This window comes from Physcomitrium patens, chromosome 4, assembly GCF_059467195.1.
Source record: "Physcomitrium patens ecotype Gransden chromosome 4, ASM5946719v1, whole genome shotgun sequence".
NCBI lineage: Eukaryota > Viridiplantae > Streptophyta > Bryopsida > Funariales > Funariaceae > Physcomitrium > Physcomitrium patens.
Window position 1 is genome coordinate 80048 of NC_143413.1, and position 71115 is coordinate 151162.

General features: G+C 36.3%; 6 protein-coding genes across 11 annotated transcripts in view; 2 read left to right on the forward strand and 4 right to left on the reverse strand.

Annotated features, from left to right (window-relative positions):
• Window positions 1–2646: 2646 nt before the first annotated feature.
• LOC112281890 (uncharacterized) lies at window positions 2647–9579 on the reverse strand. Of its 4 annotated transcripts, none has more exons than XM_024518880.3 (17): window positions 8784–9579; window positions 7736–7943; window positions 7563–7634; window positions 7235–7306; window positions 7052–7120; window positions 6772–6918; window positions 6545–6613; window positions 6183–6230; window positions 5787–5948; window positions 5424–5603; window positions 5183–5262; window positions 4912–5055; window positions 4656–4774; window positions 4248–4458; window positions 3879–4116; window positions 3520–3670; window positions 2647–3301 (listed from the first exon to the last, which is right to left on the reverse strand). In XM_024518880.3, the coding sequence occupies exons 1-17, from the start codon at window positions 8980–8982 to the stop codon at window positions 2894–2896; spliced, it is 2577 nt and encodes an 858-aa protein (XP_024374648.1). In that variant the 5' UTR covers window positions 8983–9579; the 3' UTR covers window positions 2647–2893. The 4 variants fall into 4 exon arrangements, with proteins under 4 accessions (XP_024374648.1, XP_090105532.1, XP_024374647.1 ...); XM_090249406.1 differs by having other exon boundaries at window positions 3879–4056; window positions 6162–6230; XM_024518879.3 differs by having other exon boundaries at window positions 6162–6230.
• A 10015-nt stretch (window positions 9580–19594) lies between these two features.
• LOC112281695 (protein SUBSTANDARD STARCH GRAIN 4, chloroplastic) lies at window positions 19595–33352 on the reverse strand. Its single transcript, XM_024518509.3, has 21 exons — window positions 31515–33352; window positions 30641–30836; window positions 30278–30337; window positions 29745–29849; window positions 29505–29645; window positions 29084–29146; window positions 28594–28824; window positions 28364–28447; window positions 27619–27776; window positions 26694–27210; window positions 26280–26480; window positions 25849–25908; window positions 25502–25624; window positions 24870–25346; window positions 23827–24681; window positions 22792–23075; window positions 22188–22471; window positions 21762–21994; window positions 21416–21607; window positions 20924–21193; window positions 19595–20191 (listed from the first exon to the last, which is right to left on the reverse strand). The coding sequence occupies exons 1-21, from the start codon at window positions 33197–33199 to the stop codon at window positions 20039–20041; spliced, it is 6372 nt and encodes a 2123-aa protein (XP_024374277.1). The 5' UTR covers window positions 33200–33352; the 3' UTR covers window positions 19595–20038.
• A 3711-nt stretch (window positions 33353–37063) lies between these two features.
• LOC112280917 (protein EARLY FLOWERING 5) lies at window positions 37064–42523 on the reverse strand. Of its 2 annotated transcripts, XM_024516871.3 has the most exons (9): window positions 41990–42523; window positions 41755–41848; window positions 40763–40848; window positions 40275–40324; window positions 39841–39910; window positions 39274–39355; window positions 38545–38972; window positions 37649–38290; window positions 37064–37397 (listed from the first exon to the last, which is right to left on the reverse strand). In XM_024516871.3, the coding sequence occupies exons 1-9, from the start codon at window positions 42068–42070 to the stop codon at window positions 37197–37199; spliced, it is 1734 nt and encodes a 577-aa protein (XP_024372639.1). In that variant the 5' UTR covers window positions 42071–42523; the 3' UTR covers window positions 37064–37196. The 2 variants fall into 2 exon arrangements, with proteins under 2 accessions (XP_024372639.1, XP_024372640.1); XM_024516872.3 differs by lacking the exons at window positions 41755–41848; window positions 41990–42523 and adding an exon at window positions 41203–41276.
• A 179-nt stretch (window positions 42524–42702) lies between these two features.
• LOC112280918 (U1 small nuclear ribonucleoprotein C) lies at window positions 42703–46792 on the forward strand. Of its 2 annotated transcripts, none has more exons than XM_024516873.3 (6): window positions 42703–42961; window positions 43419–43461; window positions 44117–44158; window positions 44369–44621; window positions 44967–45091; window positions 45229–46792. In XM_024516873.3, the coding sequence occupies exons 1-6, from the start codon at window positions 42954–42956 to the stop codon at window positions 45430–45432; spliced, it is 675 nt and encodes a 224-aa protein (XP_024372641.1). In that variant the 5' UTR covers window positions 42703–42953; the 3' UTR covers window positions 45433–46792. The 2 variants fall into 2 exon arrangements, with proteins under 2 accessions (XP_024372641.1, XP_090105533.1); XM_090249407.1 differs by having other exon boundaries at window positions 45322–46792.
• A 1924-nt stretch (window positions 46793–48716) lies between these two features.
• On the forward strand, window positions 48717–51188 carry LOC112280817 (uncharacterized). Its single transcript, XM_024516678.3, has 5 exons — window positions 48717–48910; window positions 49239–49368; window positions 49615–49815; window positions 50093–50260; window positions 50496–51188. The coding sequence occupies exons 1-5, from the start codon at window positions 48777–48779 to the stop codon at window positions 51024–51026; spliced, it is 1164 nt and encodes a 387-aa protein (XP_024372446.1). The 5' UTR covers window positions 48717–48776; the 3' UTR covers window positions 51027–51188.
• An 18678-nt stretch (window positions 51189–69866) lies between these two features.
• Window positions 69867–71115, reverse strand: part of LOC112280899 (uncharacterized) — a 4076-nt gene continuing 2827 nt past the window's right edge. The window contains exons 9-12 of the mRNA XM_024516817.3: window positions 71017–71104; window positions 70519–70784; window positions 70236–70365; window positions 69867–70144 (exon numbers count right to left, since the gene is read on the reverse strand). Of these exons, the coding sequence (XP_024372585.1) occupies window positions 69995–70144; window positions 70236–70365; window positions 70519–70784; window positions 71017–71104 (634 nt within the window). The 3' untranslated portion in view covers window positions 69867–69994. The remainder of the gene's footprint in view (window positions 70145–70235; window positions 70366–70518; window positions 70785–71016; window positions 71105–71115) is intronic.

Genomic DNA, 71115 nt, shown 5'->3' on the forward strand with positions numbered 1-71115 from the left:
TGCGGCATTGTAGAATTCATTGCCTAGGTTGATGTTGGTCGGGCTTGCACAGTACCCGCTGCCGTTGAGCCCTCTATTGTCTTGATCAGGGTCGGTTGAGGAACGGGCATGAGTGCGGGGTGATTAACAAGCGTATCGATGTCTGATTTTGCAAAATCTATAATGTGACTACAGGCGACATTGCAGTAAGCGACGTAGTCTCGAAGGCTACATCGACGGATGCATCGGGGGTAGGTACCACCGTCGCCTGCGGTAGTATTGCAGAAGTCGAAGATGGAGCTGATATTGACTCCGTCAATGATGATCCTGACGGAAGGAGAGCCGGTAGTGCAGCAGGTGGAGAGCGGGCAAAGACATAGGGGCGAGCAGCCTGAAGGACTCTCTGGACCTGGACTAGGTGAACCACCTATCTATGGGGGATTGCTTTGAGTAAGCAGAGTTCTGTACGTATTTAGACTCCATACACAGTTCTCTCATGAGAAGAAATATGCAAGTCAAAACTCTAATCAGGGTGTGAAGACCCTAATTAGGATTTTCAAACCCTAAATTATAGAAAACGAAACACATCTTTTTGAAAAACAAAAACGTTTATAGAGGTCTTTGGGTGATTCTAAGCCTTGGCAATATTTTACAACAAAAAAAGCTATGATACATTGAGAGATATTGAGGATAAAAAACCTCTAGGACATCTATGTAATCCCTAAACCCTAAATCCTAAACCTAGTCTTTTTCTTCTTCTTTCAGAAATTTTGTTAATCTCCTTTCAGAGATCTTGTTATTTTTTTATTTAATAATTACTTATCAAGAACTTTGCCTACCACCTTAAATCTGGTCAGAACACCCATCCTCAAAACTATTGTCAAAGTGAATGATGATCTTAATTAAACTCACATCCTTAATTAGGATTAGAAGTTCCTAATTAGGAATAGAAGACCCTAATTAGGGTTTCAAAATCCTAAATAACAAAAAAAAAAATACATATTTTTGAAAAAAAAAAAAAAAAAAAAAAAAACGTTATAGAGGTCTTTGGTACAGTCTTAGCCTTGAAAAAATTGTAGAATGTAAAAAACTGTGATATATTGCAAGATATTGAGGATCAAAAATCTCTAGGACACCCATGTAACTCTAAATCCTAAATCCTAAACCGTAACCCCTAATCCCTAATCCCTACACCCTACACCCTAAACCCTAAATCCTAAACCTGGTCTTCAAATCCTAAATAGGATTTTCAAACCCTAAATTTTAAAAAATCAAACATATAATTTTGAAAATCAAAAGCATTTATATAGGTTTTTGTGGCAACATATGGTTTAGAAAAATTTCAAAATTGACAAAAATATGATGAACTGTGAGATATTTAGGATTAAAAACCTACAGAACATCCTTTTAATCTTAAACCCTAAACTCCTAAACTCTAAAATCTAAAATCCTAAAAATCTAAATTCTAAATCCTAAATTCTAAAAAGTCAAATCCTTCATATCTTTCAAATAAAAATAGTATAAGTAAATATTTTTACACCATTGAAATGACAACCTTCAAAAATTAGGAGAAAAGAGAGAAGGGGAGGGAGAGTAGGTCTTGTCCAAATTTCAAAATTCTAAAAATTTAAGAAATTATCAATCCTAAAGTTTATTTTTAAAATCTCCATATCATCCAAATCATACATTTTTTGAAAAAACCAATTATATCAATAGATTCATAATATTTCAAAAAAAAGGGAGTAAATCACTTCAAAATATTTCAATTCTTTACTAATAAAAAAATCAACTTTATCTTCAAAAGCCAAAGAGTCAATATCTACCAAATGAAAGAAGCATAAGTAAAACTAATTGCACCATTAGAACCACAGTCCTTGATAATAAAAAGGTGGATCAAATAAAAATCTCAAAAAAAAGTATGCTCATTTTTTGGGGACACACATGTAATCCTAAATCCTAAATCTTAAACCTTTAACCTAAACCTAAATCCTAAATCCAAACCCTAAATCTAAACCCTAAACTTAATTTAGTTACTCGTTGGTTTGTTCTATTTTAATATTGTTCTATTCTTTCATTCATCTCGACTTGAACAAATGAATATATATATATATATATATATATATGGAAAAAAAGCTGCTTTGTGTTTGTCAATGGCAAGCAAATTCTCCAAGATTAGGATTTTGAAAATAACTTATCAAATAGCTTGAGTGGAGATGTTTTCGATCTTTGGTAGCAAGATGCCATGGATTCTTGCATTACTAAGGATCATGCCTCACCATAGAAATTGAACACAAAAAACAGTGGAAGACTCTAAAACATTGAACAAGGAACTTAGTATGTTTATAAATGGCTTCGAACGACCTGATAGAATCAACTATTTATCCGCTCGACCTATGTCCCATATCCCATGTTGAAATCAAGGGAATAATGTAGAAAACATGTGCAATTACTTACAAGCCAATGATGTAAGCATCGCAATCATTTGTTTGACGTTGCAATTCATAAAGGTATCAGATCTAGATAAATCTGTGCACAAAAACTTTACTTCCACTAACGCCCTTTGTTTGTACTCTAATGTTTGTTCTATTGTACAAATTATTGAGAGTAAGTTGTGGAAGGCATTAAATATAGCCGATACTTTCCATGCTATTTATTATAGTCGACATATTTATAGTAAATATTGACACTCTCCATGCTATTTATTATAGTCCAAGTATTTTTAGTAAATATTGCAGCTATAGTGTTTGGAATGTAGTGGGGAGGAATTGCTTATCTTCTCCCCTTCTGTGTCCACATTACTTCTAGTTACTCTTGTCTCTCTCTTAAATATTCTCAACACAAATGAATTTAATGCATCCACTCTAAAAAGGAAAAAGTCTTACAGAAAGCTGGAAAACTATCTCTGATACAGTTATCATCTGGGTCTCATGTCACTGAGCTGAATCATCCCCTCGACGGTGATCAGATGATCCCCATCACGACGAACCGATCCTCGTCTAGGACCACGAGGATTCAACACCGATGCCTCTGATTCTTCTGTTTCTGAAACCGCGGTCAGCTCCTCCTTGCCCAATCCAAGCAACCGCAACGAGTCAAGCTGCCGCTCTTTCTTTCTCGAGGTCAGCACCATCACCTCCGACTCTGTGTCGTGCTGCAACATGGTCACTACCCTGGCCATGGTGGGCCTGTCCTCTGCAGCGCTTTGAGAGCACAGGAGAGCTATGTTGATCAGCCGCTGCAATTCTACCTTCTCACCCTCTGAAAGGATTAGTGCTGGGTCTACCAGCTCCATCAGCTTGCCCTCCGAATGCAGTTTCCAAGCCTGCACTTATTGACAGATGATCGATGCGTTGGATATCAATAGCTTCACAAAAAATTTAATAACGCATGTGCACAAGCTGCTCAGTCACGTTTTGCCAATCAGGCCTTAATTTATATATACAGTGAGAAAACAGTGAGAGCTGTACTGGTTACTAAGAGCAAAAGAACTGAAAGTTGAATCAGAATGAATCGTTAAGGTAATAAAAGTATGAATCATACCCATTTGGAGAGATAGACTTCGTCTAGTGGCATTGTCTCATCAATGTTCCTTCGGCCACTCAAAACCTCCAAACACAGAACTCCAAAGCTGTAGACGTCCACTTTCTCACTCAGTTGGCCAAGCGACGCATATTCCGGTGCCAAATACCCCCTGCGTGAGTGTACATGTATGCTGCCTTAGTCCAAATCCTGAACTCTACTCTCTGGGATGAGTTAACATCATACACAATCTTAGAAAGGACCCAGTTAATGGTTTGAAATCCAGTCATATTTAATCAATCAGGTGGACAAACAAGTTTCGTCCAAGTGCGAAACATATACTCTAGGTTTCGAAGTGGCAAGGCATTCGCATAACTTACTTGGTGCCAGCCACATGTACTGTCATGATGTGGCTCTTCTCTTCCGGAAACAGCAAGGCTAACCCAAAATCTGCAATTTTCGGCTCGAAGTTCTTGTCTAGCAAGATGTTGCTGGCTTTGATATCTCTATGGATGATTTTGGGTCGCGCCAGTGAATGTAAGTAGTGCAAGCCACGCGCTACACCCAGACAAATGTTATGCCGAACAGTCCAACTCAGGAGAGTATTATGTTCACCACCTGAAAAGTATGGGTTGTATCTATTAAGAGAATATCCTAGAAACCAGAATGCGAAGTGAGTGCATATTGCATTAAATTAATTGCATAGAAGAAATATTTTTGGTTCTGGTTGGGAAAGTTAACGAACTCACGGAGAAGAACTTGGTCGACATCGTAGTTATCCACATACTCGTATACCAGCAATCTCTGGTGTTCACGAAGGCAGCAGCCTCTCAGATTCACAAGGTTTCTGTGCTTCATTCCAGTGATACAGACAACTTCGTTTAGAAAGTCGTCTATGCACTGTGTGTTCTTCATAAACAGCTGCTTCACAGCCACCGTAGTCTGATTTGGCAGAATGCCCTGCAGCATCAAGTGAACTTATTACTAAAATTTCCTTCGCTGTTGCGTCAAGAAATTGACAAAAGGAACAGCTGAATAAAGCCAAACTAGACAAACAAGACAGATATTTCTTTTCTCCGAACCCATTCTTGAGCATTTAGTCCTCCACTAAGATTCAAGTGTGTGTAAACTACTCGTTAATCTTGTCAATTAGTTACCTTGTATACGGTTCCATAGCCTCCTTCACCCAACTTCATATCTGGATGAAAATCCCGGGTGGCAGCTCTGAGCTCATTGTATGCATATATTGTGGGCTTGACATCAAACTCTTCGAATTCTGCAACCATTTACAAAGTAAGGATATAATCTATCTCGGACATTGACCTGCTCTGACTTGAACCTTTCTCTTCATAAAAAACAAAGACAATCTCGTCTGTGAAGAAAACACTAAGTTATTGGTGTTGATGGACTTACTTTTGCTAACTTGAAGGAGGAGATACCGTTTGTATCTTCGGGCTCTGTAGAGTAGCGCAGCAGCAATAACTGCTATTATGACCAGTACTAATACTGTACTTGTGGCAGCTGCTATTATGATAACCCTCTTGTTACTCAAGGAACCTGAAAGAAAATAAATCTCTAGTTAGAATTCGTTATCTGAGAAGAGAAAGAGTTCTAATGCAACTAGTGAAAACAAGATGCTCCAGAACCAATGCATTTTGAAAGTAACTCTTGATTCGACCTTCACCTTCATCACTGCAGAACTGTTGACAAAAACATCTTGTAGCATCATCAGCTTTTCGTTTACAGTATGGATTGCCTTGCAGTCTGTGTATGGCAACAATTTCAACAGGCAAAGCACTGCTGGGTCAGTTGGATCTAAGAACTTCTAGGTGCTCATGCTAGAAAGTGCATACATTTGTGTCCAAGAATTTATGCTATTGTAAAGTTCAATTAATGGATTCATTTGGGAAATTATGAAGATTAACCTTAAAGTAGTTGCAATGTCTTCAATGCTTCCCGTGTAAATTACATGGGTAATTTTGTTGTTCATCATTGACAGAGTGCTTAGCCCGTATGATCCAATAGCAGACTTCCTCCGAAAGAAGTGGCTCCCAATAAGTTGATTGACGTCAAGAGTTCCACTGATGCCAGTGTTATCTAGATACCTGCCATACCCATTTACGTGAGATATATCAAACAATTGAATCTCACCGTAGTTGCCATGTTCTATGAAAAATATTGAGCCGTTGTTGGACTAAACCTCTGAGAAGTGTAATTTGTGTAAGAAAAAAAGGAAAGAAAAAAGAAAAAGAAAATCGTGCGAGAGAACTGGAGCGATAATTGCTTACAGTTCCTCAAGAGAAGCCAGATCTGAGCCGTTCCAGCCTGTAACAGTTCCTATCACGTGATTGCCGGATACGTGAAGCACAGAAAGACTGCTGCTCACGATGCCTGCGTTTTTAAGTGAGGCGAATGGAAATTCTCCAGTAAAATTGTTATAGTCCAATTTCCTGCAACAACCATGCAGGTTGCCTTTAAACATCAGATTCTCGGAATATAAATTTAGCACCAAAAGTTGAATGTGTCACAGTCGATTTACTTAGTGTGCATAAATGACCCGCTTAGAAATTAAACAGAAGAAAATAGCCACGCAGTAGAAGAACAATAAATTGGCTCACAGGTTTAGGGTTTCAGGAAGCATGAAGAGCCTGGGCTAGCCTTACAGAGTTCTTAAAGAAGTGAACCTTGTCAGGTTAGGCAGTGGCCCATTGAAGCTATTGTTCGACAATATCCTGTGCATGACAACACGTTGGCTCAACACTTTGACTAAGCCTCCAAAACCAAAATTTGATTAATTGGGCTCAATGATAAGAAGAAGCGACATATTCATGATTATTACGATTAGTACTCTCAACTGTGCAGCATCTCTTTGGCATTACTAAACTGACTGATACATGCTGTGGAATACATCCACAAGCACTCACGTTCAAAATCAAGATTCCTTGAGAGCTTCATGTAGTTGTAAAGACTCTGTAAAAAATACCATATAGTACTTAACGACGAGATTAAGCAATGAGCTCAAATGTAAGGAATGAATGACACTCACAAAGACTGTAGGCGCTGGCATGTAGTGAGATCTGGCAGAGGTCCAGTGAGGTTGTTCACAGATAAGTCCCTGCATCATTCCATCATTAATCTCTAAAACCAAACATCCACTTTGTATTCGTAGAGCAATTAAAACAATTTGAGCTACTTGTAGAGAAAATGATGCAAACTTAATGAACAAGAGGGTTGTAGGAAATGAAAAACCAATGCACGGATTCAGAATCTCACAGTAATTCCAACTGCGTCATGTTTACGAAGGCATCTCCAGATATGCTGCCGTTGAAGTGGTTCCTGGCGAGCTTGAGTGTCTGAAGATAAACCAAGCTGCGGATTTGAGGAAAAAATCCCCCAACAAATTGATTGCCACTCAGATCTCTGTAAAAATCAATGAAAGACATGTGCAGTACATACAAGATCAGTCGAAGTGTGAACTCCAGTTTTAGGGTTTCAAGGATAGAAATGAAAGAAACAGGAGCTAAGTAATTGCACTTTTGTAATCTAAACTTACAAATTTAAAAGCGTGTAGAGGTATGGTACATCTGGAAGAGTTCCGTTAAACCCATTGTCGTGGAGATCTCTGCAATGAATTAGCACCAATACTGAATGTTAAGATGTTAGAAGTAGGGTAGACGTTACACAAAAGTTGATGTTGACAAAACATTGATTGCTGGCGCTCGGATTCGGAGCTCACAGAATATACAGATATGGATCTTGGATTTCTGGGGGCAGAGGTCCAGTTAAGTTTTGATTTCCAGTCAATTCTCTGCAGAGGAATGCAAGGTAACTTCTTGTCAGTGTCGGAGGGTGTGACACATGACCCAATACTTCCCATTATATATCCATATTCTTTCATAATAGTCGTTGGTAAGGCCCATTTTGGTGTTGCTGTGCTCTTGTATTAATCTCGTCAGATCATATGAACTCAGCTAGAAGAAGGAGGGGGAAGGGGGATAAGAAAAATATTGTGCTCTCCGGTGCCAAGCAAATTCTACAGGATTAGGGCTTCGAGCATAACTCACAGCGTAGTCAGAGTGGTGATGTTTCCGATCTCCGGCGGCAAATAGCCTGAGATGGATGCATTGTTGAGGGTCCTGTACATCCTCCCATTCAAGTTAGATAATTGCTAAAACATAAAGGTCAGAGGAGATAGCTCATTTCTTAGAAATGAAAGAGAGTAGCACGGTCTACTTACAGGCCAACGATATAACCACTGCAATCATTTGTGTCATTACAATTGATATTCTCAAGACACTGCACTCCTCGCCAATTAGGAATATTGTCAGGGTTCTTATAAATCTGCCAGCAAGGGAAGATTTGGGAAGAATTCCAGCCACCCAAATTGTTTCGCTGGTCGGGAGTGGTTTTGCTCCATGCCGCCAAAAGGGCTTGCAGAGCATCCACTGGCCCAAATCCCACCACACACACACAAACTCAACATCACATGCCACATGGGATGTTACTCCACTTCCACACCTGTGATTAACTTAGCCTGTATCCGGCCAGGCCCCTTGAGAATTTCAAGTCTCACTCTCTTTTCTCTCTAGCGCAGCAAGAATATCGCCCTAGGTTCAAGAGACGCAGATCCTTATCCTTCTTCTTCTCAACCCCGTCGACCCTGCTAGAATGAGTAGGAAAACTACTCCGTCACAAGTACAAAAAACTAATAATTCTACCTAGTCTGAGCCCTGGCCCCTCGCAGACTGCGTCACCGACAGGTGAAGAGACATGATGGCGGATGGAATGGACATGTACACTTGAGTTTGCCGAAATTTATAGGAGGAAGGCTTCATCGACAATTTCAGTATAATAATTAAGTTCCTAGCTAAATTACAAACTTTCAGAACTTGGAAATGTTGCAGACTTGCAGTGGAGAGCATCTGAGCAGGACATTGAAGAGAAATTAATATGCCTGATTGTGAGCATGCCCTTTCTGAGCGGCCTAATTCAGCTTCTTATTTCCTCTAGTGCTTATGCGTCCATTTACATATTACACACCAGCTTTAAGATGCGTGCATCCTCAGATACCTCACATACATTACTATGCCTCAGTACTTGACTCATAACTTACGCGGTGTAGCCTTAAAGCTGGAGTGATATGATCATCGTCAATGGACGCTCGGCGCATAAGCGCTTGAGGATATAAGAAGCTAGCTCTCAGTGCTCTAAGAATTTACTTCTACAGCTGGTATATATCAGCTAGCAACGGTTAATACACGAGAATATTGAGCAATTACACTCACACTGGACAGGTGAGAAAATCGTTCGATTGACAGCCTCGGTGGGAAGAGGTGACGAGAAGAGAACCGCCACCACCACCACAAGCATGATTGAGTTCAGTCGGCGCTGATGCAGCACCCATCCCTTGACACCCAAAACACAACCCGTCTCGGAACCAGGTGTTGTTACATGCTCCGAAACTTTCAAGCTTGACCCTGCCATTGCCGAGTTTCTCCGACTGACTGTTGCTTGTAATAAAGTTGTGGACAGTTGGGCATCGAACTGAAGGCCTCAGACGGGATCAGTTGGTGTTCGTGAAGAAGTTCTCAGCATTGACAGTGCCAAGTTGATGATCACGAGATTCGATCGCACACTCAAGCAGAGGATTCGCAATGGAAAGCAAGCAAATGCTCTGGATAACATGCGGCGAAAGATGTGACAAACAGTCTATATTATAAACACGAGCCACCAAGCGGTCAACGTCGACACTGTATGGGTCACATATGATCCTCGTCTTCACTCACAACTGATGTCTCAATTTCGTCTGTACGGAATTCATATACAATTTGCCCAACAAACTTTTGTCAAGCAGAGCGAGCCTGTTGCAGGCGGGGTTCCACGACGACTTTGTAGCACAAGGCTTGATGATAAGATTCTCTGGAGCTCTAATTAAAATTACAGTGACCATCGGTGGCTTGCAACTTGACAGCTTCCAAATTAGATAATGCTCAGAAATTAAGTTGAAGTAGCCGCTTGCAGTTATGGACACGACACATAAGCTTTATCTTGGACCACAATGAGAATCCTAGGCAGCGACTAAGTTAGAAGTTACTATGTTATGGACATATATTGGCTCCACAGCATGAAATCTGTATCATAGAACCGGCGATGGGGTAGAACGCGTTGATTCAGTGGTCAATCCTGTCTGAAGCATGCAGGTTCGCTACGAACATGTATTATTCCCAAAGAATCCATGTCATCAAGGTATATGGTTGGTTACGGATATGAATATGGTATGTATATAGTATGTATATGATTGGTTATCAAGAGCACATGGTATGAAAAGTCCACTTGCTATATTATTTCTTTCTCCGGAAAGAGCCCAGGGGCCTTTTTTGCCCACCTTCACGTGCTAGTGATGACTTGTGTATACTCCTGATGGGCGGGTCGCGTCTGGACCTCCGGGTACTGAAATGGCTCACTATTTAAATCAATCATTTTCTCAATATATTTAATCATTTGATCAGTAATCTATTTTAACATGCAAACGGTGTCAAATAGGGATAATGGGCAATGGAAGGCTTTGCGTTTCTCAGATTTGGCAGGAAGAAGGCTACTTTGGCCTATTTAGGGTTTATACAGAATTATCAATTGTGACAATGTAATGGTGACATGACATTGTGATGAGTTGTGACATGATGGACCCCTTTGTCATGTCACAATAGGATCAACCTAGGATTGAACCCTAGAATTCACCTTAGGGAAATCAAAATTATTATTCCTTTGATGTCATACTTTGTACCTTGAATCTCCTAAACTTGTTTGGACAATTTGCATTGTGTAATTAGACAATTCAAAATAATTTTCTTATTGGTGCTTATTATTTTCTATTTACGTTAGTAGCTTAAATTGAGTTGCATCAATCTACATAGGTTTAAGGCCCATTGAATGCTTCTTTGATGTTTTTAAAGAAATAACAATTGCACCTTGGTAATTATTACTAGGAATCTATTATCTTTCTTATCACAATTCAAATAAGCAATTATTGCAAGTGATAGCTTGAGATATGAGTTCTTTTAAATTATTGGTTCATGGCATTGTAATCAATCAATTTTTCACATTGTTTCTTAAATAATATTGAAACCGAGTTATAAATGCCTTATTGTTCCAATCATGGTCACATGCAAGCCGTTGAAATTTTGTTGCATAAATTACGATTAAAAGTGATCTTTGTTGCAAATTTTGTATCTTCTTTGCTACCACCATCACTTGATCACTATCCTCAAATACAACAATAAATCTCTCCATAAAGGCCTTTAGGTCATATAATATTGGAGTTTTTTTTTTAATAATGGAATAAATTATGAATAAGTATTTCTTAATAAAAAAAGTACCTACAAAAGTAACTTGAGTAAACCTGTTTTGATAACGAGAAGGATATAAGCGTTAGTAGAGCCATTGTTGTGTTGTAACACAACTGTATGGTGAAAGATAATAATATGGATCTTATTATAGAAGAGCCAAGTTAAAAGATAAACTAAAAAAATATGGATGAAAGATAGGAAGGTAGTAAAAATTTTAGTAGTAATGCTACATTTTAGAAAGATAGCTTCTTCTTACTTTGTAGGGCCAAAAATAAGGCATAATAAAGTAGATTAGAAAAATAAAGGATATGAGCATTTATAGGAAGAAGTTAGGAGTGGATTTTAACAAAAATTAACTCAAAAAGACAAAATTTGATACCCAAAGAGGGCCAGTTATCACCTTGGATCGAAATCAGACCCTGAGGCACAAAACTGAGCACCTACAGCAACTCGTGGGTTCTTTGGTAGATCAGAGAATGGGATTTGATAGCACACTAGATAAGATTTCTATAAGCATTGTTTTTGTGTGATTTGGATTCGAAATGACTTTGTAAGAGCTTTACAAACTCAAATTTGTTTTTGGATGACTTAAATTTTCTAAAATAAAATAGGGTTGTTATTTTGGATTGGAGTCAAACTTATAGGTGAGGAAATTAGACTTCTTTTCCTATGTATAGAAGAATTTTGAAATCAATCAATTGGTGAAAGGGAGAGATATTGGCTCTAGAAGATTGGCATCAAGGTCAGAGAAGGAAGCTAGCCAATACCTGAGCACATTTTTGAGGTTATCATCTATTTGGTAATTTCGATCCTTTTCAAATTTTTTTTTGCTTTTTTTCAACTCAATTGTTAAGAAGTGTGCAAATTTTGAGTGAAGATCAACTGTTCATTCATTAGTTATTGAGGTTTAAATCTATTGTAGAAATTACTAGGGTTTGATTAAGGTTGGATTTAGAATTTAGGATTTGATTTAGGATTTATGATTTAGTTAGGATTTGGTTTAGGGTTTAAGATTTGATTAGGATTTGATTTAGGATTTAGAGTTTGATTAGGATTTGATTTAAGATTATGATTTGGTCAGAATTTGATTTAAGATTTACGATTTGATTAGGATTTGATTTAAGATTTAAGGTTTGGTTAGAGTTTGGTTAGGATTTGATTTAGGATTAGGATTTGGTTAGGATTTGATTTAGGATTTAAGATTTTGTTAGGATTTGATTTAGAATTAGATTTTGGTTAGGCTTTGATTTATGATTAAGATTTGATTAGGATTTGATTTGGAATTTAGGGTTTTATTAGGATTTATTTAAGATTTAAGATTTTATTAGTTTTTAACCTAAAATTTGAATGAAATCCAATAAGATTTTAACTAGGATTAAATTATAATTAAATTAAGATGTATTTGAGATATATTTGTAATCATTCAAATATTTCTTTAAGATTTTTTATTTGTAATTCCTTTGAGGTTTCTTTGAATTTGATTAAAGCTTGCTTAACATTGTTATGGTTTAATTAGAGTTTAGTTAATGTTCTATTAGATTTAGGATTTTGTTATTACAATTTCCATTCTACCTTCCACAGTCAGGTGTTTGGAGCATTCTCAAGTAAAACTTCACATATTACAACACTATACTTATTGCACAAAACCTTGGAAGTTGGATTTTGTTTCATTAAACTTTTCTAACATACTAGTGTTTGGTTCTTTTGTAGTAGTCCTTGAACCATCTGCAAGGGTCATATGTGGCACATGTCTAATACTTGCTTCTCTCAATCAAACAACTTCTTACTATAAACTATGAATTTTTTATTTAACTTCTTCAGTTATAAATTAATATGAGATTCTTTATTTGAATTGCAAAAAAATACAATCTCCTCTTATAAATTATCCATAAGAGCTCAAAGATCTATAAGAGTTGCCACTCTATTTTCTACTTATAAAGGTGCACCTCCTATGACCTTATTTACTTCTATATTATAAAATAAATAGATGAAATTGAATGAAAGAAGAAGAAATTGTTATATATTTGAAAAAATTATAGTACTACCTATAATTAAAAATAATTTAGAAAAAGAAATAATATTAAATAATCTCAATTTAGATGAGGATAACCAAAGGTCGACCATTTCTGAGACAAGGTCAAAATCAGACCTCTAGCTACTAAAACGACCATTTAGGACAAAATAGGATTTCATTTGAAGATTAAAGATTAGGATTTGAGAGCTAGGTTAGAACTTCTTCTAAAAACATAAGATTGATTTTAGTAGGATTTGGAAAGTGTTAGCAATTATTGTTGGAAGTCAAGGTTTGTATTGGCAACTTGAGATTTATGCAATGAAATTAGGGCTAGCTCTCTCACCTAGTTTGTAAAATTGGTATCACATCTATAATTTAAATTTTTATAATGCTTGGATAATTAGGTATTCTAAGTGTATGTAAAATTTTGTAATAATCCAACTCTACAATTGGAAGATATATGGATTTTGATACAAGCACATATCGAAAGTTGGCAGTTTGGGGTTGAATAGGATTTTTATGATATCTAAAGATCTACTTGTCGAATCAAGATGAAATTTGGCATGGTGTTGAAAGACTTGCAGATCAAGTTGAAAACCAATTTTGAGTCAAAGTTAACAATTAGAGAAGGAGAAATCACTACTATAATTTTTGCTTCACCTTTCAAGTTGGCGGCTAAGTGACATTAGTGGAATTATTGGAGGTTTTCTCACAATCTCTAAGTTGGATTGGGCTGAAAATTCTTGAGCATATGGAAGATTTATATTGACAATTTCATGCAAAATTTTACATGAAAAAGACGGTCAAATTAGAAGTTACATCTTATCAAAGCTCATGGTTAGGATTGAGGCTTACAAGAAAAATCTAAATTACTTAAATATGAAAGTAACAAAATAATTGAGATTTATGTGTGAACAAGGCTACTAAAAAGAGTGTGTTTTAGTACTTTTGAATCAGAATTTGGATTATATTCTTTTCATATGGATAAAATCTATTAGGATTTCTTAGATGTTTACAAAATACAACCTCATCTTCCATAGCTAGGTGCCTAGTGCATTTCTAAGTAAGATAACATGTAATACAACAATGTCATATCTTTTAGACTTATAAATGCACTAGCAATTTTTCAACAACTAATTAATGATATTTATTGATAATTTTTAGATGAATTTATTGTCTTTTACCTAGATGATGTCTTAATTTATTTTAAGAATATAAAAGAATATGAACTTCATGTTTGTCATGTATTAAAAAAACTAAGAGATGGGAGACTCTATACCAAGATAAAAATTTGAGTATTCTATATTACTTAGGTCGGCTTCTTAAGATACATCAATTCAAATGATAGACTTATGATGGATCTTTAAAAAATTTAAACTATTATAAATTAGAAGATTCCAAAAATAATAAGAGATGTCTAATATTTTTTTGAGATTTGCCAACTGCTGTCACATCTTCATCAAGAACTTTTTTTTAAGTTGTAGCTCCACTTACATGTTTGACTTATAAAACAAACTTCAATGAAATCAAGAGGCGAAAGTAGCATTTAAAGCTTTGAAGACAATCAATCTTATATCATATCAACTTTTTCATTTATGTATTTTTGTACCAATCTTATATTGCATCAATTTTTTTAAGCCAATTTTAATGAAAACATATGTATTAAACTTTACTTTGAGTGTTGTATTATCACAAATGTGAATATATAATAAACTTCATCTCATAACTTTTCATTCAAAAAAAAATTTAATAGCCAAGATCAACTACAAAATTCATGACAAAGAACTTTCTTCTAGAAAGAAAAGACTGATCATGTGTTCTTCAAGAAAGTCAAGATTTTTTAATGGCCAAACATTTTAGATACAATAAGACTTTAGAACTTATATCCAAAGATTTTTGGTGGCTATAAATATAGAAGGTAGCCAAAGACTTTGTCCAATCATGTGATGTTTGTTCAAGGTCAAAAACTCCTCATCATTGATCCTACAGACTTTTCTAACCATTATTCATTCTAAAACAATTATAGCCTTCTATTTCTATAGATTTTATTATAAATCTTTTAGTCTTAGATTCTTATGACTCTATATTTGTGATAGTAGATTATTTCACCAAGATGGTACATTTTATACAATATACTAAAGCTTTCACATGTGAAGAAATAGCCGAGCATTTCTTTGAAAATATCTATTCCTATCATGGATTACCTAAAGATATTATATTGGATAAAAAAACTCAGTTTGTATGAAGATTTTGGAGAATACTTTTCAAGATTCTAAAAGTGGATATAAAACCATCTTCAATTTTTTAATCTCTAGTTTTTGTGTCTTTTGGCAATAGCCATTCTAGTTTATTTTTTGATATACATACTTTTCTATTTTTATTTTATTATATTTCTTTGAGAGAGTCTTACTTGTTTATTTGCTTTTATCAAGTTTTTTTTCCTTGACAAAGGGAGATGCATAAGACATAAGCACCATTCATTCATTTGTAGTACTTGTGATCACAACTACTTGAGCTCACCACCAAGTATAACCACAAGAGGATGATGCATGCATTTGAAGAGCACATAATAGTAAAGAGTGAAGTTAGAAGTCATGCACAAGACAAGAGCATCATTCATTTATTAGAAGTATTTATAATCACAACAACTTGTGATCACCACCAAGTGTCACCATGAGAAGAAGATACTTGCATTTAGAGAGTATGGAATAGTATTAAGTAAAATTAAGAATTATACACAAGACACAAGTACCATTCATCTACTGGTTCCATTTGTGATCACAACCACTTATGGTTATCACCAAGTTCAACCACAAGAAGATGATGCTTGCATTTGAAGAATATGAGATAGCAATAAGTGAAGTTATGAGTCATGTACAAGACACGAGTACCATTCATTCATTTGTGGCACTTGTAATCACAATTACTTGTCATTACCACCAATTTCAATCATAAGAGCTAGATGTATGCATTTAGAGAGCATGGAATAGTAAAGAGTGAAGTTTGGAGTCATGTATGAGATAAGAACACCATTCATTCATTTTTGGCACTTAAATTACAACCACTTATGATCACCACGAAGTTCAACCATGAGAAAAGGATGCATGCATTTGGAGAGCATGAAATAGTAGCAAGTGAAGATAAGAGCAATGTATAAGTCACGAGCAACATTTATTCTTTTATGGCACTTATAATCACAACCACTTGTAATCATCACCAAGTGCAACCACAAGATCATGATGCATGCATTTATAGTCTAAGGGATAGCATCGACTGACGATACAAGGCATATATAAGACACAAGTAACATTCATCCATTTGTAGCACTTATGATTATCACCAAGTGCAACCATGAGAGGTAGATGCATGCATTTTTAGAGCAAAGAATAGTATTGACTAAAGATACGAAGCATATATAAGACACGAGCATCATTCATCCATTTGTAATACTTATGATTACAACCACTTATGATCACCACCAAGTGCAATTACAAGAGGCAGATGCCTGCATTTATAAAGCATTGGATAGAACCAAGTAAAGATAAAAGTCATGCATAAGATACAAATACCATTCATTCATTTGTACCACTTGTGATTACAACCACTTATGATCTCTATTAAGTACAACCTCAAGACCAAGATGCATACATTTAGAGAACAAGAGATCGCACCAAGTAAAGATACGAGGCATGTATAAGATATGAGGAACATTCATCCATTTTTGGCACTTGTAATCATAAATACTTGTGATCACCACCAAGTGGAACCATATAAGGTAGGTGTATGCATTTGAAAAGCATTTGATAGCATCAAGTGAAGATAGGAGTCATGAATAAGTCACAAGTACCATTCATTTATTTCAAGTAAAGATACAAGACATACATATGACACCAATGTTATTCATCCATTTCTAGTACTTGTGTTCACAACCACTTGTAATCACCACCAAGTGCAGCCATGACAGGATGAAGCATGTATTTGAAGAGCTTGAGATAGCACCAAATGAAGATACAAGGCATGCACAAGACACAAACACCATTCATCCATTTGTAGTACTCATGATCACAATCACTTATGATCACCACCAAGTACCACCACAAGAAGATGATGCATGCATTCAAAGAGCATGGGATAGCACTGAGTAATAATAAGAGTCATGCATAAGATACAAGCACTATTCATTCATTTGTAGCACTTGTGATCACAACTACTTGTAATTACCACCAAATGCAACTACAAGAGCCATTAGAATTGTCATAAAAAATCAATTGTATATGAGTCAAAACTTGCTCAAATTGGATCAAATTTGCATACCATGTTTAGGATTTAAGGTTTAGGATTTAAGATTACAAGAATGTTTCTAGTTTTTGGGCATCAATATTTTTGAATTTTGACTTGAAATGTTGTAGATTTGTTTCAAGAAAGCCAAATCTTTGATTGTTAATTTTCTATGCAAACTTCATCCAATTTGATTAAATTTTGGGTCAAATGAAACAAAAAAAATTTAAGGCAATTCCATTGGTATATAGCATGTTTGTAGGTATTTTGTAAATCTCTAGCTATGAATAAAAATGTATCACAAATTAGTTTCAAGAAAGTGAAATCTTTGATTATTAATTTTGTATACAAACTTAATCCAATTTTAGCAGCGTTTAATTCTAATATGACTAATTTTTTAAGGCAATTATATTGTTATAAAGTATATTTGTGGATTTTTTATAAATATCTAATTATGACCAAAAATAAATTGCAGGTTTGTTTTAAAAAAATCAAATCTTTGATTGTTGATTTTGTATCTAAATTAGATACAATTTTAACAAGTTTTGAATCTAATGTGATTGATTTTTTAAGTTTATTCTAATGGTATATAGCACGTTTGTGGATTTCTTATAAAGCTCTAGATATGAACAAAAATGTATCAAAGATTTTTATTAAGAAACCAAATCTTATATTATTGATTTTGAATGCAATTTTTGTTATATTGTTTCAATTTTTGAATCTATTGTGATTAATTTTTCAAGGCAATTATAATGGTATATATCAAGTTTATGTTAAATTATATTTTTTTTTATTATAACCTCTAAATCCAAAATCCTAAGATTTCAAAGTCAACATGAAAGTAAAAAGTCAAAACCTTTATATTTTTCAAATGGAAGTAGCATAAGTAAATGTTTTTACACCATTGAAATTATAACCTTTGAAAATAGAAGATAGTTTAATTCAAAATCCCAAAAAAAGTATGTCAATTTTTTGGAAACACACATATAATCCTAAACTTTAAAAGACAATAAAAATTACTTCTAACATCTAAGGAATTCTTAGATCAAATTACATAATTTCAATATAATAAGTGAAATGAAATATAGTTTGCAAGTAGAATTATTATATGATGTTATTTTAAATTACATAGCAATATATACCATGTTTTTGCTTAATATAAAAGTAATTGTTTTGAACTTCTTTTTTCTATTGTAATAGCTTTTGTTTATTTGTCAAGCTATTTTTAAATTATTTTACATAATACAAGTTTTATTTTATTTTAGAACTATTTAAATACTATTTTTATCAAAATATATTAAATAAAAACAATTAAGTCAAGTTTTTTACTAAGAAACCAAATAAGTAAAAATGCAACAACAAAAAAAGACATTTAAAACTTTTGAAAAAACATCCAAATGTAGAAAATAAAAATAAAAAAATTTGTAGAAGTAGGACTAATCCAATATAGCTTTTTTTATTAGAAAGAGAGTGACATATATTATTAGGTTCTATATAACAACTTCCAGATTTTATTCAGGATACAAACCATGCAATAGAATACAAAATTTGGACAAATAATTAAACCTCCTACCTATTATCTACCAACTACTACTAGACCTTACTGCAACAAGATAGAAAATGAACCATTTTTCTAATAAAATTATGTGTTCTGTCTTTCAATTATATCTTAAGTAGGCCCTCCACATAGTGGAAGTGGTCATTCATATCCAGAAGGTTCCAAGTTGGAATCCAAGAGGTGGGACTAACTTTGGATCAATCCTTCCTTATATTTGTCAATCCAAGCTAAAATATTTTAAAACATTAAATTGTTCTTTGGACTTCTCTCACCCTTAGGCTACCTTCTCTAAAGATTCTCTCACCTTTAGGCTACCTTCCCTAAGGCTTCTCTCATCATCTTTGGTTTATAAGTTACCACCTTGAGAGAGCACATTAAAAAAATTCAATCTCTCCATTGCCCAATCTTAGGACAGATTCTTGGTACCCATAATTTGCCAACAGCCATGAGGTAGTGATTCTACTAATAACTATTCTCGGTCAACCTTCACCATTAACTAGGCCACAAATCAGAAGATCATGACTGATACCTGGTGCACGTGATTTAAAAATCACTGGACTGGATTAAGGTAATCCGCCAATAATACATTTGGAAGGACGGTTGGCTTTTACCCTGAACATCTGAAATCTGCCTTGATTACCTTCCAAGTTCAAAATTTTACTTGAGAATACGGGATTGGGTTTGGACCATAAAAGCTATGGCTCCTGAAGTAAATAGCCTTCTGTAAACAGAGGGTGCACAACTAGAGTGGAACTGGTTAGAGAAAGCCGCAACATTGTGAGAGGTTCTACCCTTCCTTCCTCTAGACTTGGGTAGTTCAAAATTCACTGCAAGGTAATACACCATATTATGAATTTATAAAACTAGGGACAGTAACTGGAAAATACTTCAAAATACCTGTTGTATTTTTCAATGCATGGTCGAGAGAATTTTTATTTTCTAGTATTGAGGAAGGGTATGTCCAAAAGATCAGAGTAGATGTCTTTATACAAAAAAATTAAAAAATACGCTTACTCCTTGACATCTAGGGTTAATGAAAAATACTTCAAAATACCTGTCACAAATCAGAAAACTACCTAGGCTAGGTCTACAATCTACACAGGTTTAGGGTAAATCCCCATGTGGAAATGTGCTTACAAAGCTATTCTAAAGTTACCAACATCAAGGCAGGTCATCTGATTAAATAAATACCATTTCAGGAAATCAAATCAATTGATGACCAACAAATTAGAGAAAAATACTACTTACAACTTACAAAGTAACGAGTCTAAAATTACAGAAATAGCTGACAAAATTAATAAGTGCATAAAATCCAGATCTAACAGTAGTGCCTCATCGAGGATATCAACTTTGTGACGATGCCGAATACTCAATCAGCAACCGATTGTCAACAGACGGTATAGAGGAGAAAAGTACACGCAACTTGCTGTTGAGCTGGTAAAGCAAAGTCCACTGTGTAGCCATTTCTGATTCCTTGAGCTGGCGCACAACGGATGCCTGCAAACATACTAATTTGTTAACTGGTATTTATAACAGACAAACCCCGAAGTTTAGACAAAATCAGTCAGAAACAGCAATCACTTTTTCCAGACATGATTGTATAATTGCATTCAGATATAGAAATAGCTACTGCAATGTGTAAAAAAAGCTGATGTCCTTGAAAATTCAACGAACATGACGACACTGACCAATTGGTTAACCCCCGGACATAACCAGTTCAGCAATGTCAACCAAAACAATGCAAGGTGGACTAGCTTTCTAACTAAAGCTCATCAGATACGGAACCTACAGATATCTTGCAATTGGTACACGCTGAATCCTAAGCCCTGGACCCTAACCCCTGTTTGTAGGAATTGCAAAGTAAGAGCAAATTCGCATAAGTATGAATGCTAAGTCGCTCAAGCCATTGCTAAATGACAAACCCCAGTTTGACATCTGCACAATGTTGTTGCTTTCGAGTAATGTGCTCATTCAACAATAATTGATTAGTGTAATTAGTTACGTTAAAAAATACTATATTCAACTTCGGTCATTCCTTCTTTGAATGCATGCGCGTAAACTAAAACCCTGGAATGTAAAAAAAAAAAAAAAAAAAAAAAACGTTCATCCAACCCCAGTCGGAAACTTGAAACAGAGTGCCATCAAACACTGGATATATATATATATATATATATATATATAGATACACGAAAAGAACAGTCTCCAACCAGTAAAGATTGAGGAACCTACCTGTAAATGTTTTCCCAATTGCACCTCGACTTCGGCGCCAAAAGAGAGGTTGGCCAAAGACTTGAAAGGATCTGTTGTTGGGTCAAGGGAGAGTAGATTGGGGACCTGAGGTGCTGAAACCAAGCGCCATCGTGCTTGCCCAAACTCTCCTTTTGTTTCAATTTTGGGCATGAGAGTCTCAACAGTAGCTGCCGCTAGCTTCTTAAACGCGAGCTGTCCATCTCCTTCAAGCAAAGAATCTGCTAGTTGACTTTCAAACACACGTGCAGCCTACATAACGCAAGAGATATAGGTGTTAAGACATACTGTCATCTTCAGATATAATCACTGCTATTGAGCAGCTAAAGAAATAAAGGACTAACTACATTTTCTGGCAAGCACTCGAGCTCCTTCTCCAATAGTATCATATAAAAGCCATCATACTATTGGAACTTTTGCAAAATTCATAGCAAATTATGCTCAAGTGATGGTGCCAGAAGTGACAAAAAGAACCTCAATAGGGGTAAGAGCATCCTGTTCGCCAGTGCGAATAGATGTCACAACAAGATTGTCTTGCCATTTGCTGGCCAGCCCCTGCACCTTAATCTGCCAATCTGCTCCCACTAGCGCAAGGTCAAGGCTGGGATCAAAACCTTGATCTGGTTCAAATTTAGCTCTATTTGCATGGTCCCTGTTCAGCCGAACCTGTGATAATCCAGCACTTCAATCAGGAAAAGATTCCACTATTAAAGTTTACATAGAAATAAGTAATTGGAGTCTACCATCTGAGTAAAGTGATGCATCGCTATGATTCTGAGAATGAAACATGGTACAAAAATAAAAAGGTTGAGGATCAAACCTGGGTAGCAACTAGATTAACATCTCCATTTTCAAATGTCAATGTACCCTTTGGTTTCACTCTCGTCGAGTCCGCAAAGCCATTTAGCTCCAGCTCACCATTCACCGCAAAATTAAGGATCAAAGGGTATACCATACGAAGTTCAGGGCCCAGCTGAAGCTTTAAACTTCGAAGGCGTACCGCTATAGGCGGCTGTGACTTCTGATCTTTACCTTCAATAGAGGAGAGATCGTCTGTCGAAGTACATCATCAAACAAAGTCAGTGATATTTTGAAGCTCATCTCAATATTCAGTTGAACTCGGGTTTCAAACCAAGAGAAATACAAGTCGAGGCAAATATCATCTCATTATCATGATCTCGGCCTCATCGTCCACACATTCCACAACCATCTACTGAAGAAACTCAGCACACAAATTACGTCTCACCTGATATCTTCCTAATGAGTTTATCGGGCAAAGGCAACATCTCGGCAGTTTGGTTGCGAGAAATATTTCCAGGTGCTGCCATTAGAGTATTTGCCTTGGTGAATCTGGAGTAGGTGTTAGCTCTTGATGAATCTGGAGTAGTTGCTGAAGGCGAGGAATTTGGGCCTTTCTCCATACCTTTCTCTTGTGACAGGTATGCTTCACCGTGGCTTAATTTCACTAATCCAGTGACCTCAGGTTCCAAGAGAGAACCCATCAAACGCATGTTACTATCTACTTGCCCACTGCAAACCCCACATAAGAACAGGAGGAATCGCGCTAATTCAGCATAAAATAGGAATAATAAAAATGCCAACTTCAACAGAAAACAACAGTAATCACAGAACCACGGTGGATGAGTAATGTACGAAATTCTACAGAGTGCAAATACAGTATTCTACATGCTTGATCTCCCAAAACATCAATGTATACTGCCATACATGCGCATGGTGGAATACTGTTATCTGCATGAAATAACTACATTATTGGCTAAGGGTCGTGAATTATGGCTTCAGCAATGAAATTAACATCAAAATGTGAGTTCGAAGTTGCACTAATCGCTTACCTGAAAGTGTGTCTAGCTCGCACCTCCAAACTATCAGCCTTAATTTCAATGGCTTCTCCATTGTTGATTCCTTCATTGGCTTTTATGGGTAACTGACCCCGCACTTCCAAGCGGCCACGTCTTCCAACCCGCCCTTCTAGTCCTTCCACGCATAGCTGATTGTTTTTGACACATATGCTACCGCCCAGATTGTAGAAAGGCCTTGGCAACACGGGAGAGGATACAGAGACTTTATGAAACTTTGCCACGCCATCAGCAACTGGTTGCTGTACTGTTCCCCTAATCTAATTACATCCCAACAAAGTACCATGATTATCAGAGATTCTTGCAACTGACATCCAAACAATTTGCGGTAAACGCAACAAAGAAGAGAATTTCTCTAAGGAATGTACATCATAATCGCACAATAAACGTCCATAATATTCAGCCTAACTAGACTCATTCTTAATTTCAAAAAAACATGGAGTGTTGACATGGAACTCCAGCAAGAGGAAGGTTTCAGAAACCAAGAGCACCACATCAGGTTGCATCAAAAGTGCCGCTCTCTACACAGCCTTCGATATCAAATTAACACACTCTCCTAAGTACAATATGCGCAATACTAAAATAAGAATCCACCCACGAATGAAAATATTTAAATGCCCGACAACAGCCCAAATCCAACTACGACTCTATACTCCAAGATAACTTTGATATAACGCAAAAGATACGAAGTGATGCACGGTTGATCCAAGCATCAAAACTATTAAAAATTTAGTAAAAAAATTGTTGATATCATAATGTTTACATGATATAGTTGTAAAACAGTCGGCAAACATTCAAAACAGACACGGTAGGATTTCAATCAAATAGGACTTGGTCGCCAATGGGGAAGGTTCGAGAAGGACAACACATCAGCCAGAAAGCAACAACATAACAAACACAGCTAGATTTGCAAAAACGGTGAGACAATCATGAAAAGAAGGTAGGATATTTCAGGTTGAAGGCAATTGGAGGAGGTGCAGGACATTTAGGAGAAATAATGATGTGAAATACCTGCGCAGTCACATCAGCGTAACCCTGGATCCATTGTAAATTTGGAGAGAAAGCTGTAAGCAACATCATACCCCCATCCTTAACAGCTGCATCTATCTGAACAGCACCAGAATCGACAAAATCCTTATCCAAAGGTTTTAAGCTCTCAGCCAATCTCACTTCCCATCCTTCTTCACCACCCCCACTTCTGTCCTGTACATCACTGACCACGTTGTCATCGTCTTCAACATCTCGTTCCCGGCTTCTTTCCCAACCCCGTCCCCGCGCCCTTCTATGCTTCTTCCTTTCCCTACCTTGCTCCTCGTCCAATTCCTCTCGCAATTCATCCAGGGTTTCCTCTGGACTCATAGGCAGACTTCCTCTCACGCGGACATGACCAGCATGCGTAATTGGCTCAAAGACGGCATTGAAGGCTAATCGATTTGCAGAAGTGATAGACGCTGCGACTTCAGCACGACCCAAACTGACTCCTCCAATAGCACCATCCAGAAGTCTGATTTGGACATCACACTGGGGTTTAATCATATGACCCCTCAGGTCACCCTCCATGTAGAGGGTACCCTTTAAAGATGGAGGTGAGGACACTGAAGATGATGGAAGAGGCTTCTGGGAGCTTGATTGAATAGCATGCAAAAGAGGTGGTACTAGGTTGACAGGGAAGTTTAGAACAGCGAAGTGAAGATTAGGCTTAGCGCCTAGCACAGTTCCATCGGCATGTAGAGTGGCAGTGTCTTTCTGAATGAAAAATCGCTCAAGTCGAAGACCGTCATTGTTTGTAAAGTCACCAACTGCAATGACACGTTGAGTTCTGTAGGCACCCCACTCCCAATCCTCCCCTCGGAGATCAAAGTCCGCCTGTCCCCACCACCATGAAAAAATCCTTTATGTCTGCAACGGCTTATCGCGATGCTAGTAATCTCAACTGTAGTTCCCAACTATAAATCTGAGTGTCGTCGAAATTATATACAGACCATTAAAAACAAATGAGTTTACCTATTCCACATATGAACTACACATCAAAAATAAAGGTTTAGAAAACAAACCGTAGTGTCTCCTTTGCCACCACCAGTGGCTTCAAGGGTACCTTTCCACTTTCCCTTAAGCTCCGCAAGTCCAGGCAAAGGAAGTGCTTCAGGTTCACTTTCATCCTCGGGGTCACCAGCTTTTCTGCTGCCGATATAATCCAGCAGTTCCTTTGCATTATCTGCAGAAAAACCTGCGTTTTGTACTCCTTGCAGAAATATTTCTTTTGATCTAGACACAACAGCAGGATCACTGCTCCGCGACAAAAGACGAGCAACTGGTAGCATTTCAGAAACTTCTGCTTGAGGTACTTCAAGGCGCAAGCGCCAGCGTCCCATCGAAGTGATGAATGTGCCTAATTGTCCTCCCATTGCTTTTTCCAACATCACTTCTTCGTCTCTCTCTTTCTCTCCAGCACGTTGCCCTCGTAACACATACTCTCCTTGCAGTTCATACTTACTATACGCTTGCTCAAGTACCGACTTCTCCAGCGTCACCTGTAAATAATTCCCTCACAAATACCATTAGGCCACTGTATGACTTCAAAAGCAATCCACAACTCTTATTTGGTATACGAACTTGAAACCTCTTTTCTATGAGGATAGCAAGCACAAAGAGTATTAATGAAAAGAAAGCCAAATCTGTTACCTACCACATCTCCAGACCAGCGAGCTGCCAAATCAAGAGACTCTCCTTGTAGGCCGCTAAAACGTGGTTGTTTGACATCAAGGCTCCCTCGTCCTTTCCTTCTGAGAAGATCCAAAGACATATCCGCCTGTAGTTCCAACTACTATTAAGCAAACTTACAATCCTTTAAAATGAATTGAGCAAATTCCAAAATTTTATCATCAAAGTTTAAAGTTATAGTAGAAACGACGTGACAAATATATAAAGATCTATATAATGGTCATAGCGGTAGCGGACACAGCAGACAGAAGCTGACTAAGCAATGCTTAAACTTAACCAACCCCCACCCCACTTCCTCTGATTCAGCAGTACCTTATGCACTGCACCTCGCAAAGACGCTAATTCCAACTCATCAAGTTGCAAGTTCCGAACCTACGCCAACAGATTTAGCTGCCGTTGCTTAGACTCAGGATAGAAAAAAGTACTTGTACAGTAGAACTAAGAAGCACCAAGATTACAAGACTACATTTCAAAACAGAATATAAACATCACAATGATACAAAATACTCCGAAAGTAATTAAAACTCATCAATTTCATCTGTTTAAATAGCAAGGTGCTATATTTATCGCACGACAAAAGGGGACAACCTAAGGACGAATTCATCAGTCAAATTTATAAGTAGCGCTTGCATACACAAATGATAAAATCCTTTAAATGTTTAATAGCAGCCAAAAATACACCACCAGGATTTCCAAATGCCAACATATTCATATGCAGAAAAACATGCTCTTCCAAATCGTACCTCAAGCTTTGCAGAATTCCCTGGTCGATACTGAAGATTGGTGCGGAGGTGCCCCCTTTCTAACGAAAACGACAATCCCTTCCGAGACCTTTCACCAGACGAGGGCAGCAAAAGTTGTCCATCTGTGGAGGAGTTCCGGTCTTCCTTCATGTCAAAAACTTGCACACGAAGATGCTCGTTGATCCTGCCGGAAGTATCAAGCTGCATAGATAGTTTACAATTTAGCAAACTATAACAAAGAAGGAAGTAAAAGGGAATTTGTCATAATAGAAAGTGGAAACAAGGAAGATATAAATTTCCAGCTAAAGTATATTCAACAGCTTCAGCACAAAATAGCATTAGTTTTTTAGAAGAGAAAAATTATATTTCATACTACAGATGGAAGCATACAAGCTCACACACCTAAAAACTCACCTTTAAAGCAGTAGGGGAAATGTGTAATGAACCGATAAGGTTTGGAGCAACCACAAATTGATTAAGCTTCAGTCCCGACAAAGACACGTCCCCGATCATGTTTGTGAGATTCCTCTCCAATGATAAATCAGATTGTAAGCCCTCCAGCGATGATGTCTCCTTATCAGGAACGTGGCCATCGAATTTTATCTTACCATAAACATTCATATGCATGGACTGAGGAGGAGAAAAAGCTTCACCAAAGCAAAGAGATTGAACACCCATCAGATCAAAACCATCCAGTCGCATATCAACTTCCAACCCAGTTACTGATGGCATAGTAGCTAATTTCACTTTTGGAACCCGAGGACCACAATTTCGTACTATGGGAGGGTATCTTGTATGAACTGTAGTCGTTAAATTAAAAGAAGATGCCAACGAGTGCAGAATGATGGCTTCTCGAGAAATGTGGACATCTCCGCGACCTTCATAAAAGGCACCTTGTGCCTCCGGTGTAGCCCATTTAATGTCAAAAACTCTGTCTTGCACAACAAAGATCCCACAATTTTCGAGTATGTCAAATAACAACTAGAGTTGACAGAAGAAACAATTTTAAATTACAAATATGTTGAGGTCCTAACCCAGACGAGGTAAGATTAGTAGCGCTTACAAATCCTTTGGAGAAAAGAAAAACAAAAACCAACAAAAAATCAATAAATTAATTAATTAATTAAACAACAAATAGAAGAAGAGGAAGAAGAAACGAAGGAAGAAGTAAAGAAAGAAATAGAGAATAGAGAACTTGTATCCCTTTCTGTTTACATCACTTTCGCATCAAAGAAAACAATGTGCAGATAAAGTGCTTTAGTTCCCTCAGATATCCAGCAAGACGGCAAAAAGGTCATCAGATCTTGTATGAAAATGTAGAAGGAAGGCGAGACTGTACGGCATTAGCACCGCTCCACGAATTTTAGCCTCCACCTGAGTAACTCCAAAACTAGAAGGAGGAATCTCGACACCTGATGGGGCATAAAAACTTGCTAGAGAATCCCCTGCTATGGACCCAGAGCAATCCACGTTTACAGCAGTTGAATCCATCTCACCCTGCACAACAGAAGTATAGATTGAGAACTCTCAATCAGAACTTTCCATACAAAATACAGAAATCTTTCAGAGAGCACAAAATTTCTGAGAGGGAAAAAAAAAAAAAACGGGTGGGACTTCAAACCTTGCAAAAGCCCAAAAACAAATTCAGCAACCAGGAGAAACTATAAACATTGTGAAAAAAAACTATTTGACACAACAGGAAGTAAAGTTAATTAAATTAAATTAAACCCAATGTCATCTGTCATATCCTGAGTACAATATCACTGCCCTCAGTATTCAGTCCTTCCATCATTCCTATAACAACAGTCCACGAGTTTCACTCTCTTCACTCTTTTCCATAAGAAATTTCGGCTTTTCAACCGACTTAAAAAGTTTTTTAGATGCAGAAAAAATAGCTCTCATAAAAATGGCAAGTTAGCTTCAAATTGAACACGCAAGTTTTGTAAGATGTAAGACAAGTATAACAGCAAGGATAACAAATGAGTATAGATGACGAGAAGGAACAGACACATGAACACTTCACAGCAACAGATTAAACTACAAGAATCTCCTCGATCTATTACTTGAACACACACGATTCAAACCTCTGGGCAGATCCACAGACTTCCAGCTCCACGAATCTCACCCCCACCAACCGGACATGCTTTGAGTCCATACAAATCAGCCATCTGCAGATGCACTTCCAGTGACGAATAAAAAAAACATTTTCTTATCCAGATATACTTCATAGAAACACATCAAATATGTCGGCAACCTGAAATACCCTTATAGGCGAAAATGTGAGCTCTACCCCGTTGAAGACAAGTAGACTCACCCCATTGTCGGTATTGAAAGTAAAACTTGAGGAAGCAGACACGAAGGGTACACGATCATAAGCAGCTACCGCACCCCTCTCAAGGTTTTTCCGGACTGCATCGATAGCAGCTGACGGGGGTGAATCATAAGTCAGTGTCATATTTCTGCCAGTTGTTTCAACACTGCCTTCAAAAATTGGGCTGTCCAGTGGGCCCCGACAATAGACAACACCCTTCAGAGACCCTGCCAGCTGCCATAGTCTGAGTATCAGTGAAGATGTTTGAGTTCATTCGCTTGCACTTACATAATACATTCATGCGGAAATGGTCAGCAAAAGATAATTCAACCTTCAATTTGAAAAAGTTATAAATCACAGAAACCCCAGTCGGCCAAAGAAATTACCCACTGATATTGAGGAAGGAACCTGAGAAAAGACAAGAAACTCATGATATCATCACATGTCACTTCAGCATCGAAAATGAAAAAGAATGGAAATAAACAAAACGTACAGATAAAGGAGGTGGCTGCGCACCAAGACTCCTCATTAGCGCATTTGCTTCCACCCCTGCAACCTAAAGAAATGGATGTACCCCAATTGGATATGTAAGTGAAAGACGATTATTGAGTCCTACGTCCACATATATTTTAAAAGAGTATTGAGTAAACAAGCACGAAGCAAGAAAATACAAAAATTTGAACTCCATTTGAATTATGTGAATTATAGCCTAAGCTTAAGAGAGCTGAGGCCACCAAACACAAAGAGCGGAACTACACAAGCAACAATTAATTGGCAATTCAAAAAACTTCTCAAAAATTAAGCAAAGTAAAATTCTATCATGTAAAAATAAGATCCTAGTGAACATTCATGACACTGACCAACACAAAACTACTTTACTAATTTTTAATAAGCAGTCAATGCTTCAGGGAGACCTGGCAACTGAGGCGGTACTCTCCGTCGTCCGGATTAATGTCCATATCTCCAGAAACTGTCAATGGAATGGACCCATATTTTCCAGTAGCATTGTGAAAAAATAAGCGCTGTCCTTGAAAGAAGATTGTGCCACCAACGCCCTGTAATGTAAAAATTTTGAACTGGTCAATTAGGCCAAAACACATTCAGAATTTAAACAATTGGATACAGGAAATAATACATGAATAAACAAAACGAACCGTGAAGGAGGCAGGGGCATCTGCAATACGGAAGTCAAGCCCTTTCACATCTAGCCTGCCACCAAAGTTTGGAAACGCGTCTTCCTTCTTCATCCAGATTCGTAGCTATAATAAAAAAACCATAAAGGCAGCAAGAAACACAAAAAATCAACACATCCAGGTTGAAATTTCTCTGATTGTTGAATAAGACCTAAAACCAACCATACTCTGACAAGATTGAAATCTGCTTCAGCACTAGCTTGTGAGGCTTTTGCATTCACGCATTCAAGCCTCTACATCCTTCTAGTACAAACAATTAACTTGCCATGTTACAGCAATGTCTCAGAAAGAAAAACTTCGGAAAATAAATCCACGTGACCTGCTGTAAGCGGTACTATTGCTTCGTCCTTACAAATTGTTAATTTACCTAACAAACTCTAGGCCCAATTGGTAAGACTGAACTAGCTCATCGAGCAACTAGATACATGGGCAAGATTTCATAGCAACTGAACAGGAAAACTCGTAAGTTAAGATGAGTAAGTGCAAAGTAAAACCTCTCCTGATGCCCGGCCATTTGACCACTCCAAAGGTAACTCGAGTAACCTCTCAAAGAGCTGCATCATGAAACAGCGAGTATAGGTGACAAAACTTGCAGCTGTTGGATTAAGTCATACAGATATTGTTAAAATACTATCAGGAGCAAGCTACTAAACGTGTGCATGTCCTACCGTAAACATGTGACATCATAGTAGGTGTGGCAGGCTTCTTGTATACACCTATTGAAGTCATGCCAGCACCATGATAACACAACAAAGTTTGACTAACCAACAACGAGAGCTAAACCAGATTAACGTGAGGACTTTAAGAACGAAAAACTCCAAAACCTAAAACAAATACACATAAGCAGAGGTCCTCACTGGTGCAAAAATATTGCAGCTTTTGAGTCTGACATCCCAGGACTGATTAGCCAGGTCAACAGCTACTTTCACAAGAAGCCTCCCACCATTCCCTGTCTTCCCTGTTCGCCATTCATTGGGCCTTCCTGTCACCTGCACCAGAATCTGCTGGTGGTTACCGCTCAGTTTGACAGACCCTTCAACCCTCTCCATCACCCTGCAAAGATGAAAAATGTAAAAGCGGATCAGTTCAAGTCCGGGTCAAAACTATGGTCCCGTATTGCACTTGAACCTCGCCGGAGTAAATAATCACGTTTACAGTACTTTAATCACTTCACAATTTACTGCACCTTCTTTGATATTATCAATTTATAAACTCTTGATGGAAGTGCACAGCATTGTTCCAATATAAAATCTTAGCGGCATATCAATGCCATATGCAAAATGACAGCTCCAGTGTGCTTCCAGGCACCATGCTTACCCCCAAGAACGAAAATGTGACAGACTATCACAAAAATAACGATGACAGAGTAAAACCATCATACATGGTGCTTCTCAGTTAATCATAACAACGTCGCCACTGCCAAAAATTCGCCGACTTAAAACAAATTTATAAATAAATGAGATCGGAGACGCTAAATTGTACACAAATATGAAGTTCGTGTACAGAACAATAACTTTCTAAACCGATTACCAGACCATTAAACAGAGTAAAATTTGGAAAATGCATCATAGACTCTCTAGAATGAATAATTATCAGATGACATTCCCAATGTGAAGTAAAAGAAAAACAATTACAAGAACTTCTCTTTGGGGTAATTGCAACACTTGAGTAATAAGCTAAGCATGTCGATGACGAGCAAATAGAGATAATGCAACAACGGAGGCTTCATACCTAGGTTCTTCATCACCATACCCCAACAAGGAAAGCGTTCCTTCCTTGATATACACAGAGTTTAAGGCAATTGGCGTCCATCCATTAGCTCGAGAAACATCTACCCGCCTCTTAGCTTGTCTCACAAGTCTGTTAGCGAGGCTTTTGACCTTTATTGTCAACGACATCCCATGCCCTTCATCCTTCGTTGATCCATGATCCCAAAGCTCATCAAAGGAGCTCATCCCAGTTCCTTTCAAAGTAGCAGGAGAAGTTTGGTCCGTTCTTGATGTCTGCACATTCCCACCTTGTCTGCTCTGAAATGCATGATGATTCGTCACTGATGCCACCAAGCCATCCCCAATTTCCTTAGTGTTTACAAATGATTGATTGTTCTCCATCTGAAGAATATTGGAAGAAACTTTCTCTAAATCAGATTTCATACCGCCTCCTTGTCCCTTAATTCCACTATTCCTTGCAGAAAGGAGCTTTCGCCTTTTATCTCGATCGATCTTTTCAAACATGCCGCGACAAGCTATGGCACTACGTTGGAGGTTCCAGTTTTGATATTCAGACTTTGAGAGCACGGAGCTACGCCTTTGAGACCGCATCTTTAACAGCTTCCTTCTTACGGGCTTCAGAAAATGCTTTTCAGTCCAGCTTTTCGCTCTCCAGACCTGTCTTTCAATATCTTTGGCTAATAAGGGTGCGTCAAAGTCGTCCTCGCTAAAACCTGCAATGGTGTTCCTTTTCCCCCTCCGCTCTATTCTCTGAAAACCACCTTGTTCCTGAGAGTTTAAACTCTCATCATCAACATCTGATTCGGCCTGAGCAATCTCCATATCGCCCTCAATACTCCCTAGACTTTCCTTTTCAATCACATCTTTGCTTTTTGTATTGACGGAATCCACCATACCTCCCATTCTATAACCAGATTTGCTAGCTTGGCGTGCAGCTAAATCCCTTTCCTTCATCATTTTTAACAAAGTATCTTCTCGTGCAATGCGTCTCACTTTGGTGCGATCATCAATACCAGCTTCAGAGCTATGCCTGTTGGTGGTGGGTTTTTTCTCTGATAACATAGGAATACTCAACCAAGACCAATCCCGCTTCTGAGCAACAAGCACATGAGGATTCCTTAACACAGCATCCAAGACAACTTGGCCCCTCTTGAGACTCTTTAATGGTCGGAAATGAATTTGAATTGCTGGAATTCCTCCACAGGAAAATTCCTCTGCATGAGGTCCGATAGAACTTGTACCAAGAGATACGGATAAGAAGGACAACCGTTCCACTTTCCCAAGCCTCACATCCCGACCCAAGTGCGTAGTTAAAATTGAAGCCAGGGGAGGCAGGATATTGCGGTCCATATACAGCTGAGCCCGCAATTGTGCATAGCGTGCGCTGGCTACGAGCAACAACATTGCGGCCAGCCATGATGCAGCTTTGATGAAGCGGGCTCGGAATTGATGAGCGTGCAGGCGTTGAAGCACGCTAGGAAAAGTAGACACGGTAGGGCGGTTTTGGCGCCACCAAGAGGTTCCTTGATCAAAGAGGTTAGAGGAGGCGCGTACAGGACGCACAGACGAGGGACGAGAACGGCGGATGGGGAGGGGAGAAGAGAGACGAGAAATACTAGTGCGGGAAAGAGAGGAGGAGCGGAGGGTGGAGGAGGCAGGGGAATAAGCGAGCCTGGCCAGCATCATCCCGAGAGAGGGAGGGAAGGAGAAGAGAAGAGGAGGAGGAGAAGTAGGAGGAGGAGAAGTAGGAGGAGGGGGGGGGGGGATTAAACAAGGAGGAGGGCAGATGAGGAGGAGGAGGAGGGGGAGGAAGAAGATATGATCATGGTCGTGGAGAAAGCGGGAGAAGCAGAAGCAGAAGAAGACCAAAGAATTGCCCTAGCACATGAACGAACGAGGGCGGGAAGGGAAGGGGAGGAGGAGGAGGAGGAGGCAATTGAGAAGCCCGGAAAAAGGAAATGGTGCCGCGCGTTTGTGGATTCTTCAATGGAGACGAGAAGTGAAGCTGGAGAATGACCTTGGGAATCAAGGGGTCACCACTCGCCACAGCCACAATTTTTCTCGCTCTCGCTCTCGCTCTCTCTCGTCTCTCTCTCGTCTCTGGCTCGCCCCTCGCGTCTCTCTCGCTTCTCCCGCGCTGGCGTGACTATGGCTGGCTGGCTCGCAGTGCGCGGACTCAACGCCTGGCTTACTACTACTACTTACCACTACTTACAGTCCAGTCCAGTCCCAGCTCGCCCCGGTCCTCATCGACCCCACCCCACCCACCCAACAGCAGCAGCAGCAGCAGCATGGACACGATGGCCTCCTCCTCTGTGACTCCAAGCAAGCATGCCCCCCTCAGCCCCCTCCCTCCCACGCTGCTAAGAATGGGATGGATGAAAGTTCTCTTCCGTGGATGACCTGTTGGGACAATGCATGCAACTAGTGGCTAGGGCTGTCCAAATAACCATATGGCTGCAAAGAAAGTCCCTAAACCCAGCCGAAGGGGGAGGGGAAGTGGGGATTGATGGAGTGGGTTTTGCCGGAGGAGGAGGAGGAGGGGAAATCCAGTCCAGTTGTCCGTACACACACACACACACACAAGTATATATATTCTGAAGTAGGAGAACATGAAACTAATTATCATTTATAAACAATTCTCAACATGTGTTCCACATTCTTATCAAGATTCCCCAGGAAATCAATCTAAATGTTAATTAACACACATTTAATAGTTTATTACCTCATCTGAAAAAAAATCCTTTTTATAAATCAATTCTCTGCATTTTGTATTGATAATGTTTGAATGATGTTTGAAAATAAATAAATATATAAATACCTTTTTCAATCCTATAGCATGTAACAACATTGTTTACTGTAAATTTAAACTTGAGTAGAAAAAATATTATTAATTCAATGTTTCAAAATAATATAATACTATAAACACCTTATTCCATTACATAAAAATTGTGGCTTATCTAACATCTAACACAAGTGGAAGTTTTGCATTCCCTTCTACTTATCAAAATTTTATCTTTTTCTATAATGATTTTTATTGTAGTGGAGTTCTATAAGTAATAAAACACACATTTCTTCTTTTATCCAATGTATATATGTATACATCTGCATCATTCTTTACATGATTTCATATATAATTGATTATTTTGTTTATTTTCAGAATTTATATAATACAGTAGATATTGAAAAGACAACACTAACTAACTAACTAACTAACTATATATATATATATATATATATATATATGGTGACAAATGAAATTTAGATTATTTTAGATTTGTTATATCTTAATTTATTTGCAGTACAAATATCTAAAAATATATCTAGTAAATCATATAAAAAATCAAAAAATATTAAAAACATATTTGTTATATGTAAATTTTTATCTATTAAAATAATAAATAATAGCTCAAAGTGAAACAAAATGGTACCAAGCCATGAACAAATCCTTGAAGTTAGTTAAGTTATTTTAACTTGGGGTTTAAATTTGTAGTATCAATGCATATTATAATTATAGTAAGAAGTAAAACCACTAATTAATACATCTGTATATCAAACAAAGTATAAGATGTATATCAAATATAAAAGAAAACATTTCAAAATAAATGTATTAAAGTTTCATTTGAAATAAGATTGTGTTTTAATGAATATTAAAGTTTCAAAAATGTCAAAAAATGATTATTTATTTCTTAAAATGATAACTTTTTGTTTGAGAATAGAATTAAACTGACTAAAAACAGAAAAAAGTTAGGAAAGTGTTGAATTGTGTAGCCACAGCTGGTGATTAAGAAAAGTAGACTTCCACATGATAATTTGTCTCTAGTTCTTTCACATACAATGCATGGATTAACTAATTTTTTCAAATGTATACTTTGAGAATTACTTAATATATTGGGCATGCAAAGTAGATATTGACATTGCCTTTTGGTACTAATTTTTGTGGATGCCAAAAATTGAAAAGTTACTGTATACACGTATTTTTGTTATGAGAACAATTTACTCAAAACAAATTGAATATGTTGTAAAGCACACTCAAAACACATTCCAAGCACAAAACCTATAATCTTAACAACAGCGAGCATTGTGCTGGAAGTTGTCTTTATCAGATTTACCAATCTTGAAAGTTTCAAAATTTTCGAAACTAATTTGCAGTTCAGAATTTAAATTAGTATCGAAATTTAATGTGCTATCAGATATGTTTGAATTATCATGTTCAATCACTTCAATATTATCAGTTTATTGTTGTGTTGAAATAAATTTCGAAGCATTACTACTTCTTCAAAGAATGATTCTCAAATAATGCAAAACACATTTAGATTCACAACGAGGGAAAAAATGAAAACAGAATAAAAAAATATGCAAACATGAATGACTCCACAATCATTAAGTTGACTAACCACTTTGTGGATTCACCAACAAAAACTACATATTCTATTATATTTTAGTATTTCTTTAAAGTTTTAATATTTTTCAAATCATGCATTAACAATGATACATTAGTTTGTGAGAGTGCTTCCAAATAAATGTTTTTTAAAGTACACTACTTTAATAAATGACGACTTAATTTAATTTGTTTTCACTTGAGTGAAATATAACATGAAAACGGGCTTGACATTTAGTTCTTTTTGTGATGTTTCTCAATATGAAAACTTATAGGAATCTATGCACTATTACACTATTCAAAAGTTTTCAATATTATTTATTTCACATCTGAAATTCAGTAGCCCCAATTCAAAACAAAATCGTTTAACTAAACATTTATCATTGATAAAGATTTGGACCTTGGATGTTTCTTAATTCAAACCCCAGAAATATAATCAGGATTTAACGTTAGAAAGATTTACACAATCTTCTAAAGGCTTAAGGAAAATCTTTTAACGTTAAGCAATTATATTCTCATTTCAAATTTGTCTTTCACTGCAGAGTTTAGAATCAATATGCGAGTTCTAAACTTTGTATTGAAATACGAAAAACCCTAGCACATCCAGATTTTTTGCATCTTATTTTAAAAAAATGTCAGTCTTGTTAGGGTTCAAACAGTCGAACTCTAAAAAGAGAAGATGGACAATTATGTTCCGTGTTTCCAACTACTATTTTCGGTTACACATATTCATTGTGGTGCGAGAATAAATAGGAATATAAGAAGATTGTAACCACGTAAACAAACAAGTAATGAGCAAGAAAGCATTTGAGTCAAACATGAATATATTTCATGCAAACACATTTATAATAAACGTGGACTGCCCGCCAAACTGAAACCTACACTTGGCATGGCTAGGCTTTGTGATTGAATATCACACTTCTCGCCAAGTGGAGATTCAACCAGGCACTCCAAGCTCGCACCAAATGAAGGTGGGTGAAAAATGTATCGGTCCTCTGACTCTTACACATTACTTTTTTCTGCTTGAGTCACCCATGATTATATTAGGGAGTAGAAAACCACGTTTAGGATAAAATATTACAAAAATAGCACAACGAATGCTGCATAGGCTGTGAACAACTTCCATCTGCTAAGAGCTCGGAGGATGTTCTCCCTGACCAAATACCAGAGACCCAGGAATGTTACTTCTTAAAGTCCAAGTCAGAATGACAATGTAAGCTCCTGAGAAACATCCCCGAACATTTGATCACAGAGTGAAAAGTGTTGACTAGAAATGCCATCTGGCACAATCAGAAACCGCCCCTACACATCTTCTTGTCCCTCTCCGAATGCCCCTAATAGCTTCATGTCCTCTAAGAATGCAGAATAAGTGTCATCTATGGTTGTCGGCTTAACCACACGAGGAGGTTGCAGAACAGAGGCAACTTGAGCAGATATTGCTGAAACAGTCTTAGGCTTTACTTTGGGAGCATTCTCTCTTCGAACACGGACTGACGCTGGTACCTGCTCCACAGCAGACAGCCACAGAAACATCATTTATGAGTGTCTAAAATCCCACTTGAGGTGTTAAGATATTGAAAACAAAAGATTTCAAATTCACCATTGTATGAAGAACTGCTAAATGCTATCTAAATAACTTTTCTAAAAGTGAGCATTCAGCAGAAGTATGGAAATTTGGGGAGATGGAGAAATTCAACGATTCCTTAATCTAAGTAATGGAAAGAAACCATGTGAATTTAGAGGAGAGGACCTACCATAGAGGTCAGTTCAGGAGTATGCTGAGCTAGAGGTCTTTTAACAACCGTAGGTGCGGCGGATTTCACATACGAAGGCTTTGCAGCCCCACCGGATCTAACCGGATCTTCGTTACCTCCCTCATGAACTACCCTAGGAGGAGGGGGAGGGGGAGGAGTGCCTTTAACCATCGGAGGAGGTCCAGCAGGAGGGCGCATAACAGGGGGTGGGCCGGACGGAGGCGGACCAAGTCTCACTGGAGGAGGGCCCGGAGGTGGTCCAGGGGGAGGTAACATTCCTGATTGCAACATCCTCGGTGGGGGAGGTGGAAGAGGCAAGGATGACATTTCTGGGGGTAGTGGAGGTCCAGGTAGAGTAGGTCGAAAAGGAGTCACACCAGGAGGAGGAGCTTCTGAAGAAGATGGGTGTTTTGGAGGAGGACCAGAAGGGGGCCGCATCAATAGAGAAGTGGGAAGAGGCGGAGGAGGGCCAACAGGCGGACGCATTGGAGGGGGAGGTGGTGGTGGTAGGTTTTGTCGAACAGCATCAGTGCTCCTAGAATCAGCTGGCGCGTCGTCCTCTATTTCGTCCTGAATTTCCTCCCCAGAAGGTATGGAAGGGCGCCGCGGAGGTGGTGGAGGTGGTGGCAATCTTCCAGGGGGCTACAAAAAAGTCGAAATAGCACCTTCAGTTATGAGAAACGCCACGGATGAATATTGTCCAAATTACGTGCATCAGGTGTGGAGAGAAGACAAAGAGAGGAAAGAAAAGAAAAGAAGAGAAAAAGAAACCAGAAGGAGAAAGAATTCATGGCAGAATCATGAATGAGCCAAGAATATAAACATACAAATAAAGACCAAGCGAAAGTTAAAAATCCGAAACTATCTTGAAAATTTGAAAGACTTCAGGAACTTACAATGAAATACATTGTTCTATGTCGTGAGTTGTCTCCAAGGTCAACATTCTCCGATTTTGCAATAGACGCTTCTTCGTCAGTTCCCGGAGGTACCTCTTCCCTGGATATGCCAGGAGGAAGCGGTTGTCCAGGACGAGGTGGCGGTGGAGGTGGTATCATTGAAGTTGCATGAGGAGGTCGACCTAGAAACAAAGGAGGAGGTGGTGGCAGCGTGCCTTGAACAGGACCTGGAGGAGCTGGTGGTGGAGGAGGTACAGGCACTGGTAATGGCAATGGGACTACATTTTCTCCAGCCGAGAAACCTTCTCCAGCAGAAGGTAGTGGAGGAGGCGGTGGAGGAGGGGGAAGGGGTAGGGTTGTGTCTGGGTCCATGTCCAGGTCCGTTTCACCACTAGGACCTGCAGTACTTGAAAGAGGGATTCGAGGTCCTGAAGCAATCACAATTCTATTACAACGGTAACAAAGGCGGAAAATCTCCATACTAGCAAATGTGTTCAATTAAGAGCGGTAGATAGGAATTTGGACTTGCAAAAGTGTTCAAAGCTTTCACTGTTATGGAAAATGCTTCAGATAAAGTACACCTCCTAAATTTAAAATCTTAAGTGAGAAGTAAAAAAAAAGTTCATGACGTAACTTATGAGGATATGGCAAACGACTTCAGAAGACCATGATACTTAAGTAATTCAAAAACTCATTCAAATATGGAAGATAAAGACACATGAAGCATACCTATAGATGATTTATACATGGGCGGCTTGCCAATCGGTGGAGCTCCACTGGGGTTTAATGCAGGATGAAAGTATACAGAATCCTGATGCGAGTCCCAAGAATTTCACAACACATCCATTACAAGATCATCCTAAAACTTGTACGTATTACAGATCCCAAAAAAAAACCCAAAAAACCCAAAAAACCAAAAAAACGAAAAAAGAATCAAAATTTGCAATTTCTCGTTCCGGCGTTGTTCATGTGCTCGTGCACAAGTAATACAAAGAGGCAACATCTAACTGATATAGCACTTGGAACCACAGAAACAAGCGCTGATTAAGGCCTGGAAGAAGAAATTGACAAAAGCTACATATTTGTAGAAGTCAAGAATACTTTCACAGAATTTTCTATAGTTTCCAAGTTTAAGTTAACAAATCCGTTAGGGCCTGATATATTAAATTAGAGAGAATGTTTTGAACTTAACGAAATTTGCATGAATAAGAATAGATGAAAATCGCAGATAAGATTCACTCGATAATATTAGTGCTGCGATCGTATGTAGAGAAACCAACAAAGGACATTACATACCTCAGGCTTCGGATGCTTAGCACGTTCTTCTTCTTCCGCTGTCGCTCGCCGTCTAGGGGTAGGAAGATGACTGCATTAAATCAGGGAACACAATCAAAGGCACGTCCCGTCGTGAACAACGGCGTGGACTGCAAATAGAACATATGATTTTCATCCTGTAAACCTAAGCAGGTAAGTGGAGCGGTTGAAAAAGAGCTCAGAGTGTGATGATACTCAATTTCACTGGGGTCAAAGTGTTCTTAGACGCCCTCTGCACCACTTACAATGATGCTGAACCAGTGAAGATCAAAGATGTTGCAGAGTGTGTTCACATGAATAAACAAACTAAACATCAAACGACTTAAGGCTGCAAATAACAAAGTAAACTCTCTCCAAACTCCTCAAACCTACATATGATTGAAAAAGAACAGATTTTCAGAAAGAATCCTTTGAACCTGAACATGACAGGCTCCTCTCCCTTTTCCCGCATCTTCTCTTCGTATTCCTAACGTAAGAGAACTAATAATTAGCTTTACCGCGTAGTATATTACAAGACCCAGTAAAGATGAATAGATGGCTTATTGCATCCTGGTCATGTATTTAAAGAGTAATATTTCATTTGAGGAATGTGGAGGTTGCCGGCAACAACTAAAAAGCTCGGCAGAGTACAGAAAATGGTATGAAATCGACAAATGCTAGAAGACCACGATGCAATAGAACCATCTATTCACTAGATTATTGGAAGCTAGTGGAATGCTCATTTAGAAATTAAGTATTTAAAGGATAAATGTACAGATAACGTTCACACTGGATCAAAACTAACCAGATTGATAACCTGCATCTTGCTACGCAGTCTAGTAGAACTTTAAACAAATGAAGCACACTCACACTCACGATTAACAAAGAGTAGACAATTCTGCTCGGAAAAGGGGCGACGAAATACCTTACGTTTCTTCATGACCAAGTGCAATGTGTCTTCAAGCTGTCTCTTTTTGTGCCTTCTTGTTTTGTCCAATGCCCCATCGGCCTCTGATGACATGCGCATATCGCCCCTCAGTAACAAATTAACATAGAAACCACCAGCGTCTCTGTATACTACAGTGGAGACCGTAATTCTAGAGAATTCACTGTCAAGATGAGGATAGAGAGTTCGATCAGTTCCGAAACAGGTCCTCTGAAAAAATTACAGGATAGTCTTCGGTTATCCGACAATCATAGTGTCACTGAATTTGCCTTTTAGGCTTCGTCGACAAGCCGTTATATGAAACCTGCTTGAGTAATACCTGCAACGCCGATCTAGCCTATGATGATGCGAATCATTGCAGTTCATAAAACAAATTCCTTCACTAATGCACTCAAAAAACATTGCCTGTTAAGTCCCACCTAATCAGACCAGGCTACTGCCCCTTGAATGTTGATCAAATGGCCAATGTCACAAACTCAACCATTTCCACCATCTGCCAACAGAAAGGTTCACCGATAACCAGTTTTCAAAACTGCAAGAAAATGAACCCTACATCCAGAGGGCAGTTAGTGGACGGACTCCACTATACAATAAAGCAAACTAAATGGCCAAGAGGCGAGGGGCTTCACTTAAGCATTTCAAAGCTGTTGATCTAAAAACGGAGGAAATTACGAGAAGAGATAATGTGAAGCTAACGGTAGTTGTGATATGTGACATCATTAAATAGACAGTGAAAGAAGGGATGGCAACCTCCTTAAACTGCTTGCGGCTCTTAATTGCACTACCACGGATTGTGAACAGTGATTTTCTGGGGAACATATCACAAGTCATGCAGGACTGGTCAGAGGACAAAACACATGTTGAGAGAAGCTCCTCCGATGTAGGACTCTAAGTGCATAACGTATGCACCTGCAGAGAAATTCAGTGTTTACTAAACGAAATGCAAATGCTAGGGGGAAGGGATCACACACTCATTATCTCTAATTTCTTGATTTGCTCCTTGATGGCGTCGGGATCCTTTTTGAGAATCCCCACCTCCCGCACCTTCTTTCGTTCCTTTTTGTTCTGTTCCCAGGCCACATCCAAGAGACGTAATCCAAAATGGTGAAAAACATCACAGCTGCAAGGCGTAACAGCAAAGCAAAATCCAATCGAAGAAAAAGAATCAACCAGCTAACCCTAATGATAACCAATGAAGGAAGTTACCCGCTTAAGCTCCTTTTTGCGGAGCTCCTTGCGATAGGCATCGGTAGGGTTCATGACCTTTCCCCCCTTGGTGGTCTTCATGGTGGAAGAAGTTCGACGAAGAAAGGAGGGTTAGGGCATGAGAAGAGAGGAGAGGAGGCACACAGAAGTGTAAGAGAAATAGTGATTGAGGCACAATAGAAGAAAGCCAAGAGAATAAGAGAAAGAGGAAGAGGAAGAGAAAAACAAAACAATACAAGGTCAGGGAAAAAAACAAAAGGAGAGACCCTCGACAAGAGGGGAAAAAACGAGAAAGTAGGGAAGAAACGAGGAAAGCTGGGGATCTACAAGGGAGCGAAGGAGCAGCAAAACTGGACGAGAAATCAGAACATTTCGAGGAAGTGAAGACCACTGGGTGATGATGAGGAAAGGGTGTGGCCAAATTTTGCAACGGAGGCAGCCCGCGTCACCTCACAGCTTCAACGGCAAAGACAATAATAAAAATCACGCGCGCCACTTCGGCACCACACTCCTCCCTTGTCCAAATAACTTACGACGAGGCTACGGGGCTCCTATCTCTCCCTGCCTTTCTCCTTTTTTTGCCACAACTCCCCGCACCTCCCCTTTAACTTTACCTTTTTCGTGAACTCTGCTTTCAAGGCAACGAAGTGTTCTGCTCTGTCTGGGGAAGAGCATATGTAGGAGGAACGAATGTCTCAGGCTGTTTCTCTTCTTCTGGAGTATCGCTGTGGCCTGTCTCCGTCGCTCCCATCAGCGGTTCCAGTTTGGGGACATCAAGTTGATGCCATTTGCGTCGCCCCTGCTCGCATAGGGCGTCGTGTCTGTCTTCGCCAAGCTTGCAGCTTCTCTCTGGTTTAAAGCCTTTAATCTGCTCGGTATCCTCCCCGAAGAGACGGCAGTAGTTTTGAGTGTGAAAGGTTTTGGTGTTGGCCGGGCGAGTTTGGTTTAGGCGGAGTGTGTCACCATGCCGAGGTAAGTCTTCTCGATTTTGATTAGGCCGCTCCTCACCTACACTTATTAAAGTTCAGCGTTTCTAAAAAAATTGTCTGTATTGGAGTTTGTTATATTCTTGGGCAGATGACCTAACGTGTTTTATTCGTGGGGTTCGTGTGTCATCGGAAGGCATTAGCAGTTGATGCGCAGTTTTGCGGAAACTTTTATGTCACAGGGAATAGGGAGAAATTAGGTTTAAAATTACTTAATTGTTAATATTTCATTAGTTTTCATGTTCTTGAAGAAAACGTGATATATGAAGGTGTTCATACATCACCGCTGTTGCTCCCTGCTTGAATTTCAATCGTGTGTTTGTTCTGTAAAATACCGAGGAAGAGCACAATGACTAATTATCTGGTGTATAGTTATCCCCATGGACTTCGTTTAACATGTCCAACGAGTTGACCCGGCGGCATATTATTTTTTGATTGTGCAGATACTACTGTGACTACTGCGACACGCATCTAACTCATGATTCTGTAAGCTTCCGCTTACCTTTTTAGACTGTATGTGTAATTGGTTAAGTCCATTGTGAAGGCGATGTTATTGTGAACTGTGCTCTCTTTGCGTTAAGGTGCTCTATCTATTAGTATCAATATCGTTTCTTTATCCTTGGCGTTTAACTAGACGCTTTTAGACTTCTGGTCTGGAACCTGGTTTACAGTTAGATTGACATTTTAAATGTGGACCTATCTGAAACTGTAGACAAGGACCTGGTGTTGGCTTTCCTGTGAAAAGATCTTGTCAATTTAGCTCTACCCAGCACCTACTGACCTTGAAGGGGCATCATTGAGGAAATGACGATACGCTATAATGACAACAACAACAATAATATGCAACATAGCTTTTATTAGTTATTTATACTCCGTGCACACTTTCAAAGGAAAATATGATGCATCCTTATTTTTCAGATGTAGATGAATCACGGCACGTCTGCGCAATCGACCAATCGTGAACACTTTGAATATCTTGTTACGAATGTTTGTCTGGTTTTCAACAAATTAGTTCGAGCTCTATGAGTACGTATTCATTCTGAGAATGAGCGCGCGCGTGCGTATGTGTTTTCTAGTTGTATTTTAAAAGCAAAGCTGCTTGGTTTTATTTTTTTGACTTGGTGTACGTTCGTGAATGCAGCCTTCTGTGAGAAAACAACATTGTGCAGGATATAAGCACAAGGTGAGAAACACGCTACTTTTTTCTAGCCAGTATACGTGTTTTCGGATGTAGATGACTACCAAGCCTTGAACAATTTTGCATATTGCCAGTGGCTCACCGTTGACTTTTGCTACTTACAAATTGGCTTACTGATTTCAGTAGTCCTGTACGTTCAATTTTACTGATTTTCTTTTCTTTTTTCTTTTTTCTTTTTTTCCTATTGGATTTCAGGCCAATGTTCGGCAGTACTATCAGCAATTTGAGGAGCAGCAGACGCAGAGTTTGATTGATCAGAAAGTGAAAGAACACTTGGGACAGACAGCAGCTGCATTGGCCCAGCAACAAGTTGGTGGAGCTGTTTATTCACACTTAGCTGGTATGGGAGGTGGTTACAAACCTATGGCTGCTTCAGGACTGTTACGTCCCCCGATGTTGGCCGCTGTACGGCCTCCTGTCCTGCCTCCACCATCCGGACCTGCTTCTGGTACAACTTACTGGCTGCCTGCATATTGAATTTGCATGTGATGTGTCTTGATGTTAGACATTTTTAATAATCATAATAGATATCCTTGCTTTTTCTACACGTTTTTCATGTACATGAACACGTATCTAAGGCTGTTACTTGCTCGGGGGATCATGCGTTCATTTTCCGCCTCTTTCTTGTCTTTTTTCTCGTCTGTTTTTTTCTTCTTATTCTTTTCATTTTTCTTTTGTTGGTGGGGGGAGCATGCTTCACTGAATTATATCGCTGGATATTCTAGTTTATAGTACAAGAATGTATGTATCTTCACATGGCTTATAGCAAGTTTTATAATTGTGTGTACATCAGGCTATGGAAGTGGGGCGCTACCCTCGTACAGACCTCCAGTGGTTCAGCCACCTGGCAGCGGCTCCACTCAATATTACAATGGTCCCTCACAGTTACAATATTCAACAAGTAATGGCGCATCACAGGTTAGTCCGGTCTACTTCTCGCTTCTCGATTCGCTGCTGTAAAATGCGTAACCTAGAAGAGGCATATGAACAAGTACATTTTACGTAGCGGTTAGTGTTTTAACCTGTTCAATCTGTTGAATCTGAATCGACTGCAGTATTCGGTGAACAATAGTTCAGTACCACAGTCTTACTCCTCAAGTAGCACGGGTGCTCAGTCTCAGTATGTGTCGAGTATCAACGGTGGACAGGCTCAATATCAAACAAGTAGTGGAGGTTCTCAGCAGCAGCAGTATTCCAATGGACCAACTCGGGCGCCTATTCCATCAACATACAATCCGGGGCCCGCTTATCAAAGGTAGACTGGTGTAAGTGAGATGAGAACCCTCAGTGTGGAATTGGACTGCTATGGTCTGATCAGTAGACATGCATTTGTCTTGAGGCTACTTGGATCCAATATGCTCAAAATCACATGCAGCGGATGGTATTCCACGATCTTTCTACATTGACGAGTTTTTCAAGGCGTTTCTGGCGGGAGGTTTCGGTGCAGGTAGTGATTTCTGGTAAAGATGTACTTGCATAGGCTAGAGTCAGGTAAACAGTCTTCTCGATGGACTGACAAATGCTTCATCATCTTCAAGTCTCAACTGTGTTTGCGGATGTGTTTGTAAGTGATGCCACATTCTGGTTTGAGGTATTTCTATCAAAATAGGGAGCTGGGGCAATCATACGACTTTTCATATCTTATAGATAGTTGAACAGAAGTTGGTCCAACTGAGAATGAGGTGTGGTCGAGGAGAATGGCAACAGATTCGGCACGAAGGTATCCTCGTTTGGTTTCTGTTGAACTCATTTCTGATTTCAGAATCAGCATAGCACATGTGAATGTGCCTTGCTTGATTCAGATTGTTATGTGAATCCTACACCGCATCATATGGGCGCTTTGTGAAGGTTTGTCAGTGTTATGATTAATGGATCTGGTTGAAAGGTAAGTAACGGTGTCACTTGAAATCGGCTGTGTGTAGAGTCTACTTCATGAGTCAATCGTTGTAAATTTCACATTATTATTGTCAACAACAATGACTTCAAATCTGAACCATGAATTCTGAGTTAGTTCGCACATATTACTATGTAAGTCATACCGTCGATCGTTAACTTACAATCAACACTTGGGTCTGATCAATTTTTTTTTTCCTTAGCATTATACCATACTCGTAATTAGTGTGTTCAATCTCTCGTTTCACTTCTTTGTAAGTATTTTTACTTTCATAAGTTTACACAGGTGGTCGTATCGATTCCAGGATGTTTGCGCTGTAGCATGATCTTCTTTCCTCCCCCAGGTGCAGTTTAACACGTCTTGCGATATTGTTATTTTTGGCATTTGTGATGAAATGTGTTCAAGAGAATCCTGTCGCTTATATGTCGAGTATCAAGGGTACAGAGGTTCAGTACCACAAAGGCACTGGAGGTTTTCAGCAGCCGTTTTCCATTGAATCAACTGTATGCTTGCGCCATCAACATACAACCAAGGACTGGTGTGTCAAAGATAGAATGATGCGAGCAAAATGTTAACTCTTAGCTCTTAGGTACTTCATGAATCAAAATGTCAAGATCGAAAGTTGGAGCGCGAAGTCACGTGACCTTAAGGATCTCGTAGGCTCAAGGTCTCATTACATGTTGTCAATATTGATGAATGGTCTGCATTGTGAATTATTACCTGGATATCCACGTCTTTAAGATGGTGTTTGTGCATGTGCTCGTGCATAGCATGGATTTAATAGCCATCAGAATATGCTCGCGTCTGTAATTTGCACGCCTTATTGTGGATTGGCTTTGTCTTTCCATACGACAGACGCATTGAATGTATATTACCAACTGAAATGTTCTCTTATGTGCATATCAAACAAAATCTCACTTTATGTGACTCACAAATAGAGTTAGCTTTGCTCTGGAATGTAGTATTAGCACTAGTACCAACACATGGTGCAGAATCGATATAAATGGCAATTTTCATGTCCGTGTTGGCATGATATCTCAGCACTACGCCCCGCTTGAGAGAACGGATACTTAATGACATTTTGGTTAAACGATAGAGTTTTATTAATCCTGTCAACTCATCTCACATGGAGGCTTGAAGAACTGGACACAAGGATTGGGACATTGAGAAATACACAACATTCCCTAGCTTCCATACTTAATTCTTTACTTTTTTCTTCATGAATACCATATATAGATTACCCACTTCAACTGCAATTTTAACGTAAATAATTATCAGCTTTTGGATGAAGTTACTTTCTGAATTTGGTGATTTCACCAATTCTAGCTCAAATAATTAACTGTTGCGCGAATTATTCAATTCACAGTGATCGTAACTTGTTCACTTTTCACAAAAACCTAGCATCTTTAGCACAACATAGGATGACTTCTACCACCGTGGAAAAAAAGTTAAATTATACACTGTTAACACAATAACTTTAAGATTAACTAAAGGACAACTCTGCACTTCTCATATTAGAATTCCAAACACTCAAAAAATAAATGACAGGCAAAGATCAATTGTGTACTTGTATTGTTATGATTACATGTGAACATATGATATGCAATCATGATTTTTCATGGCACCAAGAAATGAAGCTGGTTAAGAATGTGATGATTTGTACATCAACATGCAAGAAACATTTTCAAAGGGATAGCAAAATAAAAGCTTGTTCAGCTTTAAAGCTAAAATTGCATGCATAAAGTTGGGCTATGGTGAATCAAACCTACACCCGTCCACAAAAGATTAACCTAAAAGAATTGCAAAACACATTCAATTCTCCTAAAATGATCTCAAGCGACTCTAAAACCTAAATGGATTTCTGTGAATAAACACATGTAAAATAAATTTCATTTAATTTATTTTTTTTATTAAAAAAAGCATTGTTTTCATTAAGCACTAACTCTTAAATGAGCATGAAATTGGTTTTCTTACATTATGAAACATAGGGGATAATACAAAAAAAACATGCTTTTTATTTACATCCTATTGGAGTAGGGATGAAAATTATTAGTCTTGGTAAGGCAGATTTCATCAAACATTTAAAGATAATGACTTAAATATAATAACAAGTGTAACCAAATTTAAAAATAGGCATACATAATTTTTACCCTCTCATTAACATCTCCTACACAAAATGTTCTTGGAATACACATTCCTTAAGTACAATTTGTAAGATTTCTTTCATGAAAAAGAAGTTTTAGATGTATTTGAAGTATCACAATTAACAAAAATCAACTTTACAATAACATTGTCACAAACATAATTAACACTTACAGTTACCTAAATAAAAACATGAAAATAAGATAAAAATAAATAAAAGTAGATAAATAGATGCAGATTTGATTTTATACATGTATCAATGGCGGAGCGATTGAACAGGGAGGCATCTGCGACACAATTCTATGAAGGGGAGGGAGGGCGACCCCCTAGAAGGGACACCAGAGAAGGGGGACCCGGCCTCGGCCTAACCCACGGGCGTGCGTGTCCAGGATTTCCACGAGCCAGCCAGCCCCCTTTCCTTCTAAGGCCAGGCCAGTTAGCGCCGGGGGCTGAAACTGCATCAGGTTTAGGGTTTAACGCGTCTCCTCTGTTCCTATTGTCATTCTTTGCCACCGAATTGTGCTCATCAGTATCTTTTGGTTTCAGTTTGGTCGAACTATACTCAGCATGTCCCGCTCTGTGAAACAACCGATTGGGCAAAAGCGGCTAACCAACGTCGCTATTGTACGAGTTCGCAAGCATGGCCTTCGTTTCGAAATTGCGTGCTTTAAGAACAAAGTTCTATCCTGGAGATCCCATGTGTAATGTCTCTATCTCGCGCTCTCATCTGAATTTACGATCTCTACTCTAGTTCTCAAAATTGTTAAATTAGGTTTGATAAAATATTGTGGTAGATTGAATGTCGAGATGGATATTTAAGTCGGTGATCCTAGTTCTTCCTTCAATGTGGTTCTGAAATTGGATTCATTGCTCACAGAAGGTTTCTGTTTTTAGGGCGGATCCAGGCGTTGTGTGACCAAACACAATTGATTAGGATGACAAGGATGTGGCTCCTGGCTTCGCTGGATGTGACGGCACTGTGAATTTGCATCTGAGGTTCTTGTTTGTGGTCCTGTGTTGGGTGACCAGGGAGAAGGACATAGACGAAGTCTTACAGACTCATACGGTGTTCTCAAACGTGTCTAAAGGAGTTCTAGCAAAATCTAAAGATCTAATTCAAGTATTCGGCACCGACGACGAAGACAAGGTTTGCTTGGAGGTAAATAACTTGTGCCTGCATTTAAGTGATACTCTCGCTGTTAATTTGTTTTTGTTTTTTTTTTTTTTTTTTGTTTGGGATCCGAGATGTTTGCCTTGCCTCTTATGGTTTTTATTACTTGGATTGTTGGAATAAATAATTCTGAATTAGGAAATATCCTGGAATTGCTTCATCCTTGTGTGCTGTGATAAGATTGGTGGATCCATTTTAGTAGTTATACTGATGTTCGAATTTTCCTGTTAACAGATTTTAGAGAAAGGAGAATTGCAGGTGGCCGATAGAGAGAGAGAGTCACAGTTATCGAATCAATTTCGTGATATTGCAACGATTGTGATGGCTAAAACTGTGAACCCAGATACTGAGCGACCATACACTATAACAATGATTGAGAGGCTCATGCGGGAAGTTCACTTTGCTATTGATCCGCATAGAAACTCCAAACAGCAGGTATTTCGAATTCTTAGTACTTAACGTGTACTTTTTCGCAACATTAATTCAACGTCTGTAGGCAAGTTATCATCACGACATAGATGCACTGTTGGAGACTTTTTCTATGATTAACAGACTTTCCAAATATGTGAATGTTCCTATGCCTACCAAAGTAATGACAACTTCCTCGCTATCACATGACTGCTACGAAACTATTTTGTTACTGACCACGATGTCGGGATCTTGAACGAAAATTTGTGCGTGGTATGTGTTCTAAGCTTTGTTATATATGCAGGCGCTTGAATTGATAAGGGAGTTACAGAAGAAATACCCGATCACCAGGGCTCGCATGAAGCTGCGATTTGTGGTACCTATCAATCAGATTGAGTCACTTACCACAGCGCTCTCATCTTGGAACGCGCAGATCGAAGGCAAAGAAGAGACGACTACCAACACTTCTTTGGTATCAGATCTTACCTTAATGGCCTTTTCATATTTTGTGTAAATGGGCGTCTACCTTTCTGCTACATATTTTAGTTTAATTTACTTCATGCTAAATACTAGATCAGCGAATCTTTACCATTTACGCAGGCCTGCGTAAATGTTTACGTTATGGAAAGCAATTGATCAACTTAAGATCTAAATGATCTCTGCAGTGCCTGACATTTGGGGCCATGTATTCACTGCCAATTTCTCAGGTCTGCAAGATAGATCCAGGTCACTTTCGTGAGTGTGACACTCTCGTGAGGGAGTTGCAAGGTACTCTTGAGGTTGTGTCTATGGCTGTTCAAGGGGAAGGGGAAAGTAATATAGATGACTTCAATGATGATGACGAGTACAATGCAGTACACGTTTCTCATGTTGTTGAGGATGAGAATCACTTAGCTCAACGACTGAGGGACTCAGCTTCATTGTCCAAGTCATCTGGGCAAGGTAGCGGGACCACGTCCGATGCTGCTGAGGTGAGGGGAGTACGTACGAATGTCATTGCCTCCACGGCATCTGGAGGGTCCGCACCTGCCGACAGTAGCGTTAAGCAGCAAGTATGCAAGACTTGTAATAGAGAAGTGGGAGACGTTAAGCAGTATCGTGAACACTTCAAAAGCGATTGGCATAAACATAATCTGAAAAGAAAGATTACCGGCTTGCCTCCACTATCTGCGGAGGAGTGTTTAGCTGATACAGATATTGACTACGGCATTAATGATAGGGATGAATATAGTCGTTAGTTTATGTACTATGTAGATTTGTTTCGTGAGATGGACTTTGATTTTAGGCTTTATGAGCAATAGTGTTGTTTTTACCTCTCTTATGTTTAGGTTCATGTCATGTGGTATTCTACATAATTCACAATCACAGCAGAGAATCTGAAGGTTATTTTTTTGGCATAACTTATTATCCGTGCTTAAGGTTTGCTTGAATTATCTAATGAGATGCTCCAATGTTTTTGTAAATATAATTTCAGTTAAATAGAGTGGCTTGTGTAAGCACTCTTTCACTTGCTGTCTTTCTGTACCAATGAGCAGATTCAAGTGTAATAAAATGCATTTGAAAGTATAGTCTCTCTATTACTTTATTTATTGTTTATTGTTCATAACATTTTATTAATCAACTTTGCTATTGCCCATTGATCCCTTCTTGACAAGGACATAGCTATGTTAAAGTACAAATTGTTGGATGTTGACAATATGATCTTTGAATGAATTGTATTGGCTATTTGTAGGAAGACTATTAGAGAGCTTATTAGAAGCTTTTTAGAAGCGAAGTAGATTTTTTTACATGTTTTTAGATAATGGGTAGATTGAAAACTTGGCCAACAATTTAACCACATGTTGTACATATAGACAACTTGTAATACAAATTAGCCATGTGGGACACATGTAGAAAACTTGCATTACAAATTACACATGTGTCTCATAAGTTAAGTACATATTAAAGGTTCTACACAATGTTCTCATATAGCTCTTAGTTAGATAGTATATATGAAAGCAACAATGAAGTCTTCTTCACTCTTATTAATGCCTATCTTATTCTTAGTCTTATTTCAAGAATCTCTAGTCTTCTTCTCTTTGGCAATAACTATTCTAAATTTAATATTATATTATCTTTGAATGATTATCTATTCTTTTCTAACAATACATGAAGGTATTGAATTCTTTATTATTTATTATTTATGTCCTTCATAGTTTGACAAGAATATTATTTTACTATTATTATTTAATTTTAGAATTAAAAAGATTACATCATTTTTTTTGTTGTATTTTAAAGATTGCAAACTATTCACCTTTAAAACTTATATTTTTTCTTTTCTAATACTAATTCGTCTTTTAAAGAGAATGAAACATGTGTCTTTGCAAAAAAAATTATTTAAAACTAGAGCTTTCAAATTATTCTCATCTAAATTGAATTTTGGATTTATTAATGTTGTTTATTATAAAAATAAAAGATTTTTTTTAAAATACTATACTTTATAAAAGCGAATCCAAAAAGTCTTATTATTATAAGTATAAAAAAAATAAAGATTAATATATTAGAAAAGTTTGATAGAATAAGAATAAAATTTTAAAAATTTCTATAAAAAGGTAAGTTCTATTTAAGGTTACATCTCTTTTAATATCTTGATGGATTTATTTAAGTTGGCTTTATGAGTGTACTCATATTTGAAAGAACTTTCTTTCTTGGTTTGCACCACTAATAGAAGATGATTTATAATTCTTATATAATCTAAATTTATTCTTAGAAGACTATATGACCATATTTGAAGAAAGTAGTTGAAAAAAAAATAGCAAAGACAAAATTTGTATCTTTACAACAATGATCACAATCAACTACCATATATATATTGCTAAATTGTAAAACATAGCTTGCATCATAGATTTGAATGATAAACTTTTTATTAATGAGTTTTGATATGAGTGAAAAAATAATGCCAAAGACTTATTATTGACAATGCCAAAAATATATTCATTAGAATTTTTTTAATTTCTTAAGCCATTCTATGCAATAATTTATTTTTTGAATGACTGTAAAAATAAAGATTTGATAAGAGAGAAAAAAATTAAGTCATGACAAATTAAATTATTAAAACTTTTCAAAAATTTATTCATCAAAGTCGAAACTTATATAAATTGATATGTTTTTTTTAATCTTTCATTTAAAAAGAAAAGATTCAACGTTATAAAGAAGAAATGAGGTTATATTGTAGAGAATCTAAGTACACTACTTAATATTACATAAAGAAACAACTCTGCTATAAAATCAAGACCATAGTTGTCAAAAAGACAATGTACTAAAAAAATAAGTTTGTTTAATTCCAATTTGAAATAAGCAACTAGCATCTTGTGCAATAACTAATAAAAGTCACATTCTCTCATAAGATCCTTCACCTTGTTTACGATAGATGTTTGTTTAGGACTAAAAAATTTCAAAGCTTCTATCTTCTTAGATTTAAGAATCTTAGCTTGTTTCATAAATAAAAAATTTGTTGAAAAATTAAAAATATCCTTTATAAAGAAAAATAAGCCTATACATAAAATAAAATCAAAGATGGTCATTTCTTATCTTTTAGAGATATTATCTATAAAATTATTTCTTCTTATGATTGCAAAATTGATCTTTAAGAAGAATCTCAACTGCCATTTTAATTAATATATATCATATCAAAGAACAAGTTGGTTGAAATCAACAAATATATTGATAAGAACTGATCAAAAACTACATATGTCATTTGGAATCTCTAATAGGAGGTCTTATCTTATTCGTAAAGAAAAAAAATTATTACAAATATGTATGAATTATCAAAGATTCAAGAAGATCATCATTAAGAATAGATATCATCTACCTTTCATATAAACACTTTTAAATGAATTGAATTAAGTATAGATCTATATAAAAGAAATCTATGAATATCATATAATTTGGTACTCATTAAAGAAGAGGATAAATAAAAGATTATACTTTGAATCAATTGTAGGTATTTTAAATAAAATGTTATGCCTTTTGGAGTCACAAATGCATCTTCTTTTCAACTTCTTATGAATGATGTTTTTTTTAGAGTTATTAGATGATTTTTTTATTTCTTATGTAGACAATATTTTTTTATTTTTTATTTTTAAAGAACACAAAAAAAGCATGAACTTCTTGTCCATTGTGTTTTACAAAAACTTGGAAATACAAGAATTTATTACTAAGATGGAAAAGTATATAATTTACACATTTTCAGTTAATTTATTATAATATATCATTCTAAATAATAGCCATATAATGTATCATAAGAAAGATTAGACTAGCTTAGATTAGAATATTTTAAAAATTATAAGAAATGTCTATTACTTTTAAAAGTTGCCAATTATTATTGAATCTTTGTCAAGAATTTTTCTCAAGTTACAGCTCATTTACACATATGACTTGTAAAGACATATTTGAGTCGAATAAAGAAGCTAAAGTAATAGTTGAAGCTTTAAAGTTAATTTTTATTTTTGCAATAATTTTATATCATATTGACTTTTTCAAGGCATTATTTTATAGAGACAATAATATTGGATTTTGCCTTAGATGCAATATTATCATCAATAGAAGCAAATAGAAAACTTCACACAATAGTTTTTTATTCAAAAAAATATAGTTATAAAGATTAATTAGAATATCCATGATAAAAAGCTTCTTATAATTATAGATTTATTTCAATAATGATGCTATTACCTAAAAGGCGCTTCTAAACCATTGACTTTTTTTACACATCAAAAGAACCTCAAGTATTTTATGTCAATACATGTTTTTATTATTATGAAGATTGTTGAAGCACATTTTTGTTAAGGTTTAAATTCAAAATCAGGTATTGACCAAAAAAATAAGAGGATTTATTAGATAATATTTTTATTTTGTATAAAAAATAGAATATATGATCAATTACAAATTATTTCTTTGAAGCTAAAGATTTTTTTTTCTTTAAGTTATAAAATCAATATTAATTGCTGATTGAACTTTTTTCAAGTAAGTTCTTCTAAAAATCAATATTAAATCTTCTAAAAATAATTCTTCTAAATTTCATGATACTTCTAATTTTGAGTTTAAAAACATTTTTTTTTTTTTTTTTTTTTTTTTTTTAAGAGATACTTATATATTATAAAAGATGAAGCACAATTACATGCTTTTTAAGCTTGTTACAAATTTCAAACTTGAGGATATTTTGGATACAATAAGATTTTAGAATTAATATCAAAATAGTTTTAGTAGCTTCAAATGTGGAGGGCAATTAAAGACATTATAAAATTATGTGATGTTTATTTAAGATAAAAAATTTCTTGTCATTGTCTTATAAACTTTTCTAACTACTACCTATACTTAAACAACCATAATCTTTTGTTTTTATAGATTTTTATTACAAATCCTCTAATTTAAAATTTATACAACTTTATATTCATGATAGTAGATTATTTCACCAAAATGTCATATTTTATATCATATACAACAACTATTAGAAGTAAAGAAACAACCAAACTTTTTAAACAATTTTTATTACTATTATAGATTTTTAAAGAATATTATATTAGATGAATGAATTCAATTTATATCAAGGTTTAATTTTTTTAAAATATAAAATAGGTATAAAACTATCTTTGGCTTTTCAAATTAATAAATAAAAAATATGTGAATCAAATATTAAAGTAATTCTAAGATGTATTATCAACTACCATCAAGATGATTGGACAATTTTTTTGCCATTGATAGAGTTTTCTTATAATTATTCAATCCATTTTTTATTTAAAAAATATAATTTTATATTAATTATGATTATATTCTATAATTTAATATTTTGATTTTTCATAAATTAATAATCTTGTAGTAAAAGATTTAACAAATTGATTACCAAAGCTACATATGGCAATGAAGGTACAATTAAAAAAGCTTAAGAACAACAAAAGATTAATGGAAATATCTGTTTTAAGGAACAATCTCAATTCCATAATAATAACAAGATATGATTACTCCAATATCATATTTAGACTATTGGTTTTTATAATAAATTAGATAACCATAAATTAAAACTATTTTTTATTTATGAATAAATCAATCCAAATGCATATCAATTACAATTAATAAAATCTATGAAGATCTATCTCATATTTTATATGTCATTTTTTGAGCTATACAAAATATTGAAAATATTGGAAAGAATACAAATGCAACAACCTCCTTTAAAAGTAGGCAAGTATTAAGAATTTGAGGTAGTGTCAAGGACAAGAACTTGATAAAAGTAAATAAATAAGTGAATTTTTTTCAAAGAAGTATGATAAAATTGAGATAAAAGAATATATAAATTAAAAAAAAATTAGAATGACTATTGCTAAAAGCGAAAAAAACTAAAAATTCTTGAAACTAGACTAGAAGCAAAAAAGAGTTGACAAGATTAAAGAAGGCTTCATTCTTGCCTTTATATATATTATCTACATAAGAGCTACATAGCAATGTTCTATAGGACATCCAAAACATATTGACTTTGCATGATATGTATTTTAACTTGCAAAGCAAGTTTTCTATATAGACATGATATAGATAGCTTGTTTTACAAGCTATTAATATGTGTGGCACATGGTTAACTTGTTGATCAAGTTTCTAACTTACTAATCAACTACAAATACATGTAAAGTCAAAGCAACATCAATGAAGCTTCTAAAAAGCTTTCCTATAAGATATTATGAAATTAATCTACTTTTATATAATTCTACCTATTCTTATTATATATATATATATATATATATATATAATAATTAAAATAAATATATGTCTATAATATTATCTCCTCTTTTATGGATGAGTTTAATGAAGAATAATGATTACATATGAAAGAAGTCTAAGAAGTGAAAAATTATATTTTTCAAGTACTTTGATCTTTGTTTTCTTTGAAGGTAGTTGATATATGTTCTTAGCCATTGATAATATCCCAGTTCAATGCAAAAAGACCACTTGGTTAACATTTCTAAGACCTTTGTAAATTCTTTCAAACAAAATATTTGTATCACCATCAGGGGTTGTTCCTACTTTCAATAAAATCACCAAACATTAAAACAATCTTTTCAAGTTGTGATACCAAATTCATTGTATCTTGCCATCTATTCAAAAAAAAATATGTCATTTTTGAAATTCATCTCTAATACATCATCTTGAAAGCTATAATGATTATAATATCTTATCCAATAAATCAACAAATGATGGCTCTTGAATTGAATCTATTGGCTTTTTATTCTCTATCTCTTTAATGCCACAATTACATAGAAATTATAAACAAGGATAGAAGGTAGAATGCAATCTTTCTTAAATTGTGTTTCTATTATAATAAAGTTTGCTATTTTTCATCTTAATTTTGATGGATATTATTGATGAAAAGCTTTGACTTTTTCAACTATATTTATGAGATTTCTTGCTTGCTTCTATGTATATTTGCTAATATTATATTTGTGCCAATGAATAAGATGTTTGAGCCTAGGTTGGCATTGCCTCAAGTCTAAGACTTCTTTCACTTTAAATTCTTGATTATTATCCACTTTTGAAATATGATAGACTTATCTCAAGAGTCTAAGATCCTTCTAATCCATAGCAATATAAAACCTCATTATAAAGTAGGACAAAATGGATCAAAATAATACTCAAAAAAACTAAATAGAATAGGACACAAAAGGCAAAATTGAGCAAATAGAAATAAAATAGAATAGAATTCAACAAGAAGTTATAAAACCAAATTTTACTAAGTGAGAAGGTCCAAAACCATACTTGATCAGATGTCCAAAAAGCCATAGTTAGTCTTATTTATATTTTGTTCTACCACCTTGGACTTTCTAAAATATTTTTAGATAATAGATTTCACTTAGATAATTATCTTAAGTCCTTTCTAGAAGATTTTTTTGAGGGCCCCACCTAAATAATTTCTTGAAATCTTTTCTAGAAGGTTCTATAATAGGCCCCATCTAAATAATCGCCCAAAGCTTTTTCAAGATAGTTTACTATCCTAGCTCCAATTCTATAATTTCTCAAACATGGTTCTAACTATCTATCTCTAAGTGCCAATAATACAAATATCTTATATATACCCTATTATAAAAAAATGAATTTTCACTTTCAAAGTTTATATTTTGATTATTTATAATAGAAGCAACTATTTTATAGCCGACACATGATTTCTTGTAGGTATTATTCATGATCCTCATGGATTTTATCATATACAAGGTTATCATCAATGAAATCAACTATATATTTATTCAAAAGGTCTTAAAATAATCTATTTATGTGACCTATAAAAGAGGTTGAAGCACTAGTAAGGCCAAAAGATAAAAGAAGCCAATTGAAATGTCCATAGCGCATACAAAATGCCATCTTTTCTATATCCTTTCTTACAATAGGTGTTTGTTAGTAGCCACTCCAAAGATCCAATTTGCTAAAGATGGTTGTACCTCAAAGTTGATCAAAAAGATCATCTATGCGTAGAAGTGGATGTGCATTCTTAATGGTATGCTTATTGAGGCTTCAATAGTTAATGCAAATCCAAAGTCCACCATCTTTTTTTAGTGCAAAGAATATAAGTACTCCCCATAGTGATGTGCTTTCTCAAATAAGGTCCTTTTCTAAGAGTTTGTCTAATATCTTTCACAGCTCTTCAAGTTTATTTGATGTTAGACAATAAATTTGCTGATTTGTTAGTCTGGCTTTAGTAATAGTTTTATTTGAAAGGACGCACCTTGATCAAGAAGTACTCTACAAGATAGGTCGATTGGAAAGACATCTTAATATTCTTGTATAAATTATTTTGCTCGTTCTATTCTTTTGGCTATCTTTTCTATCACTGATATAAGATTTGAAACCACCATATATATATATTTATTGTTAATGCTATATTTGCTTCTTTATAAAGATAATTTCTACGAGTAAGTCATTAGTTATAGATTATTTTTTTTCTTCACTCAATGTGGAGGTATGAAGAATCACCTTGCATCTACTTTTTTTGAAGGATATTATCCTTGCTACTCAATCAACTTGCTTATTTCCTACCTTGAACCATCGTATACCAAGGATAACATCTTATTTTAGCTTTGATATCTTGAACCTCTCTCCTAAAATGTAAGTGTTAGTAAATCTCAAGGTTTCTTCTTCATATGTCTCATTCAATATGTTCTCTCAATCATTTATAAGATATATACTCTCTTCTTTAATTACCTTAGTTTCAATCCCAAGTCAGATGATAATTTTAGTCAAGATGTAATTTTTCATAGAGCCACAATCTACAAACACTTGACATGGTTTTCCTCTTGATACTCTCGTTAGATGCACTAGTTGACTTGTTTTATAATTATTTTAGGACATGCCATTTATCTTTGACAGATAATAGCTAACTCTAATATTGGTCCTCGATGCCTTTATTAAAGAACCTTGTTTTCTTGCTCTATCTTATTATTAACTTACTGACTTTCAAGACTATGAACTTACCTTCTTTTGTTGGTGCTTAAATTTTCATGTTTTGGACAACCTCCAGTTTGTTAGTCTAGCTCTTGATAATAGAAACACAATTTCTTTTTCACAAATATTTGTCATCTTTGTAGCATTAATGATTCTTGTAGAACATCAACCTCCATTAGTATTGATTGTTGTGGCATAGCATTAGATAGTATCATAAGAGTTTGTGCACTACATTGTACTCTATGATTTTTGAAATCTATAGCATCAATCCTCTCTGCAATCTTAATTGCCTCTTCAAATGTTTGTAGATTCCTTAATTCTACTTCTTGCTAGACCTCAAATTTCAAACCTTGTAGAAATTGATCCATCATCTCCGCCTCTGAAACATTGCTAATTAAGACACATAAGAACTTTAATTAGGAGACATAATCTTATACCAACTTAAATTGTAGAAGGTTTATTAATTGATCACGTGCTATCTTTTCCACATTCATGGACCAAAATTGATTCTTAAACTTGGTCTCAAACTCATCCCAATCACAAAATCCACCTTCAATTCAATAGCTTTGAACTTGATGTTGCCACCAAATGGCTGTTGCATCTTTCAAATAGCTAACTATATATATAATTCCTTCAATGGTATTTATCCCAGATAGCTGGAAGTATTATCGCATGTTGAAGACCCATTGACATACATCTTTCTGCCTTCAAGTCATAGAGTATGTACTTGTCATGGTTATAATCATGTAAGCTAATAATTACATATATAAATAGATAAAAGTAAGTTAATTCTATAATATTTAATATAGAAGCTTCTTAGAAGCTTCCTAGATGCAACTTTGACTTCATAGGTGTCTTTAATTGACTTTTTAGATTAGAAACGTGGTCAACAAGTTGGCCATGTGCCACACATGTTGTTAGCTTGAAGATCAAGCTAACTATGTGGCCCACACGTACAAAAACTTGCCTGGTAAGTCAAGGCATGTGGCCTACAAAGTCAACACATATTGGAGGTCCTATAGAACGTCGCCACGTAGCCCCTAGTTAGATAGTATATATAGAGACAAGAGTGAAGCCTTCTTCACTCTTGTCAACTCCTTTCTTCCTTCTAGTTTAGTTTCAAGTGTCTCTAGTTTTCTTGTCTTTTGGCAATAGCCATTCTAGTTTCTCTTTCAATATATATACTTGTTTATATATATTTTGTTACCTCTCTTTGAGTGAAGGCTCACTTGTCTGAATTGTTTTTTCATCGAGTTCTTGTCCTTGACAGATTGACAAGAGTACACCTACAATATCAGAGCTTTCTCTAATCTTGATTAAGAGTGGATTACCCCTTTTTCTTGATAAGATATAAGCGTATTAGAAGTTGCGGATTACCCTCTTCTAAACTGATATTGTCCTTAGTATTTTCTTTGTTCGCAAGTCCTCTCTTCTATTTGTCTTGAGCAATATTAGACATCTTCTCTCTTCTAAGTGTTATCATGGTAGAACTTCTTGAAATGAAGAGTGCAATGGCACAAATGCAAGAGCAATTGAGGGAGTTAATGCTTGCGATGCATCAACTCAATTTACCACCACAAGGAGCAACAAGATTGGCAGGAAGTGAAGATATAGAAATGGTTGGAGCTGCTTCAACATCTGCACCAAACCATGTCCTTTCTCCTATGGTCGAACGCCCTTCAAATGTTAGAGAACCAAGAATTGCCCTACCCGAGAAGTTTGATGGCACCAGATCCAAGTTTCGAGGATTTATCAATCAAGTGCAACTTGTGATTGAACTTCAACCCCAAAGCTATTCAACTCTAGGATCACAAGTTAGATTCATTAGTACGCTTCTTTCAGGTTCGGCACTATCGTGGTTTTCATCTTTTCTTGAACGACGAGATCCAATATTGGATAATCTAGAGGCTTTTTTGGCGGAGTTTCGATCCATGTATGGAGAACATGATGCAATTCGTGTTGCAACCAATAAGATCCGTATTTTACGACAAGGCAATCTATCAGTAACATTATATGCTTCACAATTTTGACAACTTGCAACTAATATCAAGTGCAATGATGCTGCACTTATTAGCCAATTTCTCTATGGATTACAATATGAGGTAAAAAAATTAATGCTCAACTTACCTGATCCTCAAACATTGAGTCAAGCAATTGACTTTGCTGTGAAGTGCGACAATCACCTTTTTGAATTCCAATCTGAGAATCGACCTCAACGTTACTATAATTCAATGGCAACACCAACACCTCTTCAACACATACATTCGAAAGTAGAAGATATGCAAATTGATGCAGTACGTTTCAAACCTCTTGCTGAGCAAGAAAAGACTCGTCGTCGTCAAGAAGGATTATGTTTATATTGTGGAGAACCAAAGCACACTGCTCAACATTGTCCAAAGAAATGACGCAATCACAAAATGAGGAGTATGGCAGTGAAAGAAGATAATATGTCAAAAAACGAGTTTGTCTAGCTACAATAGGGACCGTGCGGCTGGAACCTTGCACATCTTCTAGTAAAGGTCCTATTCTCTCCTCAGAGCCCTCTCCTTGTTTTACATTAAATATTATTTTAGGACCTAAACATTACAAAGTCTTTGCCTTATTAGATTCAAGAGCCTCAGCATGTTTTTTAGATGAAGAATTTACTAAAAGACATAGCATATCTTTAGTAAAGAAAACTAAACCTGTTCATGTAGAAGTCGTAGATGGTCGTCGATTATCTTCTGGAGATATTACTCACGAAACCCTTCCTATAGAAGTAATAATCAATGGCCATAATAGTTTTGTAGTATTTAATATCATTAGATCTCCCTCTAATCCAGTCATTTTAGGTTTATCGTGGTTAGAAAAATACAACCCTCAAATAGATTGGATTTTCCGAACTCTTACTTTCTCTAAAAGTATAACTAATAGTGTACTTAATCAAGTTGAGAGTCATAAGTCTAGTTCAATTAAACCTGTATTTATAGGTGCAAAAGCTTTCTTGCATGCTGCTATGAAAGAATCACCATACATTATTTATGCTACACCCATTTCTACTAGTGAAAAGACTTCAAGTGGCATTCCAAGCCAATATCAAGAATTTCAAGATGTATTGGAAAAAAAGAATGCGGATACACTCTCAGAACATTGTCCCTATGATTGCTCAAATGACCTTCAAGAAGGAGCACAACTGCCATTCGGACCAATCTATAGTTTATCACAAAATGAGTTGGCTGAACTCAAGGAGTATATTGAAGAAAATCTAGCTAAGAATTTCATACGCCATTCTAAATCTCCGGCAGAAGCTCCAATTCTATTTGTAAAGAAAAAAGATGGATCATTGCGGATGTGTGTTGATTATCGAGGACTCAACAAGATTACCATCAAAAACAGGTATTCACTATCTTTAATATTCCGACTTCTTGATCAACTGAATCAAGCTAAGATCTATACAAAAATAGATCTTCGGGGAGCATACAATCTAGTACGCATCAAAGAAGGAGATGAATGGAAGACTGCGTTTCGAACTAGGTATGGACATTTTGATTACAACGTCATGCCTTTTGGACTTACAAATGCACCAGCAGCTTTTCAACATCTAATGAATGATATTTTTCGAGAGTTTTTGGATGATTTTGTGGTCTGTTATCTAGATGACATCTTGATCTATTCTAAGAATCTAGAAGAACACAAGCTTCATGTTCGTCGTGTGTTACAAAAATTAAGAGATGCAGGACTCTATGCCAAGATAGAAAAGTGTATATTCCACACTATTCAAGTTGATTTCTTAGGTTACATCATTTCAAATGATGGATTTATGATAGATCCTAAGAAAGTTCAAATTATCATAGATTGGAAGATCCCAAAAATAGTAAGAGATGTCCAATATTTTTTGGGATTTGCCAACTACTATCGGATCTTCATTAAAGATTTCTCTCCAGTTGCAGCTCCACTTACATGTTTGACTTGTAAAGACAAACTCCAATGGAATCAAGAAGCGGAAGTTGCTTTTGAATCTTTGAAGACAGCGTTTGTTTCTGCACCGATCTTGTATGGTGTTGATTTTTCCAAAGCATTCTTTATGGAAACAGATGCATCGAACTTTGCTCTGGGTGTGGTTTTATCACAAATGGGAACAGATGACAAACTTCATCTAGTAGCCTTTCATTCAAGAGAATTCTCAGCAGCAGAAATCAATTATGAGATCCACGACAAAGAACTTCTTGCAATTGTGGATTCTTTTCAAGAATGGCGTCATTATCTAGAAGGTGCTTCTAGTCCAGACATTGTGTATACGGATCACAAGAACCTCGAATATTTTATGTCAGCACGCGTATTAAATCGTCGCCAAGCTTGTTGGAGCATGTCTTTATCAAGATTTGAGTTCATCATCACTTATCGACCAGGAAAACAACAAGGCTTATCTGATGCCTTGTCTAGACGTTCTTATCTTGCACCAAAAGAAGGAGATGCAACTTTTGAGCAACAAAGAACGGTTCTCTTAAAGCTGGAACAATTTCATCTTCGAGCAATAAAATCAACATTGACTGTTGATTTAACTTTCCTTAAGCAAGTCGAGTTAAGTATGTCTTCAGACCCTCTTGTTCATGATATCAAGAACAATTCTTCTAAATCTCATGATCCATCTAAATTTGAATTCATGAATAACCTACTTTATTTTGAAGGACGCCTATATGTTCCAGAAAGAGAAGCTCGTTTACGTGTTCTTCAAGCTCGTCACGACTTCCTAGCAGCAGGACATTTCGGATATAATAAGACTTTGGAGCTGATATCTAGGGATTTTTGGTGGCCTCAAATGTGGAAGGCAGTCAAAGATTTTGTACAATCATGTGAAGTTTGCTCAAGATCGAAAACTCCTCGTCATCGACCTTTTGGACTTCTTCAGCCATTACCCATTCCAGAACAACCATGGTCTTCTGTTTCTATGGACTTCATCACGGATCTTCCAATCTCAGGTTCTTATGACTCTATATTCGTGATAGTAGATCGTTTTACCAAGATGGCATATTTTGTACGATGTACAAAATCTATCACAGGTGAAGAAACAGCTAAGCTCTTTCTTGACAATATCTATCGCTATCATGGATTACCCAAGGATATTATATCAGATAGGGGAACTCAATTTGTATCAAGATTTTGGCGAACTCTTTTCAAGATTCTTAAAGTAGATATAAAACTATCTTCGACATTCCATCCTCAAATTGATGGACAAACGGAGCATGTTAATCAAGTTTTGGAGCAATATTTAAGATGTACCATTAATTACCAACAAGATGATTGGACAACTCTTTTGCCATTGGCAGAGTTTGCTTACAATAACACGGTACACTCTTCTACAAAACAAACACCTTTCTTTGCTAATTATGGTTATCATCCACGACTTGATACTTTTGACTTTCAAAAGTTGATAATCCTACTGCGAAAGATTTGGCAATTCATTTATCAGAGCTACATGCAACGATGAAGGCGCAGTTAAAAGAGGCTCAACAACAACAAAAGCCCAATGCGGATGTCTATCGAAAGGAACAATCATCATTCGTCTTGGGTGATAAGGTATGACTACTTCGTCGCAATATCAAGACCACTCGTCCTTGTGACAACTTGGACTATCGAAGGCTGGGACCATTTTCTATTTCTGCACAAATCAATCCAGTTGCATATCGTTTACATCTACCGAAGTCAATGAAAATCCATCCATTATTCCACGTGTCTCTTCTTGAACCATACAAGAGAGTGGACATACCAAGAAGAGGACAAGTTCCACCTCCTCTAATAGAAGTGGACAATAATGAAGAATTTGAAGTAGAAGAAGTCTTAGATTCGAGGCACCAAAATAAATTAGAATATCTTGTCCATTGGCACGGATATGGTATTAGTGAACGCACATGGGAGCCAATAAAGAATCTTGCAAATGCAGCAAAGGCGGTGGAGGCTTTTCATCGACGACATCCATCAAAATCAAGATGAAAACTTTCTTTATAAAAGAAACAACATCTAGGCAAGATAACATTCTACTTTCAATTCTTGTTCGTAGCTTCGTTGTAGTAGTGGCGCTTAAGAGATGGAGAACCAGCGGATTCGACTCAAGAGCCTTCATTTGCTGACCTGCCGGACGAGACATTACGATTGTCACAACCTTCAAGACGACGCAATCGAGATGAAGATCTTCAAGAACGACATGTTCTTCTTCGAATAGATGGTGAGATACAACGCGTTTGGTATCACGATTTGGGAAGGGACTCCCGATGTTTGGTGGTTTTGCTAGAGGTAGGAACAACTCCTGATGGTGTTCCAAATATGCTATTAGAAGGAAGTTATGAAGGCCTCAAAAATGATAAAATAACTGGGTGGTCTTCTCGCCTTGGTATGGGACACTACCGATGGTTGAGAGGCCCTATCAATCATCTTCAAAGAGAACAGAGATCAGAGTATGTGGCGAATACAATTTGTCGCATCATAGATTTTTTCAACATATGATGACCGCTCCTCGTGGAACTCGTCCCTAGAAGGAGGGGTAATGTCACGGTTATAATCATGTAAGCTACTAATTACATATAGAAATAGATAAAAGTAAGTTAATTCTATAATATTTAATATAGAAGCTTCTTAGAAGCTTTCTAGACATTGCTTTGACTTCATAGGTATCTTTAATTGACTTTTTAGATTAGAAACGTGGTCAACAAGTTGGCCATGTGCCACACATGTTGTTAGCTTGAAGATTAAGCTAACTATGTGGCCCACACGTACAAAAACTTGCCTTGTAAGTCAAGGCATGTGGCCTACAAAGTCAACACATATTCGAGGTCCTATAGAATGTTGCTACGTAGCCCCTAGTTAGATAGTATATATAGAGACAAGAGTGAAGCCTTCTTCACTCTTGTCAACTCCTTTCTTGTTTCTAGTCTAGTTTCAAGGGTCTCTAGTTTTCTTGTCTTTTGGCACTAGCCATTCCAGTTTTCTCTTTCTATATATATATACTTGTTTATATATATTTTGTTACCTCTCTTTGAGTGAAGGCTCACTTGTCTGAATTGTTTTTTCATCGAGTTCCTGTCCTTGACAGTACTAGACTTACTCAATTTTAGCCTAGTAGATGTTGACTCTCTTGTCCTAAAGGCTTCTATTTTCTCTTTCAAAGTAGTTAACTAATATAAGAGGTGCTATATTTGAGCTTTTATCTAGGATTGCTCTGCTATATCTTTGATACTATAATTCTCTTCTAGACTTCACTATTGTAATGCCTTCTCACTTGCTAGTTGATTTTTTAAGAGTAACTCATGCTAGCCTCAACACAATACTTGTAGAATGGATAGGATTTTTTTTTTTTGCAATACATAGTATGTAGGATTAAGAGAAGCTAATAAACTGATAAATTGATAGTTTAAAAGGGAGGATGGATGATTCAGTCAAAAAAAGTAGTTATCATTGTATTGTATAGTAGTTGGTATTTTGAGGTAAGCATAAGTAGGTTGAAGAAGAAATATGAGCAGCCAGATTGTGATAGTTATGAGTTGGGATAAGCTTGGTGCTACCTCTTTGTTTTCTTTGTTTCTTTGTAGAAAAAGAGTATTGGATATTTTTTGAATAATGTGAAGTGAAATTTTGGAATGAAAAAAAAGATTTAATGTTGTAAATAAAATATGGAATTTATTGTGGATGAATACAATGGAGAATTATAAGTGAATAATTGGAAGTATTGGTGAAGAATGGATATGATTGGGAGAATTATAATATTGAGGTTTGAGAAGGAGTCTTTGGAGTTTGGATTTGTTTAAAAAAGTATAGAAAGAATGACAATTAAATGTAGAGGATTCCAGTGATTGGATTATGGAGTGATTGTATGCTGTCTTTTAAGATAATATAGTTTTATATATCATTGTCATAAATTAAGAGAAGAGAAGAGACATTGAATATGAAGATGGAATTATCGATTGTAATATTTCGTAGAATGTGGAGGACAATGTAGCATTCTTGGGTGTTCTTAGTTGATTAAGAGATAGTTAATTGTATGACTCTAACGTGTAAACGCATGCGGATAAGTCTTCCTTGTGTTCAAATCTCCCTATACGGAATTATTCTGATTAGATTAGTTTGAAGTAAATAAAACGACAATTATAATATTCAATGTCACCATAACAGCTGACCTTGAATTAGATAATGACTATCAATATACTACCAAAGAATAGTTTAATACTTACTTTGATATCAATAAAACAAGATTGGCCTATCTCAAGAGTCTAAGATCCTTCTAATCCACAACAATATAAAACCTCGTCAAAAAGTAAGACAAAATGGACTTGAACAAAACTGAACAGAATTAAATATAATATGACAGAAAAGACAAAATTGAGTAAACAAAAATAGAATAGAATAAAATTCAACAAGATGCAAAACTAAATTTTACCAAGACAAAAGGTCTAAAGTCATACCGGACGACATGCCCAAAAGGCCTTGGCCAATCTTATTTATACTTTGTTCTATTATCCTAGACTTTCTAGAATATTCTTAAATAATGAACTCTATTTAGATAATCACTTTAAATTCTTTCTAGAAGGTTCCATAGTAGATCCTACTTAAATAACCGTCCTAAATCCTTTCTAGAGGATTTTTCATAGACTCCACCTAAATAATTGCCTTCAATCATTTCTAAAAGGTTCCATGTTAGGCCTCACTTAGCTAACTGCAATAAGATCTTTCTAAAATATTTTATGGTGGATCATATATAATCTACTAATTTAGCTCCAATTCTAAGAACTTCCATAACTTTTGAAACATTGTTTCAATTATCTATCTCTATGTGTCAACAATACAAATATCTTATCTATACCTTATTACAACTTCTATAGGAGGCGGTGGTATTTGTCTTCTTCTGGAAATATTCACTATCTTATATGGCTTTAAAAGAAATACATAAAATATGCAATGGATTTTCATAGGCTCTAATAGATGTAATCAATAAGCAATTCAATTGACTTGTTCACAAATAAGAAATGGTCAAAGTTTATAATAATCCAATTTGTTACAAAAGTGAATAGTTTTAATATTACAACAAAGTAACCACACCTTATTACTAATATGGAAATGAAGATTTTCCTTGGAATAAGCAATCCATGTTGTTTTTTTTATTGTTCTTGAGCCTCTTTTAGTTATACCTTTATTGTTATATGTAGCTCACATAAATGGTTTATTAAATCTTCTATCATAGGATTATTAACTTTTAAAAATTCAAAAGCATCAAGTTGTAGATGATAATCATAATTAGAAAAGAAAGACAATAAAGTCTTTCACTACCTTCCACATTTGTCACTACAAAAAATCTCTAGATATAAATTCTAAACTTTTGTTGTATTCAAAATGTCTTATTGCTAGAAAGTTATGACAAACTTAAAAATATGTAATTAAGCTTCATCTTTTAGAACATATAAGTGCCCCTTAAAAGACAATAGATTGTTTTTGAATTCAAATTAGAAAGTATTATGAAACTTTGCAAGATTTTTAATATCATGAATAAAAGAATCAAAAGACTTACTTGATTGAATTTACTTAATGAAAGTTGAATCAACAATTAATGTTAATTTCATTGCTCAAAGATGAAGATGCTCTAATGTTAGGAATATATCTATTGTAATTATTATTTAGATAAGATGAATAAATATAAATAGATAAAAATAAATTAATTTGATAATACCTTTTAGAGAAGCTTTCTAAATACTTTTTAATCATTGTTTTGACTTTACATGTGTTTGTAGTTAATAAGTAGATTAAAAACTTTATCAATAAGATAGTCATGTGCCATAAATATCTAGTTCCAAGAAAATTATTTGTTATTAATCAAAAGTAACATCTTTTTTATTTGATGCAAAATAAGATTATCTAAAAAATACATTTCATAAATTATATTATTTTTCTAATTGATTAGCGATCTTAAGTTTGAATCTTGACAACATACTTAAGCAAGTTTGACAACAATTCAGAATGCATACCGACATAAAATATTTAAAATTCATATAATTTCTATACACTATGACCAAACTAAAAACATCTTTTAAATAATGACACCATTCTTCTAACAAAGCAATGATTATATATATATATATATATATATATATATATAAAATATCATAAATCTCATAGTTGATTTCAATTTCTAAAAATATTTTAAAATAAAAAACTATAAGATGAAATTTATTATTTGTTCCCATTTGCAACAATATAGCATTCAAAGCAAAATCTAATATGTCTATTTCCATAAAAAAATAATTTAGAGAAGTCAACATGATACAAGGTTGGTACAAAAACAAAGTTTATTTTTAAAACTTCAAATACTACTTCTACTTCTTGATTCTATTGAAGTTTATTATTACAAGTCAAATGTGTAAATAAAACTTCAACTTAAAAGAAATCTTTGATTAAGATTCAATAATAGTAAGCAAATTGAAGTAAGTAGTTATTCTTCAAATAGAATGGAATTTAATTAATATGAAACAAATTATTCTATAATGCATTAATTTTACAATATATTATCAATCAAAAATATATAACACACATATATTGGAATTCAAATATCTTGAGGTAACATTATAAAGAAGATTCCTTAAACATAACTACATCTTCAAAAGTAAGACAATGTGGAAGATGTTTTCCAATCAAACCATTGATGTAAAAGTAATTTTACACATAAAATACCAGAATTGGAAGCTTCAATCAGAACTGAGTCCCTTTGGAGGATAAAAGCACTTGCCTTGGATTAAACCAAAGTACCTCTACAATGAGGTCCATGACAATCAGCAAAAGGATACTCATCAGGAGCTATAACGGCTTCCGTGGTGAAGGTGAAGGGAGATGACAATTGGGGACCTCTGAACTTCATCTCCACAAAGTAAGCACCGTACCCGTTCTGAGAAAGTGGAAAAGTTAAGTATGAACAGCAAGATATGTATACCAGCAACAAGACCATCAACAAATGTTACACTTCATAACAACCATACCTTAGGCAAGGTCACAGTGGTCATGTACGTGAAAGTTCCATTACTGGACAGGTCGAAGGCAGAAATACTGATCTTGCGAGGTCTGAAAAAAATGGGTTGGAAACACATGCCACCAACTATCACAGTAGAGCTGCAATTACCACAAATACAGAATTAGCATTCCATTAAATCCGTACAGGATCAAATCGAAAGTAGTTTTCATGCAGGGCAATCAAGCTTGTAGCCAATAACCTAACTAAGGTGTCAGAAGAGACCAATCCGACCAAGAAATAGTTCTGCATACCAATTTCCCGAATCTGCAGTAAGCCATCGAAAATCTCTTCTTTCGCTGCTGGAAATGGTATGGGCATACCACAGAATAGCCGCCAGTGGTTGTTCAGATGCACTAACGACAACTCTTCCAGTCTCTCTATCGAAGCTCCACCAACACTTGGGTCGAGAATTCACGACACTTCCAACTGTCCAGGGGATAGATCTTGCAACTGTATGTTTCATGCTATGCCTGTCCATTGCTATACTCAGGTGGAAGGCTTCTGTGGCTGACAAAAGCTGCACTCTCATTGCAGCACTTCAGCAATCCTAGTAAGCAGGCTGAGAAACGAGACCAGTAATACACAATACATGCTCTTATGCCTCCTATTTACATAAAACAGTCACTATTATATATTCGCCTCATATTTTATTAACATTTAACGTCATCAAATGAAGGATGCAACTTCCAGAAGACTGATTCTTAATTGGATGCAAACGAAAGAGAAAAAGAAAGATAAGAGCTTTGTACCTTGAGCAATCCCGTCATAAGACTGTGCTCAGAGTTGGCCAAAATCAAGTGGTGGTTCTCACCTTCCAATTCATCCCAGAAATGGATGCTGCAAGATCC

Excerpts from the sequence above, each read along its gene's own strand:
- LOC112280817 (XM_024516678.3), top strand. The coding sequence starts at position 48,777 with ATGTCCCGCTCTGTGAAACAACCGATTGGGCAAAAGCGGCTAACCAAC. Across the intron at positions 48,911-49,238 it reads CTATCCTGGAGATCCCATGT|GGAGAAGGACATAGACGAAG; the intron begins GTAATGTCTCTA and ends TTGGGTGACCAG. Across the intron at positions 49,816-50,092 it reads ATAGAAACTCCAAACAGCAG|GCGCTTGAATTGATAAGGGA; the intron begins GTATTTCGAATT and ends TTATATATGCAG.
- LOC112281695 (XM_024518509.3), bottom strand. The coding sequence starts at position 33,199 with ATGATGCTGGCCAGGCTCGCTTATTCCCCTGCCTCCTCCACCCTCCGC. Across the intron at positions 28,448-28,593 it reads CTTTCAATACCGACAATGGG|ATGGCTGATTTGTATGGACT; the intron begins GTGAGTCTACTT and ends GTGCATCTGCAG. Across the intron at positions 21,194-21,415 it reads ATGCTCTTACCCCTATTGAG|GCTGCACGTGTGTTTGAAAG; the intron begins GTTCTTTTTGTC and ends TGCGTTATGTAG.
- LOC112281890 (XM_024518879.3), bottom strand. The coding sequence starts at position 8,982 with ATGGCAGGGTCAAGCTTGAAAGTTTCGGAGCATGTAACAACACCTGGT. Across the intron at positions 7,307-7,562 it reads ATCACCACTCTGACTACGCT|AGAATTGACTGGAAATCAAA; the intron begins GTGAGTTATGCT and ends ATTCCTCTGCAG. Across the intron at positions 5,604-5,786 it reads CTGGCTTCTCTTGAGGAACT|GTATCTAGATAACACTGGCA; the intron begins GTAAGCAATTAT and ends TGGGTATGGCAG.
- LOC112280917 (XM_024516871.3), bottom strand. The coding sequence starts at position 42,070 with ATGAAGACCACCAAGGGGGGAAAGGTCATGAACCCTACCGATGCCTAT. Across the intron at positions 40,325-40,762 it reads TGGTCATGAAGAAACGTAAG|GAATACGAAGAGAAGATGCG; the intron begins GTATTTCGTCGC and ends CTCTTACGTTAG. Across the intron at positions 38,291-38,544 it reads ATAGAACAATGTATTTCATT|CCCCCTGGAAGATTGCCACC; the intron begins GTAAGTTCCTGA and ends ACTTTTTTGTAG.
- LOC112280918 (XM_024516873.3), top strand. Across the intron at positions 43,462-44,116 it reads CGCATCTAACTCATGATTCT|CCTTCTGTGAGAAAACAACA; the intron begins GTAAGCTTCCGC and ends TCGTGAATGCAG. Across the intron at positions 44,159-44,368 it reads GTGCAGGATATAAGCACAAG|GCCAATGTTCGGCAGTACTA; the intron begins GTGAGAAACACG and ends ATTGGATTTCAG.